At 47.2% G+C, this 62,626-nt stretch overlaps 1 protein-coding gene across 3 annotated transcripts; it reads right to left on the bottom strand.

Moving 5' to 3' along the window:
• Positions 1–25,832: 25,832 nt before the first annotated feature.
• Positions 25,833–36,244, bottom strand: C2CD4D (C2 calcium dependent domain containing 4D). 3 transcript variants are annotated; one of them, XM_054986071.1, is made up of 3 exons: positions 35,974–36,244; positions 35,043–35,131; positions 25,833–28,431 (listed from the first exon to the last, which is right to left on the bottom strand). In XM_054986071.1, the coding sequence occupies exon 3, from the start codon at positions 28,323–28,325 to the stop codon at positions 27,246–27,248; it is 1,080 nt and encodes a 359-aa protein (XP_054842046.1). In that variant the 5' UTR covers positions 28,326–28,431; positions 35,043–35,131; positions 35,974–36,244; the 3' UTR covers positions 25,833–27,245. The 3 variants fall into 3 exon arrangements, with proteins under 3 accessions (XP_054842046.1, XP_054842040.1, XP_054842053.1); XM_054986065.1 differs by lacking the exon at positions 35,043–35,131; XM_054986078.1 differs by lacking the exon at positions 35,043–35,131 and having other exon boundaries at positions 36,198–36,236.
• Positions 36,245–62,626: the final 26,382 nt, after the last annotated feature.

Here is a 62,626-nt window from a genome sequence, read left to right as displayed (position 1 = left end):
CTTCCAAGTAAGTACGCGGGGCAATGTGCCCTCATCAGTCTTGCCATAATGCGTATGATGAATGTTAGAGATCATGATAAATTCCCAGATTTCTTAGGCTACATTGAGGATCAAGAAAATTATATGAACAAGGGAATTTATACTAAGGGCGGGAAGTAGGTGAGATTGAGTGAGAAACTGGCTGGACCCATCCCAATGTTTTTATTGTGATTTCTATTTTAAAAAAAATTGGATACCTCCTTGAAAATCTGCTCTGACACAACAGTTAAATAAATAAATACACCGCAACGTGTCCAGAATTATTACAACATAGCCACCGTGTCCTTATTGGCGACGCCTTTCGCGATCTTACGTAAGGCAATGATGACTAAAAGGTTGGACAGAACTCTGAAGGAGGCAAAGTGTATCAAAGGCTGTTAGTTATATCATCAAGGCGGAACCTCCATGCACAGAGACAGTCTATCTGTGAATATGATGGCTGCTACTGAGGACCAGACAAAAGGTGTAGGTGCGGGGGAAGCTCATTGGAGTTCAGGTACTGGAGGCCCCAGGCAGCTACACCAGGCACATGTGTTCAAGGCCATCCGTCTGGTTGCAGAATGTCCCGTCATTTGGACATCAAGATCAATGGGAAACTTAGGGTGGCAACCCCAGACGCCAGCTCTTTCCAGTAGGACGATGTGACGTCTAGATTCCTTTCCCCGCCCCCTTGCAGTGGGGCACACCCTGTCCTGCCCTGGGGTAATTACTGTTTACCTAGCTTGTTTTTGGGGCACATGGATCTTTGCCCAGGGGTGTCAGCGGGGTAGGGCGGAGTGGCACACGGGAAGAGTTACTGCACAGCGGTAGCGAGGAGATGAAGCCGTGCGTCCTTCGCCCTCCAGCTGCCCTGCTTCGATTTTCTCCCTCTCTTTCTGGCTGTACCCGTTCCTGTGGATCTCTGCCACCTGCCTGCCCCGCCCACCCCAAGCCGGGCTCCTGGGCCTTTAACGACAGCATGGCACCAGTTTAATAGGTGTGCCTTTCCCAAGGCTGTGCGTCCAACCTGGCATGTGAGCGCTCTGCAAGGTGACGGGGTTGCCAGCTGCCTGGGGGACAGCCTGGCATGGGCTGGGCCTACCCTTACTGCCAGATCTGAAGCAAGGAGCAAGAGAAACTGTTTGCAGTCTTGAAAGTGACTTGAGCACCCTTTGATGGCTGCGGGAGACAGTAGGGAAGCAGGGAACAGCCAATGCCATGTATGGGCTCTGAGCCCCAAATAAGATTGCCTGCTGACCTGAAGAAAGGCGGCCTGGCCTGTTGCTGTGTCTTTTAGGGGAACTTGGAGTTGCAGAAAACAGTTGGAGAAGCCTGCATGCCCAGTAACATCTTGAGGATGTTAGATGTAAGGTTGCAACATGGGCCATCTTAGTATGTTTTTATTGCTGTAATTATATGATTGCTATCAAAGTTTTATTTGTTTTATTATATGCATTTATATGTTGTTAATCTGCTCTGAGCCTGCATGTGGAGAGAGCGGACTATAAATAAATACACAAATAAATAAATAAGTCAGAGGAGCAGAGGCTAGTGAAGAAGTTGGCAACCTGGATAACCAAGAAGTGTCTGCCCCCCCCCCCAACATCCTCAGCCACTTTGAGCCTCAGTTTCTCCATGTGAAACATGGAGAGAAAAATACAGGGAGCAGGATGAAAGAGTCCACGCATCCGTGGATAGCCTGCTTCAGGATTACTTTTAAAGATTAGATCACATCCATGTTAGATGAATGTTGTCTATGTGGGCTCCCACTGGAAAGTGTCCTGAAGCGTCAGTTGGTCCAAAAGGCAGCAGCAAAGCTACAGCTGGGAGATGGATACAGGGATAGTCCTGGACCAAAAGAGCTGCACTGACTGCCCCTCTTTTTCTAGGTTAGACTTGCCATCCTACGGGGGCGGGGGGAGAGCGAGCAGGCGCAGTCCCACCACTAGACCTCTCAGCTCCAGTGAGAGCAAGGAGTGTCAGACTGTGGCATTCCAGTCAACTAGCTACTGCTCTCTTCCCTTCTGCAAGACGACAAAGTCTCTTGATTTCAAAAGGTTTATTAGAAAACAGCATACAGGCCCTGGGTGGAGTTTTTAATGGCCACACTCTTCCCCCTTCATAGATATATGACAAGGAGCAGAGTGAGGAGTTATCTTGCATGATGATGCACTTCCAGTTTGTACCTGGAGATGATCTCACAACACTCTAGGACTTGCACATATCTATTTTTAAAAAATCACCTAAAGATGGCCAAATTCCTAGAGCGTTGTGATGTCACTTCCAGATATAAACCGGAAGTGATGTCAGAGCATTGTGAGTCATTTCTGCCCACCAAAGGCTCCTGCTGGCAATAATCTAGGTGGTTCCAGGGCCAGTGCCAGGGTTTCTGATGCCTGAGATGAGATAGCTACTTGCTCCCCTTGCGCGCTCCAGCCCTGCGCGATTATGTCACTTGTGACATCATTACGCAGGAGCGTCTCCCTCACCTGAGGCAGGCAGCAGCAGCGAAGTGGCAGGGAGGCGGCCTGCTCCCTGCTCGCTTCCCCACTCGCTGCTGTGCTGCCTGGGCCCCTGGCTCGCCGGGAGCCGAGCCAAGGCAGGTGGCAGCGGCAGAGGGGTGGAGAGGTGAGCGGAGATGCGGCCCGCTTCCGGGTCGGGGGGAGGGTCATTGGGGGCCGGCATGGTGCCTCCTCTAGAGCTCAGCGCTCAAGGCGGCTTCTGGCACTGCCTCCATGGACACACCGGGCCTGGGCGGTGCTGACATTTATGGCTCCAAATGGCTTAGTTCTGGGTTCCTTGAAGGCTCTTCCTCCTTCCCTACTGTCCAGTCCACCAGTTTAAAATCTTCCTCATAAACTCTGCTCTCTGTGGCCCCACTTTCAGAAGTGAGATGGATGGTGACCCGAGATGGTTTTTTTCAATGGCAGCACCTCAGTGGTGGAATAATGCCCTCTCCCTTCAGACTTTGACTGGAGCCACCTACCTTGCTGTTTTGGCTTTTAACTAAGGGCTTTGACCTTTTAAATTGTTTTCACAGTCTCCTTCTAGCCTAAGGACTCTTTAAGCTGCCAAATGTTTTATGCTGTTTTGAGTGGTTTGTTAATGTTAATGCTTTTTATGCTGCTTGAATGATTTTATCAGGTTTTACTTTATGACCTACCTCAAGCAGGACGTAAATAAAAAAAAATTGTGCCTCATCTTTCTGCCTCATGGACAGTCCCCTCCCAAGGCAGTTTCCAATAAAACTTATTAAGATATATCATGGGTAGACTAAAAATAATAAAGTAATAGATTAAAATAAAGAAATCACAGCAAAACCAAACCCAAGCAGAAAGAAATGGTGCCAGGTGAATTCTAGAGATGGGCACGAAAACAGCAATATGAACAAAAAAACCCCACAAACAGCCCAATCTGCTGTTCACGAACAAGCTGTTCGTGGGGCCCCATTCTAAATGAACAGGTGGTTGTTGCAAGCCTCGTTCGTTCGTTGTTGTTCATCTTCATCAAGCCAGACAGTCTGGCACCTGCAATCAATTCCCTTGGCAACTTAGGCAGGGATTGTCCGAACTCTGTCTGAACTCCTGCTGTTGCCCTGGAAACACCAATCTAAGCCCAATTTAGCTTGATAGGTGGGTCTTCCTTTCAAATGTGGAGCTCCAAATTTGTTACAACAAGGGAGCAAAGACCAGGAGGGAGGGTGCTCCCAGCTCTGGCTTAGTTTGCAGACAGTGGAGAGGAAGAGAGTTGCTGTTGGCATTTTGATAGAGAGAGTGCATTGGAGCTTGAAATTTCTTTGTGTGTGGTGCGGTAGAGATCTACCCCTTCAAGTTCCAGGGCTGCTGCCAGGCTCTGGGGCCAAGCTATTATTTATTATTGGTACCTTTCCTGGTGTCTGCTCAGGTCAGGTTTCTGGGAGTGGTGCAGTAGGGATCTTGACCAAACCTGGATGATGGCTGGAGGAGAGCCTGCTGGCCCCCACGAACAGCCAGCCACGAACATGTTCGTGAACTGGGCCACGTTCGTGGTTGTCCGTGAGTCCCTGTTCGTGGATGGCAATGAACAACGAACATCATGTTCATTTTTTTTTCTGTTCGTGCCCATCTCTAGTGAATTCTGTGGGGAAGAGAGTTCCAAAATCTAGGGGGCTGCTACTGAAAAGTCCCTGTTTTGTGTAGCCGTCTGTCGAGCCTTTAAGGGCAGTGGTACCAAAAGAAGGGCCTTCCTGATGATACCAGCACCCAGGAGATTCATTTTGGAGAGGTCAGTCTTTGAGGTTCCGTGGTTACAAACTGAGATATCAACCTTGCTCCCAGAATGCACTGGGTAATCTAAGTTTAGGCAGGTAGGGTGTCGGTTGAATAATACTGGTCATTGTTTGTAATGGAAACAAGTTGCTTGGAGCTTCGTAGGGCCAGGCCTCCCCGTGCCAGGTTGAAATGTTCAGGAGTTGCCAACTCTCCCACTTTTTATGGGAGGCAACTTATTGAAAGCCGAGGGCTTGTCCTGCCCTCCCTTGGGCTTTTGAAGTTTCATTTCCCAACCCCGCCTTTATTATGGTCAGTTGTAGCTTCTCGCAATGATGTGCTTGGCAATTAAAGGATGCAGCCAGCGTGCTTGCCAAATCAAAATGCTTATTGGGAATTCTGGATAGTTTATAGCAAAAAGCCAAACGGTCAATTCCTTTACGTTGCATTTTTTTTTTTTAAAGTTGCAAGCTGCCTTGAGAAGCCCAGGGCTTTAAACAGATAAATGTCGATCTTCTGTCCCTTGGTCATTGAGCCAGTTTGGTGTAGTGGTTAAGAGCGGCAGGACTCTAATCTAGAGAACCGGGTTTGATTCCCCACTCCTCCAGTTGAAGCCAGCTGGGTGATGTTGGGTCAGTCACAGCTCTCTCAGAGTTGGTTGTTGTGGATTTTCCGGGCTGTATCGCCGTGGTTTTGGCATTGTAGTTCCTGATGTTCTCTGGCCATGAAAGCCTTCGACAGTATCTCTCAGAGTTCTCTCAGCTCCACCCACCTCACAGGGTGATTGTTGTGGGGATAATAATAACATACTTTGTAAACCACTCTGTGGATGTTAAGTTGTCCTGAAGAGGGTGGTATATAAATCTATTATTGTTGTTGTTGTTGTTATCCAAAACACAATAAAAAATAAGCAGAGGTCACATGTTATTATTGATTGGCCTTCCTAAGCTGATACAGGTTTCCGCCGGAGAGCTAAGTATCAACCAGATATCGGCATAATATGTACACTATTCCAAGTAGCGCCGTCTTTTGCAGTTCTGTAGGTGTTATGTCAGAAAGCTGCAGTTTTTCCATATGAATTGCAGTTTTTCGAGATGGTTCCCAGTGCCCTGATGACAAGGGGAACTACTGTTGCATTCTTCTTCCATAGTTGGATAGTTTCTATTGCCAGATCTCTGTATTTAATCATTTTTTCTTGTTCTTTTTCTTCGACTCTGGCATCCCAGGAATTGCAATGTCGATTATCCAGATGGTTGTTGTTATTATTATTATTGTACAGTGCATTTTCCTGTTCAGTGAACAGGTAATGACTGGATGACCAATAGAGAGTGGAGGCAAGACTCACCCCTTCTTCCAGCGGGGGTCTTTATTTCTCAAACTGTTTCCTTAAAGATGGTTGTTGTGGATTTTCCGGGCTGTATTGCCGTGGTCTTGGCATTGTAGTTCCTGACATTTCGCCAGCAGCTGTGGCTGGCATCTTCAGAGGTGTAGCACCAAAAGACAGAGATCTCTCAGTGTCACAGTGACTCAGTGTCACAGTGTCACTGTGACACTGAGAGATCTCTGTCTTTCGGTGCTACCCCTCTGAAGATGCCAGCCACAGCTGCTGGCGAAACGTCAGGAACTACAATGCCAAGACCACGGCAGTACAGCCCGGAAAACCCACAACAACCATCGTTCTCCGGCCGTGAAAGCCTTCGACAATACATGTTTCCTTAACAATAACAACAATTTTAAAAAATCTACATAATTTCACCTTGTCTGGACCATGAATAAGATACGACTCAAGAGACCTCAACCCCCATCTCAAAGCAGTCTTATTGGTACTAATGGGCCGTAACTATCCTTTGAATGACCAATATCGATCCAACCAGGTTTGAACCAGAGAGATTTGGGAAGAAGAGCAATACCCCTGTTTGCCCTCATAAAGCCTCAGCTGATAGACACTTTCAACTTTGTAGGCGAAATTCAAACTGTGAGTCACTCTTATCTTTGTAATCTGAAGAAGGGAGCTTGATTCTCAGAAGAGCATCCCCTGGAAATCTTGTTGGTCTTTAAGTTGCTACGGGACTGAGATCCCGTTCTCTTACCTTTCAGTTAATGCTTTCCTGCCCAGATATAGGTAAAGGTGGTCCCCTGTGCAAGCACTGAGTCATTACTGACCCATGGGAGGATGTCGCATCACAACGTTTTCTTGGCAGACTTTTCTTACGGGGTGGTTGGCCATGGCCTTCCCCAGTCATCTGCACTTTACCCCCAGGAAACTGGGTACTCATTTTACCGACCTCAGAAGGATGGAAGGCTGAGTCAACCTTGAGCCGGCTACTTGAACCCAGCTTCCACCGGGATCAAACTCAGGTCGTGAGCAGAGCTTGGGCTGCAGTACTGCAACTTACCACTCTGCGCCATGGGGCTCCTTAGGAGAAAAGCCAGGGCTAAATCCAGTGGATTCTTGTAGTGGTGCCTACCAATATGTGATGGGATACTGACAGAATCTAAAAGAATATGCACATTGCCTTCCCCAGTCATCTACACTTTACCCCCAGGAAACTGGGTACTCATTTTACCGACCTCAGAAGGATGGAAGGCTGAGTCAGCCTTGAGCCAGATACCTGAACTCTGCTTCTGCCAGGATCAAACTCAGGTCGTGAGTTTAGCTTAGGCTGCAGTACTGCAGCTTACCACTCTGCGCCACGGGGCTCTTTCCTGGCCAGATAGGTTCTGTATTTGCAGATCTGTGGACACAGGGCCAGTTCTGTGGCCAAATCATCTGACCAAGTAAATTGGAGTGGGGGATGATTCACCCGGGTCTGAACTGTCCCTGAGATCCAGAGGAGTTAGCCATGTTAGTCTGCAGTTGCAAAATAGGCAAGAGTCCGGTAGCACCTTTAAGACTAACTTTATGGTAGCAAAATCAAAAAGAGTCCAGTAACACCTTTAAGACTTACCAATTTTATTGTAGCATAAGCTTTCGAGAATCACGTTCTCTTCGTCAGATGCATGGAGGGCAGAAGGAAACCCCTTCATGCATCTGACGAAGAGAACGTGATTCTCGAAAGCTTATGCTACAATAAAATTGGTTAGTCTTAAAGGTGCTACTGGACTCTTTTTGATTTTGCTATTACAGACTAACACGGCTAACTCCTCTGGATTTATGGTAGCATAAGCTTTCGAGCACCACAGGTCTCTTTGCATCTGACAAAGAGAGCTGTGGTTCTCCAAAGCTTATGCTACCATAAAGTTGGTTAGTCTCAAAGGCGCTACTGGGCTCTTTACTATTTTGAGTCTCTGAGAGGCTCGGCTTGGACCTGGTTGGCTGTGCTGCTAGTGTGGGAGGCAACGGATATACCTTGCTTTGGGTGACTGAATAACTTGAACTGGTCCTGCACAAATAAGAGTTGCAGATGGGTGAGTGAGAGAGGGCCAAAACAATTTCCTAGACCTTTCTCCACATTTTAAAACTTCCTCCCTTCACAGAATTCTCCTCCTCCTTCACTTACAGTCGAAGGAGCCACTGAGTGTCTGCCTAGGACAGCAGTTGCATCCTTTTTAATTTCAGAGAATGGTTTCCTCATGGAGGAACTGGTATGGACCTTTAAAGCCCTGTATAGCTTGGGACCAGCATACCAGGGTCGAATCCACATTCACCCATTACCCACATGTTTATCGGATATCTTCCGTTTGCCTCCAATCCGCGATTTTTTCCTCTTCGTTCACATTCCTGCTTCCAATCCGTCTTTCTCGCACGTCCCTCCGGTCACACGGACACTCAAAAACCGCTTTTTTGGGCGGGACCTTTTTTCCCCACCCATTTTTTAAAAAAAATTTGAGCGCACTTTTCCGTTATTTCGATCTTGCCTTATAAAGAAACATCATTGAAGATAATGATGCCTCTCTTTCCCCCACTGACAGCACTGATGGCTCTCTCCCGTTTCTTTTTTGGAAATTTGGAAGCATGTGGGAAGCTTTTGTGGGCATTTCCTATGCAGGACAGTTCAGTGCCTGAATTTTACTGAACTTTCACTTCCTTGGAGTGTCATTATTTCGATATTTCATAATTTCGATATTACAATAATATAAAATTAAAAAAATAAAAGTTAAAAAGGAAGTTTCGCGAGTCCATTCTGAAGGTAGATTCACCCCAAAATGGTTGTTGGGGGTTTTCCGGGCTGTATTGCCGTGGTCTTGGCATTGTAGTTCCTGACGTTTCGCCAGCAGCTGTGGCTGGCATCTTCAGAGGTGTAGCACCAAAAGACAGAGATCTCTCAGTCTCTCAGACACTGAGAGATCTCTGTCTTTTGGTGCTACACCTCTGAAGATGCCAGCCACAGCTGCTGGCGAAACGTCAGGAACTACAATGCCAAGACCACGGCAATACAGCCCGGAAAACCCCCAACAACCATCGTTCTCCGGCCGTGAAAGCCTTCGACAATACATCACCCCAAAATGATTTTTCAAACTACCAGATTTGATTCAGAAACAGCATAATCAATAAATCCAATGCTATGAAGTCAAAAACAGTCTTTTGCAGACTACGGAGCACTTGCAAGTTGAATCAGCCAATAGGAATTCTCGGAACAGCCAGAGAGACAGGAAGGGGGGCGGTTTTTTAAAAAACCACGTAAATTGCGCATTGGCCCGTTCACGGCCACCGTGAAACTCCTGTTGAAAACCTGTGACCACATTTTCGGGAGAAATGCGAATGAAATACGTCTTTTTAATGAGGTAATGTGACCGGCACTCGGGATTGCGTGGGGAATGCGGGGAACATGCGACTTAGAACGAGTAATGTGGATTTGACCCAGATGGACTGCCTACTCCTTTATGAGCCTACCCCTCCGTTTCCGAGGCCCTGCTTTGAGTGTCCCCCAACCCTGACCTGGATATCACAGGCAAACACGGTTTCGTCAGATCTTAGAAGCTAAGCAGGGCCGGCCTTGGTTAGTAATTGGGTGGGAAACCTCCAACGAAGTCTAGGGTTGCAGAGGCAGGCAATGGCAAACCACCTCGATTAGTCTCTCTCCTTGAAAACCCCAGCAGGGGTCGCAGTAAGTCAGCTATGACTTGATGGAATTGTACTTCAGCTTTGATTTTCCTGTCAGTTTTAGTGGCTTTTAAGATGTGTTTTTATTATGTATGTTTTTAGATCTGTTTGCTGCCTTGGTGGGCTTGATGAGGACAGAAAGGCGGGGTAAATGTTTTGTAAATAAATAGAAAATAACTTTGCTTATCTGCTGTGGTCCTCCTGCCCGTAGCAAAGGATTCGGGAATATATTCCAAGTGTGTCCTCACTTGATGCATTGCACCCACCGGGCTTGTTGGGTCTCTGTTTGCCTAAAGGAACTGTGTGTCCAACCTGAGAAAGAGGAAGATTTGGGTCCAGTAGCACCTTACAGCCAGTTTGGTGTAGTGGTTAAGAGCACAGGACTCTGATCTGGAGAGCCGGGTTTGATTCCCCACACCTCCGCTTGAAGCCAGCTGGGTGACCTTGGGCTAGTCACGGCTCTCTGGAACTCTCTCAGCCCCACCCACCTCACAGGGTGGTTGTTGTGGGGATAATAATAACACACGTTGTAAACCACTCTGAGTGGGCATTAAGTTGTCCTGAAGGGCAGTATATAAATCGAATGTTATTATATTATTATTATTAGAGACCAACTAGGAAAGCTTTGATTCTCAAAAGCTCACACCTTAGAAATCTAGTTAGTCTTCAAGGTGCTACTGGAAGTTAATCTTGTTCTTCTACAACAGACCAACATGGCTACCCCCTGAATGCTAACCTGAGGAAGACAAGCAGGGCCAGTATTTCAGGTGGCACAATGAAGATGGCACTAAGGCATCACAAAGGCTCATCTCGTTCCTCGCTCTGGGCAGTGCCTGGGCCTTCTTCGGAAGGACAAAACACATTGAAACAGCCCAGAAGACGCACAACATCCCCCACAGTGGGACATTGTAGAGGAATGATCGCTAGAGGTGTGAAAACAGGTTTCCGTGAGAGAACTTTTCCTTCAGGAAGTTCTGAGAAGCTTGCAACCATCTTATTTATGTTTATAGATCCAGAGCAGTTAGCTGTGTTAGTCTGTAATTGCAAAACAGTAAAGAGTCCAATAGCAGCTTTACGACTAACCAACTTTACTGTAGCAGAAGCTTTCGAGAGCTATAGCTCTCTTTGTCAGATGCATCTGATGAATAACAACAACAATAACAACAATCAATTTATATACCGCCCTTCAGGACAACTTAATGCCCACTCAGAGCGGTTTACAAAGTATGTCATTATTATCCCCACAACAAAACACCCTGTGAGGTGTGAGCTGTGGCTCTTGAAAGCTTATGCTATAATAAAGTTGGTTAGTCTTAAAGGTGCTACTGGACTCTTTATTATTTATGTTTATGTTTATTTATGTTTATAACTAGATTTATAGCCAGCCTTCTCCACACGCACGCTCAGGGTGGCTCGCAACAAATATTTAAATACAGATTTAAGATACATATTAAAACCAGGTGTCATTTCGTAGAAAAAGAGCTGGAGGAACTCATTAGCATACCTCATTAGCGTACCTCATTAGCATATGCCACACCCCCTGACATCACCTATTCTGGCTGTTTTGGACCCAATCCTGGCCATTCAGGGCTGAAATTGGGCCCAAAATGGCAAAAAGGGGCTGAAAATGGCTGAAAAAGGGCCCAAAATGGTCAGGATCGGGCTGCTGATGAGCAGGAAAGTGATCCACCTCCCGTCAGAAGCCCGATCCGGGCCATTTCGGCCCCAATCCAGGCCGAAAAGGGCCCAAAATGGCCAAGAGTCAGGTGGGCAGGGCCACCCAACATGTGACTCTTTGGGGAACTGCCGGAACTGCGTTCCTGTGCGTTCCCCCTCGAAATGAGCCCTAATTAAAACAGATAGAAACAATCAATAAATACAAATTTACATTAACAGGGGTCAATATATGTCTCTTAAACCTGTAAGTGCCGACCGTAGAAGATGAAAACGATTAGTCTCAGACAGCATGGTGGGGGCACAAACAGCCAGGGGGGACGCTGTCAGGCCTCAACCCTCAGCCCAGCGGAACATCTCCCTGTGGAAGTGCAATAGATCCCTCTGTGTGCAGGGTGTGAGCAGGTGATTGTTCATTGGAAGAGCGTCTGAAAACACACACCTGCTGTTCAGGTATGGAAAGGCAGGGAGCCACCCCTGAAGCTACGCTCTTGGAGATCTTCCCTCCCTTCTCCTGCCTCTGGTCTCCCCGTACCCCATTCTGGGTTGGGTGGGGGGCCACGTCCCCAGAGCCGCTGCTGGGCCATTTCATGGAGAGGAGGCCATTTCCACCCAGCTGTTTCCACCGTGCCACAGCTGAGTCAGAGCAGCCTCGGAGGGTGCCAAGTGGTTATATAACAGGGCAGTGAGTCATGTGCGTTTGATCACAGGGCTGGTGCTGGGTGGGGTGTTTTTAATCTGGGTGCCAGCAGACTTGTAAGGAGCCGGCCCTGAAGGGCTGGGGACGAATCGGGCCTTGCGCCGACAGCCTGTTGCCTTTTGGGAGAGTTTTGCTCTGTGGCATGCCGAATGCTAGCTTGGGAACAGGAAGCCAGCCCGAAGTCACTGTTGTGGAGGGGTGTGCGCAGGTGTGCGTGTGGGGAAATCAGGCGAGCCTCTTCCCTGCCCAACCAAACTCATCCAACGTGTGGGGCAGAAGGAACTCGTACGGCTTACCCCACAGCCTTGTTGCCTGGGGCCCAAAGGCATCCTGCCCTTTTAAAGTAGCCAAACCTCAGGTAAGGGAGGGCAGATGTCTGACCATGTGCAGGGTGTGGAAGCAGCCGGGGGGGGGGGGGAGAGCAAGAGCAAAGAATTAAGTGTAGCTGGGCCTGGAACGTATTAAAAGGTATCCATAATTGGGCCTTAGCAAAGTAGCTTCGCTTGCAAAGAGAATGTGATGGGTGTTCGGAGCGTGGTGGCTGGTGTGAGTGAGAGAGAAAATAACAAACGTAGCTTAGATTTAGAAAAGAAATAAGAGTTCTTTCTTATAGGAACTCCATACTCTGCTAAGAAAGAGGAGAGGTAGATTCCTACCTACTTTAGTCTAAGCAGGGCTTTTTTTCAGCAGGAACACAGTGGAATGGAGTTCCGGCACCTCTCATGTTCAGTGGCCCGCCCCCTGTTCTCCAGACAGAGATCAGTTCCCCTGGAGGAAACGGCCGTTTTGTAAGGGGGCCCTTGTGCTTCTCCCTCATTTCCCTCTGGAGAGTTCTACCACCTCTTTTCTCAGAAAAAAAGCCCCGAGTAAGGATAGGCAGATGGCAGGACAAATCCTGCACCCATGGCGCAAGATAGAGAGAAGAGAGAGTTGTGTGCCATAGGGAAGAAGAGGAGGATGTAACGAGGAGAAAGTCCCAAGATTAGCAATCTACACATCAAAGGATAGTTCAGGGCAGTGAGGAGTAAACAGACGCCCTGACCTTTCTCTCTTTCTCTCTTTCTGCTTTGTCCCCCTCTGAAACCTGAAGAAAGAGACAGCATTAAGTCCTCCTCAAAAGGGTTCAGAGGGGCAAAAGGAGGCTGCATTGAAAGTGGGTGGAGGCACAAATCTCGGTACTGATCCAAACACTAACCTAAATCTACCCACGAATTGGGACTGTCGGATGGGTTGCAAAGTCCCATCCACGAGCCCCTCAAAAACCGCTTGTTTCTTGCTCCCTTTCGGAAAGTCCTGCTGCTAAAGCACATGTGTATTAGGGTTATCTGTTACCCACTGGGGATGGAGGAAGTCCCGCCCCCTTTTGCTGTAGTGAGTGGGGGGGGGGAGACGGCGTCCTGCAGCAACATTTCTAGCTAAGTGACTGGAAGTGAAGTCACGCTGACATGGGATGCTCCAGGATCCCTCAAAATGCTTTTTTTTTTTTAAACTATAGAGTTTAGGGGAAGTCATAGAGTGTCCTGCAACATGCTGACATCACTTCCAGTGATGCAGCAGGAAATTACATTGAAGGATGCCAGCAGTGAGACTCTGGCCCTCCAGTCTGGAGGTTCCTGGTGCATAGAAAGCAAGGATGTCACCCCTCCCGTCTTTCTTTCTTTGCCTGCCGAGAGAGGCAGCCCAACAGAGGCAAGGTGGCTCAGTGGTGAGAGACGGTGGCTTCCCAACTGTAACCCTTGGCTTGTTTCCCTTTAGGATCCCCTTTCTGGTCCTTGGTCTGTAATTCCTTTCTCTTAGTCTGCTGCCGAGGCCTTGATGCTGGTGAGATTGTAACTTGTCCTACTGTATGACCTCATGGATGGGCCCCAGTTCAGCTATGGGCCAGGGCAGGTGCCCACCTGTGCCCATTTTAATGCTGTCGGTTTTGACCCAAACTTCACATCAGTTTTCTTCTGGGAGCCTCCCCCATCTACATAGCCCCCACTTCAAGTGCCCTCACCTGGGCTCCCTAGAGAGAGGACCAGATTTCCCATGTATCAGGAACCTCTTTTAAAACAGCACCAAAACATTGTGAAATCCGGTGGGTTCTTGTAGTGGTGTCCACCAAGATGTGATGGGATACTGACAGAATCTAAAAGAATATGCACATTGCTTGCATTTTTGGACACAGTTTCGCTAGAGGAATTAGGGTTGCCAACCCCACCTTGGGAAGTTCCCGGAGATTTGGGAGCAGTGCCTGGATAGGAGAGCGTTTAGGAAGAAGAGGGAGTGCAACGTGAATGAGACGTTGTAGACTCCACCCTCTAACACTGCCGTTTCCTCCAGGGGAACTGATCTCTGTAGTCTGGAGATCTGTCGAAATTCTGGGAAAACTCCAGGCTCTGCTTTCTCATTGGTAACCCGAGGTGGAATGTCGAGTGGCTGGCGGCACAAAGGGGCGGCCCCAAATGAGAGATGGGCTCGATTTTGCTCCTTTGTTCCTTTGTACGTTTCTGCCCACCATTTCAGTTCTCTGCTTTTCCTTGTTGGATTTCTAGGCTGGCGTGTGTTAGGTATGCACGTCATTGTGCAATTTTTACGTGTACAGTATTTTATTGGTACAAAGCCTATCATTGATATGCACAATAATACACGACCGCGTGCAGCTGCCTTAGGATAGCTCTGGGCTGATGACCTGCCCACATGTCGAAACCCCGTGTCGGGAATCAACATGTGGACAGGCCATCTACTCAGAGTCTCTCTGCACGAGACCTCTTATGTAAGGATGCTCAAGTGAAGGGAGCTGTAATGTTAGCCGGGGAGCCGAATTTTCAAAGACAGACCGAAAGACTCTGTCAATTTCCCCTCTTTACAGAGCTGTAAAGATGGCTCCTCAGTGTGGGGTGTGCGTGTTTATTTCCTCTGTGCCTCCCAGAAGAGGAGGTGAAACGGCTGGCAGCATCTCTCCAGGGTCTCTGCATGAGAGAGATGGAGTTTGCAGAAGGGAATTTGGTTTGCAAAAGCAAAACTGAAAGAATGGTTTTCCCCCTCGGGGCACGACAGTCCAAATCCACCCAATCGCCACTCAGTTGTGGAAAGGAACTGGAGTTCATTCGAGGGCTTTCCTTGGCTCTTCCCACGGGATGTGGGATGAGCAAACAGGATAGATCCTGAGGAGAAGGAAATGGAGACTGAAGTGGGGTTACCACAACAGGCCAAATCCTTTTAAGTGAATGATCAGCACTTTCCCAAAGTGTCAGATCCGCCCAGAGCGGCCCTGTTTATCTCCACATCAAGGAAGGCTTCCAGGAGCAGGGAGAAGCCCAGCCCAGCTAATGCATTCCAAGGAAAAACCAATCCAACTGCGCCACCTTCCAGAAAGCCTCAGGGCTCTTTGAAGAATTCAGAAGAGAGAGTCGCCAACCCCTCCTCCAAGTTGCAGGCATATTTACCAGTTGAAGCTTTGTACGAAACATATTAATTCGACAGATGCTTGGACTGTGTATTAATCATCCATGGTTCACCCCGTACTGTGGATGAAATAACGATCCAGAAATTCTCCTCTTCAGGTTCGTAAAAGCTTCCCTACCTAATTTGGGTGTGATTCACACTTGGCCAGGGTGCTGAGAGTTTGCCTACACGTTACTAAGTACCTAGCGGCGCTCAAGTGCAGGATTGTGTGTGTAGTCCTGTAGGCTGTTCTTGCTCGGCGCACGTGAATGCCGCATTCACGGGAGCGCCCTTTGTGTGATTGCACCTGCAAGTGATTTCGGAGGGCAAAGCGCCAATTCAGCTCGGTTATCGCTGCGAGAACAAGTACTGGAGGCCGACCACAAGCTGTTCTTTGGTTCCTTGTGACCGCTTACAGCTGAACCTCCTTCGCTAAGCCGCTAAATGGGGCCAGCTGTCCCTATTTAAATCCATTTTTCAAAAGTCACTCTTTCCACAAACCACTTCCTTAGTGCCCCGGGTTCATCGTTTTGTAAACCTCTGCTGTTTCGTCCAGCCTCAAGTTATTCCCACGTTCTCTTGCTGTGCTCAAGAACCTCTCTGCTGGATCGGACCAAAGATAGCTGGATGCCTCTGGAAAGCTCTCATGAAGGAACCAGAAACCTCAACCTCTCCCAACATCTGGCATTCCGAGGTGCAGAACCTCCGACCACCCATCAGCCCTTGGTCTCTCGAGGTCAACAGAGCTCTTTAACATCAATCCCTTTCTCTGGAGATGTGGAGGATTGAATCTGGGACCTTCTGCATGCACGAGGGACCCGTGAGGATGTCCCTCCCCATTTGTGAGGGTGGGGGAGAGGTAGTTTCTTTCACCCTTGCACTGGACGACCCACCTGAGGCCAGGGAGAGGGAGCCAACTGCTCTTCCAAGGCCTGGTGGCAGAACGTGAGGAAGATGGCAATGGGGTGGCTAAGGCAGCCGGCGATCTTGCAAGATCCCTTCGTCTCCTGAGAGTTTGGGTTCCATTTTGGTTGTAACTGTTATAGGCAAACGACTGTTCGAAATGAACATTATTTCACAGTTCATTTATATCTTTCTGGGGGCTTCCAGGTGGGGAGGGGCTGTATCTCAGAGGCAGAGCATCCGCTTGACATGTAGAATGTCCCACGTTCCATCTCTACCATCTCCAGGTAAAAGGATCAGGTAGTTGATGATGTGAAAGAACACCTACTGGCGGTCCCTGGCCCCAGGGAGGCTCGGCTGGCCTCAACCAGTGTCCTGTCTGGCCCCAACCTGGTGGAACTCTCTGTCGGAAGACACTCGGGCCCACCAAGATCTTGCATCTTTTCAGCGGGCCTGTAAGACAGAGATGTTCCGCCAGGCATACGGTGGAGGCCAGCACTGGATCCATCTAATCAGCATCCCTGATGGTCTCCTGCCAGTGTGTGTGGGGGGAGCATATGGTCCATCTGCCTCCCCATGCTTGAGGAGTTAGAGGTTCACCAACCCACACCTCCACCCTTTTCTTCCCTTGTGTATGGTGGGCAGGGAAAGGGGGAAGGGTGCCCCATCTGGAATGTGGATATCCATGTTTGCACTGAGATGCTATTTTATTGGTTGTACTTATTGTACGTGATTTATGATTGTAACCCGCCCTGAGCCTGCTTGTGGAGAGGGCGGGCTAAAAATCTAATAAATAAATAAATAAATAAATAAATAAATAAATAAATAAATAAATAAATCATCATCATCAAAAACCTCCAAAGAAGGAGAGCCCACCACCTCCCGAGGAAGCCTGTTCCACTGAGGGACTGCTCTGTCAGGAAGTTCTTCCTAATGTTTAGCTGAAAACTCTTTTAATTTCAAGACGTTGGTTCTGGTCCAACCTTCTGGGACAATGGAAAACAACTCCACGCCATCCTCTATATGGCAGCCCTTCAAGTACTTGAAGATGGTTATCATATCACCTCTCAGTCGTCTCCTCTCCAGGCTAAACATACCGAGCTCCTTCAACTTTTCCTCATAGGACTTGGTCTCCAGACCAGTTCCACTTCAGTATAATGCAGCTCCATGTGCTTGATTTATATTTCACAGACTTTTTTCCAATGTATAGATTCCACATGTTGTACCTTTATATGGAGAACAGACATAATACCCATACAGAGCATGTAAAAACCTGCCGCTTCCGGTTGATAACAGAGGGATTGGTCTCCCCAGTCTTAAAATTTACCGAAATGCATTTCTAGTGGCAGAGGTGAGATTCTGGAATGGCAAATCAGCCGTCAAGGAGTGGGCTAAACTTGAAATTCAATTAATTTACCTCTGCGATGCTGTTAAGAATTAGGTTCATAATATCTTAGAAACCCAGCTGTATACTATCCCACTATAATGGCTGCTAGGAGAATATGAAGGGACCAGGGTTCCATCTGTATCTCCTCGGCTTTGACTCGTATTCTCATGGAGACCTTACACTGTGGGACGATCCCAGTGACAAGATTGGGCAAAGGAAAATCATTTGGAAAGACTAGGCTAACTCTTAACTTGGTTGCTGGACAGCGAGGATAGATTTAAGCCGCCAGGCAGAGTTTCATCTGCCATACCAAAATGCTAGCAACATCTACAGCAGGGGTGGCCAAATTCGCTTAATGTAAGAGCCACATAGAATAAACCTCAGATGTTTGAGAGCCACAAGACACGGTAAATTGAAGTGACTTTAGATGAGGAGGAGGGTTTGGGGGAGTGTCCTGAAAGTGACGTCGCAGAAAGGGGTGGGTTTTTGGTGCAGTATGCTGGAAATGACATCATCAGAAGGGGTGGAGCTTGGGAAGAGCCATCACCTGACTTTTTACTTGGAAGTGACATCACATCCTTTGCTAGGCTTCACCCCCAAAGTCCCCAGATATTTTCTGAGTCAGAACTGGCAACCCCAACATTTTTATTGAAAATATGAAAGACATGGAAAGAAGGAAGGAAGGAAGGAAAAAAGGAAAAGGAAGGAAAGACATGGAAAGAAAGAAGGAAAGAGAGGGAAAGACATGGAAAGAAAGGAGGAAAAGGAGGGAGGGAAATAAACTAGACTAAAATAAAATGTGTGGCCACGGCGATAATCAGAGACCTCCAGGAGCCGCACAATATGTCTATAAGAGCCACATGTGGTTCCCGAGCCACAGTTTGGCCACCCCTGATCTACAGTTACAACAATGCCTACTTGCCAAATTTGGCTCCAATGCCTCAGCTGCACCAAAGCCTCTAGAATCAGAAGATGATTCTGCACACGTTAGGTAATGCACTTCCAATCCTCTTTAGAGACCATTTGGAACTGAACTTTTTGTGTGTGAAACAAAAAATCCACTTCCAAACGATTGCTAAAGTGCATTGAATGTGCATTATCCAACATGTGCGGAATCAGCCATTGTCCGGTTTGCATTCGGCACAATCATTCCCATGGGCAACACAAATCTCGATACTCTTTCCTCTGCTTGGAATTGGGACTTCAGCTTTCGAGAACCACAGCTCTCTTTGTCAGATGCATCGGTGTGAATGGTCCAGTGTCAGTTGGGGACAAACACCCCCTCCCCATTGACGGTGCTCTGCTCCAAGGGGTAGATGCCATAGACCTGGCCGGTGGAGGTTTCCTGCCCACTATAGTCATGTTGCATGCCAGCTTCGCCACTGAGGGGTGCCACAAAAACCGCAGCATTGGGCATGTTAAGACTGCTTGTCTCCAGTGGGAGGGCCTGATGGAAGCTGTCTTTTAACACCAGCAAAGAATTCCATGTGATAATCCAGCCCTGTTCAGCATTGAAGTGCTTCTGTGATAAACTGCTCCCCGTCACACACTGTGTCAATGCATCTGATGAAGAGAGCTGTGATTCTCGAAAGCTGACGATGCATCTGACAAAGAGAGCTGTGGTTCTCCAAAACTTATGCTACAATAAAGTTGGTTAGTCTTAAAGGTGCTACTGGACTCTTTACTATTTTGCTACTAAAGACTAACAGTGCAATCCTATGCAGCGTTACTCCAGTCTGAGCCCATTGAAATCAATGAGCTTAGACTGGTGTAACTCTACATAGGATTGCACTGTAACACGGCTAGATCCTCTAGATCTATGACCTTCAATGGGAGGGGCTGTAGCTCAGAGATAAAACATCTACTTGGCATGCAGAAGACTCCAGGTTCAGTCCCTGGCATTTCAAGTTGAAAGTCAGTGTCATGTTTTCAAGATGGCCAAACTGCTTTCTCTTTCCTGAGAACTTTTAATTAACAATAAGAATCTTAATTATACAGGTAACTCCAAATTGTCGCACAGGACAATATGGAGTGGCGATAACCATGAGGCACCAGGGATCTGTTTTTTTTCTGAGCCTGCATAAAATGTTTTAAAAAGTTAAGCAACTCTTTTTCAGGACTATTCTGTGGTCACAGAATTAGGCTGATGTCGGATTCAAGTCCCCTGCAGACGACCCATCGGCGTACCAATTCACCGTGCGGGCAAGGAGAACTGGCATGCAGTGAGACGGCAGGCAGACTGGGTCGTCCGCACAGGGCTTGTAGCCTGAGGAATGGCTGATCTGTCCATCATTTGCTAATATAATATGCAGCAGTGGGAAAGGGCTAGGGCAAAGTCGGAGAAGCGGAAACCTAAGAGCCAAGCTACAAGTGATGCCTGACACAGGTTGGACACTTGTCAGCTTCCCTCAAGTTTTGATGGGAAATGTAGGCACGCTGGTTTTACAGCTTGGCTCTCCATTACAGCTGCAAGACCAGGACGCCTACATTTCCCATCAAAACTTGAAGGAAGCTGACAAGTGTCCAACCTGTGTCAGGCGTCGTCACTTGTAGCTTGGCTCTGAGTGGAAGCCTGCTGAATTGCTTGGCTCAAGCCTGACCTCTGGTGGTAAAAAACTATGCCAACAACTCTCTGCAAATTCCCTGGCTGGCGCTCTCCTTGGATGGCTTTCGCCCCCACCATAAATTTACCCGCAGGTTTGTCAATGATACGGCCCAGCTCTGCAGCCAGGCCTTCAACAGTGTTTCAGTGTGTCAACATGAGCAGGTGGGCCTGCTTATATTCATTTCACCTCTTTTCCTACAGATCCCACTGCTGTACAAGACGGAGGCGGAGGCCAGGCTGCCCTGGAAAATGGCTGGCTTGGCTTGCTTCTGAGCCTCTAACGGCCTCTGGATATGCACAAATTAGTAGGTGAAGCTTTTTGCAGGACAGACATGGCTGCTGCCACTTGCTATGTCTGTTTTTAAAAGCAGAGGATGTTAAAATAATAATAATAATAAGAAGAAGAAGAAGAAGAAGAAGAAGAAGTCTGCTTATATACTGCCCTTCTGGAGAGACTAGTGGACTACTCAGAGCAGTGAACAAACTCAGTGTTATTATTTACTTGCTTACTTATATCATTTATAGTCCGCCTTTCTCACTGAGACTCAAGGCGGATTACATAGTGTGAGATTAGTGCGATCAGTAGCAAGGACAAGGGCAGGCATTTCCATACAGCGTCAAGGCCATTTCCATAAACAATGTCATAGGGTAGATGAATACAAGTTTACAAAGACATCGCATTAGCAAGGATCCAATACGGGGTTGAAGAATTGCTGAAACAGAACATAATTCTAGGACTGACATTAGACAACATGAAGCACAAGCAGTATATAGGAGTACATATTTAAAGCAACAGAAAATAGGTAAGGCAACAGAATGGTGAAGTCTATGGTTCCTAACTCATTAGTGAGACCTTTGAGACCCCCTCCCTACAATACTGCCCTCCTATCTGAGTAAAAAGCCTTTTTGAATAATTAGGTTTGCATTGTCTGAGGAAAGCCAAGAGCGTGGCAGCTCTCCTGACCTCCTCAGGCAGGCTGTTCCATAGGGCAGGGGCCACAACAGAGAAGGCCTGTGTACGGGCTGCTGTTAATTTCACCTAGGCGCAGGCTGGCACCTGAAAGAGACCCTGCTTGGATGAGCGAAGCTGCCGTGGAGGGACATAGGGAGGGAGGCAGTCCCGTAGGTATGTTAGGTCAAGACCATGAAGAGCTTTGTATGTAATAACCAGTACCTTGAATTGAGCACGGTAGCTGATAGGTAGCCAATGGAGTGACTGCAGGATGGGAGTGATGTTCAAGCTCCTGCTCGCTCCTGCTAACAGTCGAGCTGCAGCATTTTGCACCAATTGGAGCCTCCTAGTTAACTTACGTGGGAGACCAACTTATAGTGCATTACAATAGTCAAGTTTTGATGTTACCATAGCATGGATCCAGGTGGCCAGGACGGCTGTGTCGAAATAAAAAGTCATCTTCCAGGCTAGAGTGAGATTGTAGAAAGCATTTTTTGCAGCTGCCTTAGTTTTTCTAGTAGTAGGGCTGGATCCAGCGGGAGAGCTGGGCTGAAAGGGCTGACCCAAGGCCACCTGCTGAGCTCATGGCAGTAGTGGGATTTGAACCACCAGAGTGCTAATTCACAGCCCGACCACTTAATCTCTATGATATAGCAGCTCCCAATAATAATAATAACAGTGTGTCATATACCACTCTTCTTGATAGATTAATGCTCCACTCAGAGCGGTGAAAAAGTCAGTGTTATTATTATCACTGCAATACAGCTGGGGAGCTAGGGCTGAGAGGAGCGGCTTACCCAAGACCACTTGCAGAGCTGATGGCAGGAGTGGAAGTCGAACCAGCAGAGTGCTGATTCACAGCCCAACCACTTAATCACTATGATACAGCAGCCCTCAGTAATAACAACATGTTATATACCACTCTTCTAGATAGATTAGTGCCCCACTCAGAGCAGTGAACAAACTCAGTGAACTAATTCAGTGTTATTATTATCCCCTTAATACGGCTGCAGGGCTGGGCCAAGAGGAGTGGCTTACCTAAGGCCACCTGCTGGCAGTTGTGGGAATCAAACCAGCAACCACTAGGTTACAGCAGCTCATCAACTGGAAAAGTGGTGCGCATGAACTCACATGAATTTGCCTCATATGGAATCAGACCCGTGGTCCATCAAGATCCATGCTGAACGTGGGATCTTCTACGTGCAAAACAGTGGATCTTCTGTTGAGCCACTGCCCCTCCCCCAAGCCGGCAAGCCCAGCTAGCAACTCACTTACCCCGTTGGCAACCTCAGCTGGATCCCTTTTAAGTGTTGCCAACTTCACCTTCTCTTGGGTGGGGCTGCCCCTTCTGGGCCAATGAGCACGCAGACATGCACCTGGTGAAATTTTTTCCCTATCAGTTCATCTGGCTGTCAAGAAAAACTGCACCTCTTGAATTTCAGCAAGGTGTGAAAAAGGATTCTGCTTTTGATGGGCCGTGGCTCTGATCCAGCCAGGTTCTTCTTGTGTTCTTACACTGAATTTTCTCTACAAAGCAGTTCCAGTGTTATCTGGGCATCAATAAATGAGCACGGTGCATTTTTTGGTTTGCGGGTTTTTTTGAGTTGGCAACCCTAGTACACTTTTAGGGGAAGTCTGAGATGTGCATTTTACCTCAGGATACAGTCAATGACTCCCAATAGCAACTGCATATTGTTTAGAATGTAGGGGGTGAGGACCAATCAAGCCGCATATGCAAATGACCTCTGTGTTCCAACTGTCTCTGGGGGGGATGAGGTGTGGAATGCTGTGAGCCCCAATCAGCCAGCATATGCAAATGACCTTGAAAGGCTGGCCCAATCAGGGAAGAGCGGCTGAGCTGGCAGTGGGTGGGGGTGCAAGTAGGCAGCAGCCTGCTAGCCACACAGGGAAGCTGTATCCCTTTGGGAAAACATATTTTACCCCTTTTAACCCCTTTGGGGGCGAATTTCTTAAAATCCCTTCTTAGTGGGTGTTTACATCATGAAAGGAATGTTCTCCCCAAATTTCATGTTTCTAGGTCCAGAGGTTTGAGCTGGGCGTTGATGAGTCAGTCCAGACACTTGTCTTTATATATATAGATAAAGGGTTGGATCTTGCAGACCTGCTCCGCTGGGATTTCTGTCTTCTAGAGGAAGAAGACTTCTCTTGGAGCATCTGGCTCTTTCTGCCAGAGGAAAAGGCTTCTACCATTGGAAAGGATCCAAAGGATCAAGCCCAAATTGCGCCAGATGAGGTTGGTGCTAAAAAAAGGGGTGGGGGGGGTCACACTATGGATGGGTTTGGAATTTTTCTGTGGATTGAGAGATGCAATTGCTAAACTGCAATATTGCCTGTTAGAATTGGAGGGGCTGAAGAGCAGCAGAAAGACCTGTAGCACCCTGGGGCAGTGTAAGGCATATCTGGAGGTTATTTAAATACTCACCAAGTGGCCGTTTTCATCTTCTGACTGTGGCGTGAACTGAACATCGCTAGGCTGAGCAGTAGCCCACAAATCGTAACCTTTGCCTAAAAAAATGCCAAGATGTCATTGTTCCCTCATCTCGTTTTTATCCTCAGTACAACCCTGTAAAGTCGGTTAGGCTTAAAGAGACCTGCTTAAGATCACCCAGGGAGCTTCGTGTCTGAATGGGAGATTCGAACTCGGGTCTCCTGACTGAAAGTTCAAGTCTCTAACCACTACACCACATTGACTTTTCTTCTGAGGAAACTAACCTTGTTAAAAAAAGAGTTGCCCCTCTTCGAAGTTCCTACCAACTCAAAGCTTCAGTTAAATGGCAAAGAATTTCAATTCTTGAGTTAAATGGCAAAAATGTGCAATTCTTGAGTTAAGAATCTTGGAGCTCGACATACTCCAAATCCAGAGCTCGACATACTCCAAATCCAGGTTTCTCTGCTTCTTGGAAGGATCTCCAGTTGTTTACTTCCATTCCTACAGGCAGCAGCAGCAGAAGTTATGTTTTCCCCTCATTGAAAAATACGCTTGGACAAACGGCTAACCCAACTTAAATATTGATTCTGTGGCAGGCAGGCTTCCATTATGCTTGTAAAAATATTGAAATGGATAGATGAGTGGAAGGATTAAATCTAACAGCCCCCTGAAATGGTCTGAAGTGCAAATTTTACTTCACATACACACATCAGTTGTGCCCCTGCTGTGATTTTCTAGGGCAGAGAAACACCTTCAGAATGCGGAATGAGGTTCGAAATTCAAGTAAACCAGAGTGATAAAGCCGGTTTCAACGGTAAGTTTTAGGATACGTGGGCAATACCTGGTGAACTCTTGGAGGCCAAGGGAGTTACTACTAAATTTGCTTTTCAGTGCTTACAAATAACAACACAGTGTTTGTTATTCAGCAGTAATAACAACCACATCGTTTCCTATTAAACTCACTGTAAAGTTTCTAGTCCTCATTGTTGAAAAACCCTCCTTGAAAGCATATGGGCAATGATGGCAAAAATCTCAGATACCCGTGGATTGGGAACGGGGTTTCTTTGCCTTTCACAGTTCCTAGCCCATCAACCACGACTAGCAGAAGCACGGTTAGGTAAGAGAAAATAAAGGACTGGAGAACAAGAGAAAGCATTTGCAATGTTTATAAAAGTTATGCAGTTGTTTAAATCATACATGCAAATATAATATGACCTCCTGCTACTTAAAAACGAAGCCCCCAAAGAGTTCAAATTCTCAAAGAGTGTGCAGAGATAGACAACAGGAGATGGGGAAAGAAGGGCTGGAGCCAACTTCAGGAGAGAGAAGCCGCTGATATAAGCAACAAATTACTTGGACTGAGGAGTCAGACGTTTTATAGTGCCAGGTAAAGCCCTATTGGCTCCCTTGTATCACCTGACATGTCAGGTAAAGCCCTATTGGCTCCCTTGTATCACCTGACATGCCAGGTAAAGCCCTATTGGCTCTCTTATATTGCTGAATTAGAAACTTCAATACAACCTTCCTCCAGCTGCACCAGAAGTGTCTCTGAGCGCAGAGAGCAGTCCGGCAATGTGACTGGGCAGTAGCGTTGCCAAGTCTGGGTTAGGAAATTCCCAGAGTTTTGGGGGTAGAGCCTGGGAAAGGCAGGGTTTGGGGAGGGGAGGGACCTCAGTGGGGTACAAAGCCATAGAGCCCACTCTCCAAAGTGCCCATTTTCTCCAGGTGAACTGATCTCTGTCGGGAGTTCCGTTGTAATTCTAGGAGATCTCCAGGCTCCACCAGGAAGTTGGCAAATAATATCAGTGAATAAGGTCTCTCAGTCTGATTGCCTCCATTTTAGATCTCCGTTTTTTTCAGCAAGTGAAGGTCATTCAGATACTGCCTGTCTAGGGTTGCCAGCTCCAAGTTGGGAAATTCCTGGAGATCTGGGGAGTGAAACTTGGAGAAACCTGGAGAAAGTGGGGTTTGGGGAAGGAAAGGGCCTTGGCATGGCATAATTCCATAGAGTCCACCCCCCAAAGTAGCCATTTTCTCCAGGTGAACTGATCTCTGTGGCCTGGAGACCAGTTGTAATTCCGGGAGATCTCCAGCCACTATCTGGAGGGTGGCAACCCTATGCCTGTCAAGTGATGGGCTAGGCATTTCCGGCTGTCAACTGCTGGATGGAAGAACTGCCGTTGAACGTGAAGGAATCGGGGCTTTCCGCTGTGGGGCAAAGGTGGGCCAGGAAGCCAAGAAAATCGGATCGGGAACTTGTTTTGTGAAATGGCAGAACTTTTGGCAGCCCTGGCCTGGCTCTGCCCTCTTGGGATCTCAGGGCCAAGCTACAAGTGACACCTGACACGAGTTGGACACTTGTCAGCTTCCCTCAAGTTTTGATGGGAAATGTAGGCATCCTGGTCTTGCAGCTTGGCTCTCCATTTAATTGAAGTTTACAGAGCGGCAATCTATGGGAGGGAGAACGCGCGGTCGGGAGGGGAGTGCAGGCATTGGGCTCTCGCCGGACACCCCCCTTCCCCTCTGCTGGGTGTGTGTAGGGGGTTTATGTAAACTTCAATTAAATGGAGAGCCAAGCTGCAAGACCAGGACGCCTACATTTCCCATCAAAACTTGAGGGAAGCTGACAAGTGTCCAACTCGTGTCAGGCATCACTTGTAGCTTGGCTCTCAGTCAAGAGTGGCTTCCTTTGACAGAATTCTGTTTGCTAGGAAGGCCAGGAGCCTTGGCTGTAACCCAACACCAGTGCAGTGAGGAAGTGTCTTGTGCAGGGAAGCATCAGTCAGCCCCAAGAAGCAGGGGAGGAGAGGTGGTACACTGTGGGCTTGACCCACTATTAGTCAGGGTTGCCCTCTCCAGCTTGGGAAATTCCTGGAGATTTGGGGGAAGAGCCTGTGGAGGGGAAAGTATGGGGAGGGATTTCATAGACTCACAGAATTGTAGAGTTGGAGGGGGTCTTGCAGACCATCTAGTCCAACCCCCTGCCCAATGCAGGAACAGCCTAAAGCATCCCCAACAATCATTCATCCAGCTGCTCCTTGAAGACTGCCAATGAGGGGGAACCCCCACCCCACCCCCAGGCAGCCGATTCCACTCAGCAGTCCGATTTCACCTAGAATCTATGGTATACTATAGAGTCTGCCCCGCTGAAGCTGCCATTTTCACCAGGGGAATTGATCTTTGTAGTTTGGAAAGCGGCTGTAATTCCAAGAGAATTCCAGGTCCCGCCTGATGGTTTGTGAGTCTATCACCGCCGCTTCCCCTCCTGCCTCCTGAGCTTTACAGAAAGCGGCCGGAGCTGTTGTAAGGCAGGGCTTGATATTGGCTGGCCGCATTGAAATGAAAGGCTTTGCTATGGCTGCGATTGGAGCCGCAGCTGCTGGCGGCTCAGGAGGCCCTGGCCGTTCCTTAGTGTGTGGTTCCAGTCCCCCCTCAGGCTTTCCTTCTTTTTATTCTCCCTTCTCTTTCTCCTTTCCTCACCCCTTCAGGATTTCCTTCCTTTTCCTTCCACTTCTGTGGCTGTTTTGCAAAGTGAAGAGAGAGGGCTTGCGTGTGGCCCCTGCCCCCCGTGACATCCATTTTGGAGTGTTGCTGAGCAGCCCCGTCTCTGAATGCCAGAGGTATCTGCAGGCTCAGATAGGTCAGGGACCTTTGCACTACAGAGATGGGAAGGGGGGTCGAATAATCTCACAAACAGCACAACCAGGCTTCGGCCTGCAAGCCTTTAGTAGGAAAATACCAGTCAGCACAGGAGCAGGAATTCTTCTTCCAGGCCTGGCTTCCCCCGTAACAGCATTGCAATTTCCTGATAGTTATCTACCGTATCTCCAGGATTTCCTACGGGGGTACAAGAGAGTCGAGGGGGATGTCACATTGGCCCAGGAGTACATCCCGCCGCACTCCGGAGCCCTTGTTGACTACCTTGAACCTCAGGCTGCGCCTGGGCAGCTCATCGGGTAAGACCCCCTCAAAGAAGAAATCCTCGTTGAAGATCGGATTGCGGCTTCTCTTGATGACCGCGCTGCGCTGCCGCTGCATCGACCCCGGTCTCAGGCGCAGAGAGACACAACAGCTGACGTGCCGTGGATCGCAGTGGGGCTGGTAGAACGCTTCCGCGGTGATGAGGCGGACACGGAGGCGCCTCTGTGGCTGCAGGTATTCCGTCAAGAGCCTCAGTTGACCACCTTTGCTCACGGTCAGCATCACCTCCTTGGTGAGCCGCTCGGGGCAACAGATGAAGCCCAACGGGAAAATGGGCAGGGGGGACAGAGTGGCAGTGGACCGCCAGGTGGTCTCTGTTTCCCGACGTGGGATGCGGGGGCTGGTGTCTGTAGAGCTGGTCTCCTCGGTGGACAAGGAGTTAGGCCGAGGCCCTGCCTTGATTTTGGTGGGGCAGAACGTGAATCTCCGTCGTTGACCGTACGCTGGGCGTGTCAGAGTCCCCCCTAGAGAGCGCAATAGCAAGGGGGAGCCATATGGGGACGTTTCGGTGGAGGAGGCTGTGTCGCTGTCAAGGGCTGCACCGGGGTAGGAGAGAGGCCTTGATAGAGAGGTGAACCTGGCACCAGAATGTCGGGGAAGGCTTTCCTCATGGAAGAGGGACTCTCGCCGGCGTGTATGGGGGCTCTCGGGCAACAAGTCCCAGCCTTCTGGGCTAGAGAGATGAGGCATGGATATTGTGCTATAGAGGTGCCCGGCGGTCCGGCCTTCATCCTGGTCAAAGCTTTCTACCTGGATGATGTGCCCCTCAGGAGAACAGATCCGAGCCTCACCAGTTCCTTGGCTCTCGTTCCTTTGTGAGCGCCGGCCCTGAAGGGTGGCCAAGTTGGGTGGGATGAAAAATGTGGGAATCTTGTCTGGTGTGAGTACATTGGGGCAGGCAGGCAGGGAGCTGGCAGGCTTCCTTCTGGAGAACATCCCGGGCCGGACTGAGACCCTACGAGGAAAACTTCAACGCGTGCCCAAAGATGGCCATCCTGGAAAAAGAGGAGGGAGACACCATGCTAAATTCCTTTGGATCCCCCTAGGAGAGAATAAAACGAGAAATGATTAGAGTCTTTGCAAGATGAATTTACTGTTCCTGGGGCCGGTTGGAGACACTTTCAAATGGTCTGCTACTGATCTCAACATCTGGGAGCAATCCCTGATGATTTCAGTCGATGCTCACATGGACTAGAATCTTGATTTTTCTGGAGGGTAAGCACTCTGAAATTTTGAGGATGGCAAACTCAAAACCAGATGCCTGGCTCCATAACAGTGTGTCAGTTCCACGGCTGAGTGTTGGAAGAGGAGGATCCAGCGCTGTCCCTCTTCTCAGGTTTCAGAGTGGGACAAAACCAAAGAGTTAGAAAGATAGAGAGGTCAGGGCACTCTGTTTACTGTTTACTGCCCTGACTGTCCTTTAATATGTACATTGATGTTCTCAGGATTTCCTCTTCCTGACTTCCTCCCTCTTCCTCCTCCTCTTCCTGGCTTTGTTCCAGGCAACACCTCTCTCCTTCTCCTCCCTCCATCTTGGCAGCATGGATGCAGGCCTTGTCCTGGCATCCATGGCCATCCTTAGACTAGATAGGTAGTTAAGATTTGTCTCCCCTCCTTTCCTATCAGAGTGTGGAGTTCCTACAAAAAAGAACTCTTATTTCTTTTCAAAATATAAACCAAGTGTATGCTTTTATTTTCATTCCTGCACACACACCAGCCAGCAGAACGAGCTCACAACCACCTATAATCATGCTTCCTATGCCACACGATAAACTCTGATAACGGCCCAAACATGGAATCCTTTAATTAGATTTCTGGGGCCTACATAACAATTTATTTACCACTGATGGTAATGCAAAGTTGCACCTATGTTCCTTCAAGAGCTATTTATTTACATATTATTTGGAGGAGGGGTCCCTCTGATGTCCTGTTTTACACTGGGTATAACCAGAATCACTGGGACTTATAAAAGACATTCCTGACTTATGGCACTCTATCTGTATGAAACTGGATTTGGCATAGCATACTGAAGTTCCCCACCCACCTGCACACATATTAAGAATACGCAGAACCCAGCCACTGGGATACCTGGTGGCATTCCATGTCTAGAACAACAGTTTTCAAGCTTTTCCCTTTCAGGCAACATGAGTTTGACAGAGCGGTCCCTCAGCAGAACAGGCTTCCTCGGGAGGTGGTGGGCACTCCTTCTTTGGAGGTTTGTAAGCAGAGGCTAGAGGGCCATAGGACAGTAATGCTGATTCTGTGAACCTGGGCAGATCAAGAGGTGGAGGGCAGAATGGGTTACATCAGTGCTTAGTCCTCATGGCCCCTTCTTACATGCCGAGGGAAATGCCGATCGCCACCTTGGAGTCAGGAAGCAGTTTTCCGCAGGCCAGTTTGGCTAGGGATCCTGCCGGTGTTTTGCCATCTCCAGGGCATGGAGCAGGGACCCAGAGTGTCCTTTTCTTGGCTAAGTAGGTAAAGCAGAAGGTACATAATTCTGGCATGTCAAGCCAGAGGTCTGGAGATGCCCATAGATGTCAGGGCGCACTCACTAAGGGAAACAGCGACACAGGCAGCCTATAAATACTTGATTCGTTAGAAACGATCGATAAGGTGGACACATGGAAATCAGTATATTCTCTCATCAAGAAATGTAGGATAGATAAGTGGTCTTCCCCAGAGACAACCTTTAGCAGGAGGGCACTACAACACACCCCTTAGGCCTGGAAGCCAGACTACCCGCCCTGGAGTACACTGCTCTTGTATGTCCCAAAAGTAAGGACTGCCCCACTCCTAGGACCACTGGAGAATGGAAGATAATCCGGCTCTTCAAGTGCTGATTCTGTGAACTTGGGCAGATCATGAGAGGGAGGGCAGGAAGGGCTACATCAGTGCTTAGTTCTCGTGGCCCCTTCTTACATGTCCAGGGTAATTCTGATTGCCACCTTGGGGTCAGGTAGCAATTTTCTACAGGCCAGTTTGGCTAGGGATCCTGCCAGTGTTTTGCCATCTTCAGGGCATGGGGCAAGGGTCACTGGGGTGTATGTGTGGGAGGGGGGGGGGAGAAGTATTTGTGAATTTCCTGTATTGTGCAGGGGATTGGACTAGATGACCCTAGAGGTCCCTTCCAATCCTATAACTCTACCACCTTCTCCCACTGAGTGCCTGGGCAGGGGGAGGGAAATCCAGTCCCCTTGACTGAAGTGTCAAGGACATAATAGAGGAAGCCCTGGAGCAAGATTGATCTCACACCACTCAACACTCATGTGCCTGCACAGGGAAGTCATATGGCAGGGGGCAGAGAGACAAGGATGCTTAGTTTGCACACAAGACTCCAGAGGGGCAAGCCTGCTACCGTCATATTTCTTAACTAACAGAGAGACGTTTGCCTTTCATGACTCTTTATATATTGCAAGTCAGTAAATTACCCAGAGAAATTGTCCACAGTACTGCAATTGCTAAGTGGAATTCCATGCTGAGAGTCAGGCTACCACTGGATACCAGTTGCTGGGGAGCGGGAACAGCAGGAGATGGAGGGTGGTGGCACAGTGTTAGAGCATCTGCTCGGTGCGCAGAAGCACCCAGGTTCAATCCCCGGCATCTTCTCACTGGCCAGGTGAGTGGCAGCAGGGGGCAGACGCTGGGGGTGGGGGATCCCTGACTACAGTGGGAGATCTGACAAGCATAGCCATGGCTGCCGCAAGACATGCCCACTTGCTCAACAAGGTTAGGGATCCCTGCTCTAATTGTCTAGTATAACTCAAAAGTTGTTTGCAGCCTAGGTTTGCCATTCTCCGGGCGAGGGCTGGAGATCTCCCAGAATTACAACTGATCTCCAGCTGACAGAGATCAGTTGTAGGGGTGTGCGCTTCGGGTTTCCGATTCGGGTTATTAACCCGAATCGAGCCCAATTCGGGTAGATTCGATATTTCCAAATCGGCCCCAGTAGTGTTGAGCCGATTTGGAAATACCAATGAAAAGCAAAGTTTGCAAATGGCAAGAAAAATGCTGCTTTGAGCTCCCTGCCTGTTTTTGCCCACTACAACCCCTCCTCCCCCCTCTCATCTGGTGAAAAAAGCAGCGGGACAGGAAGCCAAAGCAACACTTTTCTTGCTGCTTGCAAGAATCTCGAATCCTTATGGAGCATACCGAAGCAATTTAAAAACTCAAATCCCAAAGAGACTTGCGGGAAACCCGAATCGGATGCACGCCCCCGATCAGTTGCCCGGGAGAAAATGGCTGCTTTGGAGAGTGGACTCAATAGCATTATACCCCACTGAGGTCCCTCTCCAGGCTCGACTCTCAAATCTCCAGGTATTTCCCAAGCATGAGTTGGCAACCTGCAGCCATGCTGGTCCAAAATCCAAACACACAGCACAACCTACGTAATGCCTTTTATTTATTATCTTTTCTCCTTCCATTTTGTTGTACTTTCCCATGAATTCGAAAGAGCTGCTTGGTTAGGGGTCCTGGAGGTGTTTTGCCATCTTCTGGGCATGGGGCAGTTGGGGGGGGCTATTTGTGAATTTCCTGCATGGTGCAGGGGGTTGGACTAGATGACCCTAGAGGTCCCTTCCAACCCTATGATCTATGATTCTATGATTCTTATAAAGACCTCCTCTTCTTACAACCCAAGCCCCTCTGGATTTCTAGCTGGGTCACCATCCTACCTTGTCAGTTCTGGGACTGCTGGTTTCTGTGCAAAGCAGAGCAGCTCTTCTCCCTCTTACTGCCCTGTGCTCTTTGCCTCCTCTCTGGAGAGTCGCTGCCGTAGGCAAAAGCCAAAGGTGAGTTTTGCATCTCATTAGCAACCGGGTCATTAAACAGGCTGGTTACCGGAGTGTAGCTAAGGAGCTCTTTGCTGCTGACATTATGTCCTTCAGTATTCTCTGAAAAGTTTTGAAATGTCAGGAGAGAAAGAAAAGAACTCGTGGTAGCGTTGAAGGGTCGGGAGAGGCCTGGAGCCCATAGGCTCTGTGTGTGTGTGTGTGTGTGTGTGTGTGTGTGTGTGTGTGTGTGTGAGAGAGAGAGAGAGAGAGAGAGAGAGAGAGAGAGAGAGAGAGTGCAAAAAAAAAAAAATTTCCTCACGGACACCTCCTATGGTTGCCAACCTCCAGGTGGGACCTGGAGACATCCCAGAATTACAACTAATCTCCATATTACACAAATCAGTTCCCCTAAAGAAAATAGTTACTTTGAAAGGTTGAACTCTGTGCCATTATAACTTGCTGAGGTCCCTCCCTCCCCCAAATCCCTCCACTCCTAGGCTCCAAACCCAACGTCTCCAGGTATTTCCCTGGAGGTGGCTACTTGCGCACCTCCCCTAGCAACGTTTCTTCTTTGCATACCTGCTAAGCTCAACTCTGCACCTCCTATTTCTTGCAACCCTTCATTTATCCATGTCTTGTTCAGAGGTCAGGAGAAGAGGGCCTCTGAGCATGTACAAAGGGGTGTTCTCTTATAAAGCCACCACAACTACATAGTTGTGGCTAGGGTAGCGGATTTACATCCCTCTAACAGCTAGGTTCTCCATTTGCTGATTCCTGTCGGTCTGTAGTAGAAGATCAAGATTAAAGACCAACAAGATTTCCAAGGTATAAGCTTTTGGATGGCAAAGCTCCCTTCTTCAGAAACTTATCGATTCCTGTTGTATGTTCTTTGGCAGGCAGTATGTATCTATCCACCTGCTTCTGCTGCAGTCTCGCTGTGTGGCCTTAGGAATGTCAACCTTTTTCTTGGCCCTATCGCTTCCTCCCTGCTTTGGGGCTGGGAGACAGTAGCACTGGCCAACTTTATGGGACAGAAAAAGACAGCACCTCTGAACGTGTGCAAAGTGCTTTTCCTGCACCACAGAGCAACTGCAAACCGACCTGAGACAGGAAAGGAGGGGTGTTTTGGGGACAGATGAATGGGACTTTCAAGCACGTTTAAGGCCCAGCGTGTCTCCTTTTAAAAAGTGCGCACCAGGGCAGGCAATTCTGTGCTTCTAGTCCAATTGTTTTGGGATGAAATCTGGAAGTATGGAAAGGAGAGCTCGAAGAAGTGCAGAGCAAGGTTATTCCCAGCAGCCCTGGCCCACGGATGATGAACATGCCCTATGGACTCATCCTCCAATTCTTTCACTGGTTCCTGTGCCTGCCCCACATCCAATACAAACTCTTATGTACTTTGGCAGTTGCCCACGGCTGCATCCCTCACCCTCTCTTTGCTCTTATTTACCATTCCTCCCTTGCTTGACTGTCACTGCTTCCCCTTACGTTGTAACCTCTTTCCTTGGACTCTGATATGGTGGCATTGTTCACTTGTATCAGTTCCTTTGTTCCAGAACCCCACATCTTCCATGGGGCCTTCCTCTTTAAAACATAGTCTACATTTATGCAGAATGGGGAGGCCTTGGGATGGTAGAGTCCTGATAAGGTCTGTACCACCACAGAGTTGTAATGGAGGGGAAGGAAGACTCTTATTTGAATGCTCTTCTCTCGAACACCTCCACACCTTCCTACAGGTAGAGATCTAGCACAGCAGGGGGGGAAATGTAGCCCAGCTTATTGCACACTGTCCTAGTTTTCTAATTTGTATTTATTTTATTTATACCTTGCCTTTCTCCCGAAAAGACTTAAGTCATTCTCCTCCCCTCCATTTTATCCTCCAAACAACCCCGTAAGGTAGATTAGGCTGAGACTGTGTGGTTAGCCCCAGGTCACTCGGCAAGCTTCCATGGCAGTGTGGGGACACAAGATTACCATCTCGGGAGCACGATCCAGGTCCAATCGCACCTCAATCAATCAATTCAATTTAATCGGTCAAAGACTAGCACAAATCTGAATAATACAGATCCAGGCCTAATAGCACCTTAAAGACCAACTAAATTTCCGAGGCATGAACTTTCGAGAGTCAAAGCTCCCTTTGTTAGATCTGGGAAATCTAGTTGGTCTTTAAGATGGACCGGGGTCTTGCTCTCCGACTACAGACCAACACAGCTACCACCTGAAACGGCCATCTCAGTTCTACCCCACCTTGTTCTGTTACTTATCAAGATGCCAAGCCTCAATGCAAAACTTCAATACACTTCTGTGGCCTTGCTTACGTTCTCTTTTTGTTCCCTGGGCTGTTCTCTCCCTGTTGAAAACTGACATTCTCTGATCTTTGGGGCAGGGTAGTAATGCTTGCCCTTTGGAATGTGATGTACTACCGTCTCATTTGAATGTGCCAAACTGTCTGGTTGTCTTGGCATTGGGCCCATGTTCCTTTTCCTTCCCAATTGCAAATAGTTTTGAATCTGCTAACAGGTGGGTTGAAAAATTGCCCCCCAAAAGGGCTCGCTTCATGCGTGGGAAAAGAATGGGGCGGTTCTCAGTTCTGTGAGATCCGCCCCATTCCACTAAGCAAAGTTGGGAATCTTCTAGCCTAGGGAGCCTTCCTCCTACATTAGAGAAGGCCCCTTATGCTAGAGGAAGGCTCCTTGGAGTAAGGTTGGATCCACCCCTGCTATTTGAGAAATGAATATAATTTCTGCTTCTGAGAGCTGATATGGTGCAGGGGTGAGAGTGTCAGCTTAGGATCTGGGACAACAGGGTTTGAACCCGCGCTCCACCATGAAAGCTCTCCGACTAACCCTGGGCCTGTCACAAATCTTCCAGCCTAACCTACCTCACAAGGTTGTTTTTGTAGGGATAAGGTGGAGGAGGGGAGAATGATGTGATCAGCTGCTTTGGGTCGCGATCCGGGAGAAAAGCAAGCTATAAAAAAAAGAAACAAAATTAGTAATTGATCTTAGTGGAGATAATAATGCATCTATTGGTCACATCTTTTACCCCACACTTCCTCCAAGGAGAAAGTGGATGGTCCAAGATCACCCAGAGAACTTCATGGGAGAGCAGGGATTCGAACTCAAGATTCGAACTCAAGCCTCCTTGCTCTAGTCCAACATCCTATGCACAATGCTGTGTTGGCTAGTAACTGGTGTCCTTGAATGTCTCGTGCTGTATGTGTGCTTTCCTGGAACATCTGGAGTTCTGAGATCTTTATAATTCACTGGGTTGGATCCTATAAAGGGTTTCTGCATATGGAAGGGGAGTGATTCCCTCCACTCACCCCAGACCCTCGACTCTCCCCCTAAACTGTTTCTGGGTGTCCCTTTTGTTTGTCCCAAGCATTTTGGGGGCCTGTGGTGGGTGGATCCAATCCAATATGCCTGATTTTCACCCATATATCCAGATAAGAGCTGAGGAAATGCCTGGATTTTAACAGGAATTTAGATTGTGGCCCAGGTTGCAGATTCTGGCTTTTGCTCTTTTCTCAAAAGTAAAAAAGCTTTCCAGTCCTTAGAAGAAAAGCAGGTAACCAATGGCAGCTGAAATATTGAAAGCGGGGGAGCACTGAGCGACGAATTGCAGCAACATGTGTGTGGATAGTTTCACTGCGTTACATGACTTTGCAAAATTATACAAAACGGCAACGTAAGGTTTGGAAACGAAGATCTGTTGTCCCGAGGTTAATTGCAGTCGAAACAACAGAGGTTTGCTGTTTGTTGTGGCCGAAGCAAAGCAGTGTATAAAAGGAATTACATAACTTTTCTTACCTTACACAGGTCTCCAACTCCAGATTTCGGCACTGATGTTTCACTACGGCTTGGTGTGCGCATGGCTCCGCTAGACGCGCCCCTCTGAACATGCCCCAAAGATGCCTCAGCCCGTAGGCAGCATGGAAGTCCTTCCATTTCTCTTCCAGACAAGCTTTCCCCCCTCTGATGTTAAGCTCCTCTTTGGACAACCATAACAGAGCCAACCAACCCAACGCACCTACCCTCTCCAGGTCTCTTCATTCTTTCAAGGTTCCACAGATATCAGGGAACGCAGCTGGTGCTCTTTCCTGCTGTTTATAACGTAGTGTTTCCGACGTCATGGTTTTGTGTTTCACAACAAAAAAGCCCTATTCTCCACCAGGGGGCTCTTGAGACCCAAAACGAATAAAAGCGTCACAGATGTAGAAATCTCTCTCACCAGTATATGAAGGAGGAAGGAACAAAACACAAATGAAGCGTGAAAAAAATCGGATGGCCACATTTGGCCCCACAGGTTTTCGGTGGCTTTGCATCTTTCCTGGTTCTTCGGATTGGGCTTTGAGCTGAGAACTGAAAGAGTTTCCTTCCCCTCCTTCTCCCTTTGTGTTTCTTCAGTGCCTCAGATTTCTCAGTTGTGGTTTGGCTGGGAAGAGCAGCACAAAGAGAGCATTCTTTCAAGCTATGGCGAATGTTTACAAAGATTTCAGAGTTAGATTTTTTCCGTCTCAATAAAAATGGCTTTACTTTTTCTTGCAGATTCCACCACTACTGAAGGACTCGTTTCTCACGCAGCTCCGAGGCCTCTTTGATACAAGTGGTGTTCAGACAACCAAATAATGAGATTGATCTCTTGAGTCCATTCTTCAAATGAAGGCGCCCTTCCCCAGCACAAGGAGGCTTTTCTTCAAGGTGGAGCCTTGGCTCAGTGGTAGAGTAGCTGCTTTTATCCTGGGTTCAACCCCCAGTATTGCCAGTTGAAAGCATCAGCTAGGAGGTGATGTGAAAGTCCCCCACCTGTAAGCTAAACTACACGAGACAAATTACACGAGGATGCGCAAGTGAATGGAGACTCCATGTTAGCTGGGAAGTGTAGTTTGAATTTCACCTATCTCTACAGAGCTGGCAAAGATCACTCCTCAGAGGATTTGTTAATTTCCTTTTTGCCTCCTCGAAGGCTCTGTCAATTATTAACAAACCCTCTGAGGAGTGATCTTTGCCGGATCTGTAGAAAAAGGTGAAATTCAAACTATACTTCCCGGCTAACATGGGGTCTCCCTTCACTTGATCATCCTCGTTTAACTCATCTTGTGCAGTTTAGCACTAAGATGCTGGACTGCTTCTGCCAGTCTGAATAGACAACACTTACCTTGACTTAATATAATATGGGTCTGACTTAATATGAAGGAAGCCTCATGAGATCCTCTGACACAAAAGGAATAAAGAGAGCCACTGTGGTATAGTGGTTAGAGTGTTGAAGCATGATCTGGGAGATACAGGTTCGAATCCCTGTTCACCATGGAAGGTTGCTGGGTGATATTGGGCCAGTCATATCTTCTCAACCTTACCTACCTCACAGGGTTGTTTTAAGGATAAAGTGGAGGGGAGGACCCCTTAGTGTTCCCTCTGGGGAGAAAGGGAAGGTCTAAATGAAATCAGAAGTTGTATCATCTTTCTATATAGAAGGCAGGCCGTATTGGCGACGACTCACTTTTTATACTGGTGTGCCTGCAGAGGAACACTAGGATAAAAATTGAGTTGTCGTCAATACGGCCTCTGGAGAGGGCTGCTGTGGCAGGAAGGCCAGCGTCCCTGCACTCCATTTTCTAGGGCCCTTTGGGGGGAAAAAAGGGCTCTGTTGCTAGTTTAACATAAATGATGCAATAATGAGACCTTAATTAATTTAAATCTTTGTTTAGAAGATTTGAAGTACTGGTTGAATTTTGAAAGCTAGAGAATTAACAATATCTCTTTCTTATTTTTTTAAAAAAACTATTATTTCTCCTGGGGTTTTTCAGCTGCATATTTCTTTTTTCTCCTGTTATATTATTTTTAATGCATTTTGCCACGTATGTTTCCTTTTTGTTATATTTTAACAGTAAAAAATCGTATAAATAAATAAATAAATAAATATCCTCTTTCGTTAGCAGGAGGTTTCAGGTAGGGGCTGCCACTGTGTATATGTTCGGTGTTGTCAAAATGTTTCTGACTCATGAATTAACCCCAAACGCAGATGGCAGCTAAGGATGGAGGCTGCAGCAGGCTGGGGAAGGAATGTCCCTCCATCTCCCACCAGGGTACTGAGGCCCCAGACAGCCCTGCCGGTTTGATGAGTCCTATTCGTTCCCTTCCTGCACGACAACCATGGCCGACACCCAGGAGGGGAAGTCAGATTCACTCCCTTTTCGCCTCTGTCTCTTCCTCTGTCCCTATTGGCCGCCCACAGCCTGTCCGGAATGTAACTTTTAAGGCCTGGCCCAAACACTGGGCCCGCCAGGCCACCGATTGCCTAACGTCTCTGGTCAGAGCAACCGGTCCTCTTGCCAGGGAAAGCCGCTTCTGTCAGTCCGGGCACTCTTGCATCCGACCACTCATTCTACGGGCCAGCCTGAGTCACACACAACCTTGCTCAGGTCTTGCAAACTGAAGGTTGTGGCTCCCTTTATTGAGTCAAACCATCTCATATTGAGATTGCCTTCCGCACCCAATCTAAACTCCCCTCTGTCTGGAGATCAGGGGGCGGGGCCACCAGCCATGTGACCATTTTCAAGAGGTTCCGGAACTCTGTTCCACTGCGTTCCCCCTGAAAAAAAGCCCTGGTTTATGCAAATGATGGCATCCTAACATACACATTCTTATTGGTTGCTGGCTATTATTGGGGCGGGGTTTCTCCATATATAATGAGGGCTTCTGTTCAGCTTGTGAGTGATTATCTAGTGAGTAGTGTCTTCTGTTGTCTGTCTGTTCTGGTTTGCAATAAAGAGCATTGTTTTGGCTAAAATCGCTCTGGGCTGCAATCATTCTGAGCTCCAGACTCAGTACACAATAGTGCCACTGGCCAGGTCAGAGCCACGTGGCATGTTTGGCCCTGGGAGCATCGCCAGGGCTCTGCCCAGCTTGCTCCTGGCTGTCAGCAGCCCTCCAGAGCAACTGCCAACTGGGAACTTCCCCCGTAAGTGACAGGGCTGGTATGTCTTTGCCTCCATTGGGTGTCCAGCTTGACCTTGTGTGATGGTCACGGCAGAAACCGTTTTTGCTTGCTGTGTTGTGCAATAAGCACCGGAGGCACAATTTAAGCCAGCATTAAAAATCAGAAGCATGCTTCCCTTTCACACCTAGGAAAGATTTATTTTAGCATGCAAGAGCAACCTGTGCTGCTAAGGTGGTTTAACACAAGGTTTTGGCAACAGAAGGCGACTGCCCTTTCGTGCCTGTGTGAATTGATGTGTGTGTGGGAGTCAGAGACAAAGTCAAAGCAGAGAAGCAAAACGATGATGCAGTGGGGAAAATATTTTACTGTATTTCACACAAAGATCCTTATGTGTTTTGCATGCTGCTCCATTAAGGAAGCTAAATTTTTTAAAAAAAGATTTTAAAGTGTTTTTAAAATTAATGACAGAGAATTAAAAACTGAAGACAGCTAATTTCGTGCAAATTCAGTGCAAACTGAGCATATAAAAAGCATTTTCGAGGAGCTAAATGCCCAGGCAAGTCTGATCTCGTCAGATCTCAGAAGCTAAGCAGGGTCGACCTTGGTTAGTAATTGGATGGGAGACCTCCAGCGAAGACCAGGGTTGCTGAGGCAGGTGATGGCAAACCAGCTCTGCCAGTCTCTTCCCTTGAAAACCTCACTAGGAGTCACCATAAGTCAGCTATGACTTGATGGCACTCTCCACCACCACCAGGAGCTAAATAATGTTCTGATCTATATAAAGATGAAATGGTTGAGGATTTTCCACTTAGCAGGCCCACGGACAGACTAAACTATTCACACACGTTATGTTCTGCTTCTGTACTTGGAAATAAAGCTGGTATTAGAATCTCCAGTGCTCTTGCCATCCCAAGCAGAGCTCCAACTTTCTATGCTTGTTGACTTCTATGGATTTAAAAGGAAGCAACTCTGCTTAGGCAGGGTTGCCAACTCTGGGCTGGGAAATTCCTAGAGATTTGGGGGTGGAGCCTGAGGAGGGTAGGAATTGAGAGAGATGGGCCTCAATGGGTGATAGCGCCAAAGGAGCCATTTTCTCTAGGGAGCTGACCTCTGTAGGCTGGAGATCAGTTGTAATCAGCTGGGAGAAGGGTTACATGTGGGGACTGGAAGAAGAGGAGCTAGAGAGCCGGGTGTCCTATAGGACGATCAGATATCTGTGGAAAGATAAAGGAACATTGACCATTGAATATTGAGAGCCAGTTTGGTGTAGTGGTTAAGAGTGTGGGACTCTAATCTGGAGAACTGGGTTTGATTCCCCACTCCTCCCCTTGAAGCCAGCTGGGTGACCTTGGGCTAGTCATGGCTCTCTGGAGCTCTCTCAGCCCCACCCACCTCACAGGGGGATTGTTATGGGCAGGGCTTTTTTTCTGGGAAAAGAGGTGGTGGAACTCAGTGGGTTGCCAGCACAGGGGGCAACTCTTGGCAGGAGGTGGTGCCCCGGTACCACATGTGCACGCGCAAAGTGCACACATGCTCCCCGGACCAATGACGTCACTTTGGGTCAGCTGGAACAAGGGGGAATTTTTAAAAGGTTTAATTGCCCTCGGAGAAGAAAATGGTCACGTGGCTGGTGCCCCCCCCCCAATCTCCATACAGAGGAGAGTTTAGATTGCCCTCCGTGCTGCTTCAGCGGTGCAGAGGGCAATCTCAACTCCCCTCTGTCTGGAGATCAGGGGGCGGGGCCACCAGCCATGTGACCATTTTCAAGAGGTTCCGGAACTCCGTTCCACCGCATTCCAGCTGGAAAAAAGCCCTGCTTATGGGGATAATAATATAACACTTGGTATTAACACTTTGTATACTCCTCTGAGTGGATATTAAGTTGTCCTGAAAGGCGGTATATAAATCCAATGTTGTTGTTGTGATTGACTGACTGACTGATTGATTGATTGATTGATTGATTGATTATGCCACAAGGGACCAATCCTGCTTGGTGTAGTGTTTAAGAGCGTGGGACTCTAATCTGGAGAGCCGGGTTTGATTCCCCACTCCTCTACTTGAAGCCAGCTGGGAGACCTTGGGTCAGTCACAGCTTCAAGGAGCTCTCTCAGCCCCACCCACCTCACAGGGCGATTGTTGTGGGGATAATAATAACATATTGTCGAAGGCTTTCACGGCCGGAGAACGATGGTTGTTGTGGGTTTTCCGGGCTGTATTGCCGTGGTCTTGGCATTGTAGTTCCTGAGTAGATACAAATGACCTGCCAACATCTTTTCCACACTGTGACACTGAGAGATCTCTGTCTTTTGGTGCTACACCTCTGAAGATGCCAGCCACAGCTGCTGGCGAAACGTCAGGAACTACAATGCCAAGACCACGGCAATACAGCCCGGAAAAGGAACTACAATGCCAAGACCACGGCAATACAGCCTGGAAAACCCACAACAACCAATAATAACATACTTTGTAAACCGCTCTGAGTGGCCGTTAAGTTGTCCTGAAGGGCGGTATATAAATCGAATGTTGTTGTTGTTATTAACAAGAGAGTCTTCATATTCCAAACATCACCTGAGACTACTTACTTTGGCGCACGTGAGCACTTTGGACTGGACTCCTTAGAAAAGAACATATAAACAAGAACCTTCTTGGACATTATATGAACCTTATTAGTATTTCCTTCCTTTGTATTTCTTGGAGGTAGCAGTACACATGCACATTCTGTGACTGATATGAATACATCAGCACCATGTTTTTATAGTTTGTACTCAGCTTCAGGATTTCTGTGAAAATATTGACATAGGATTTATGGTGTGTGTGTGGAGTAGATTGCGCCTTTCAGGTTATGAGTTTGATTGTATGTAACTCCGTCAGCACATAGCACTTTATTAAGTATAAAAAGAGCACATGACTGCCAAATTGGAGTGAGAGCGGTTGGAGCTCGGGGTGGACTTGGGTCCTTTGGTTTTTGTGCTCCTACACACCACAAGAACCTCTGTTGTTTTCTTGCCTACCAGGAGATGAACAAGCCAAAGAGACAATTGCGATAATGACGGAAAGAACAAAGAAGCAATTCCGTAATCTGCTAACTAATGCAAATAAAGCCAATAAACAAAAATAAACACCAATCAATTAACAGGAAAATCTTGTATCAACCATTCCTTAAGGATGAATAATAGTGCATATATCAGCAATCTAGCGATCCGGTATATAAGCAGAGATGAATAGTCATAAATGCAGGTACAAAAAGTGTTAATAAACAGAGAGACAATTTGTACAGCTAAAAGTCAATAAAGGATGGCATGAGAAAAGTCCAAAAAGATTTTAAAGTGACTCAGGTGCTTTTTTTCTCTTGTTAGTTGCAGGAGCTCAAGTGTCTGTTAATTGATTGGTGTTTATTTTGTTTATAGGCATTATTTGTGTTAGTTAGCAGATTATGGAGTTGGTTGTTTGTTCTTTCTACCAGGAGATTGGCAACCCTAGTTTACGGCAACACCATAAATTTGTTCGTACTGCCCCTCATGGAATTCCTCGTGGTTCTGGGAAGTGAAGAGCATTATGAACTAGGAAGAATGTGCCATTTAAAGTTGTGCCAAAGTAGCTGGTGCAACACCAGCCCTTCTGAGGTCTAGTAACTTGTGAAATCTCTTTGCATCAGAATTCTTCCCTCCAAGGCCTGCTTGACTGGCAAGCAGGAGCCAATAAAGGCAGTTTGTTTACCAAACACCTCTGTGGCTCAGCCAGGTCAGCAGACTCTAGTTAAAGGGGCAATCCTTGTCAATGAGGCTGCCAGCCAAGTTTCTCTGTTCCTGGGGGATTAGAGAGGAAATCTGAGCCCGTGCGGGACTCGGAGCCAGCACAGAGTGCGATGCCATCGATAGGCAGAGAACGGGTGGAGTTTGGCACAAGTGAATCAATTCCCTCTGTGCAAACCAGTTTGGGAGGAAATCAGCATCCTGGGAAATGTCGAAACAAACCGACAAAACGCCAGAGTGACTCAAAGAGGATTTTTATTTTAAATATCATCTGCCCAAACTCTTCGTCCTTCCCAACAGCGGTGGGGTAATTCACAGGCAATGGCTAGGAATGGAATGTCCATCTTTTGAGGTAGTATAACCAGAAGGTGACGATCTACAGTGGCTGATTCTGCACACGTTGGATAATGCACCTCCAATCCTCTTTAGAGATCATTTGGAACTGAATTTTTTCTGTGTGAAACAAAAAATCCACTTCCAAACGATTGCTAAAGTGCATTGAAAGTGCATTATCCAACGTGTGCGGAATCAGCCAGTGTCTGGCTGGCCCTGCTGTTGGAGACAGAATACTGGGCTAATAATGACAACAACCGTGTCCTTATATACCTCCCTTCTGGACAGATTTGTGCCAGACTCAGACCAGTGAACAAAGTTGGTGTTTTTATTATCTCCGCAATACAGCTAGGGAGCCTGGCTGAGAGGAGTTAGAAGTACAGAATAACACCGTGCCAAGGATTTATGAAACACAACACAAAGTTTACTTATAACAGTGCTTGGATGTCTAATACATAAATATAAATGTACAGGCAGATTTATGAGCACAAACAAAATGATGCAAAATATACAGAAAATCTCTTCTCCGCAATATCCATCTTCAATCCTCATGTGGATAAAAACATGACCTACGCACATCTGGTATTTCCTTTCTGACTGAAATTGAGACTGGCGGATTACACAGTGCAATCAATAAAATGGGACAGTGTACTAGGACTACAGAAACCTGAAACAAGTATACAATATTAGACATGATCCACATTGCGTATATTCACTGCTGTTCTAGACAGATTAGTGCCCCACTCAGAGCGGTGAACAAAATCAATGTTGTTATTGTCTCCAGAATTCAGCTGTGGAGCTGGGGCTGAGAGGATTGGCTTCCCCCAAGGCCATCTACTGAGCTGATGGCAGTACTGGGATTCGAACCAGCAGACTGCTGATTCACAACCCAGCCACTTAACTGCTATGCTACAGCAGCTCTCTATAACAACTGTTCTTGTATACCACTCTTCTAGACAGATGAGTGCCCCACGCAGAACAGTGAACAGATACGAACAGACATCACCTTCCTTTCTAAATGCAAAAAACTGGACATTCTACCCAAGGAACTGTGTGTGAAAAACCCACTTAAATCCATTATTGCACAGACTACAGTGAGAAACTATGTAAATATGTATTTTATTGTAACGGTTCCAGTGTTTCCACCTCTCCAAGGGGACACCTGCAAATCCTTAGCGCATACGGTAACTTCTTATATCACCCTTCCATTACCTTGGAGGGCATGGCATCACATCTCGCTAGAGTGAAAGCCCTCCTATAGGGAGGGAATTTGAAATTATTTAGATATTGGGCCATCTTCATATGCTATCTGGATTCCTCTGATGCCCTAAATTTAGGATTTTTTAATTATGTCTTGCTGACGCTCAATGTCACATACCCTTTGTTTTGATGTATTGTCGAAGGCTTTCACGGCCGGAGAACGATGGTTGTTGGGGGTTTTCCGGGCTGTATTGCCGTGGTCTTGGCATTGTAGTTCCTGACGTTTCGCCAGCAGCTGTGGCTGGCATCTTCAGAGGTGTAGCACCAAAAGACAGAGATCTCTCAGTGTCACAGTGTGGAAAAGATGTAGGTCATTTGTATCTACTCAGGAGGGGTGGGGTTGAGCTGAGTCATTCTGTAAGAGTTTCCCAGGGTGTGGAATGCTAATGGCGGGAGGCTTCATTGTATCCTGAGGAGGTTCTTTTGCATATGGATTGGTGCTTGATGTGCTAATCTTCTCTGCAGGGCTATTGTCGGGTGTGGAGTGTTTTGTTGGCCTGGTGTTTTTCAGAACTGGAGCCCATGCTCTGTTCATTCTTAAGGTTTCTTCTTTCCTGTTGAAGTTTTGCTTATGCTTGTGAATTTCAATGGCTTCCCTGTGCAGTCTGACAAAGTAGTTGGAAGTGTTGTCCAGTATTTTGGTGTCCTGGAATAAGATACTGTGCCCTGTTTGAGTTAGGCTATGTTCAGCCACTGCTGATTTTTCAGGCTGTCCAAGTCTGCAGTGTCTTTCATGTTCTTTTATTCTTGTCTGGATGCTACGCTTTGTGGTCCCGATGTAAACTTGTCCACAGCTGCAGGGTATACGGTATACTCCTGCAGAGGTGAGGGGGTCTCTGCTGTCTTTTGCTGATCGTAGCATCTGTTGTATTTTTCGGGTGGGTCTGAATACTGCTTGAAGGTTATGCTTTTCCATAAGCTTTCCCATCTGATCAGTAATTCCTTTGATATATGGCAAAAACACTTTTCCTGTAGGTGACTGTTTTTCCTTGGTTGTTTGACCAATAGTGTCTTTTACTGGAACCTTGGTAAACAGGGATACAACATCAAAACTGACAAGTATGTCTTGTGGATTGAGTTTCAGAGAACTGATTTTGTTGATGAAATCTGCTGAATCTTTGATGTAAGATGAGGTTTTCCCGATGTGGTCCTGCAGGAGATCTGCCAGATGTCTAGCTAATTCATATGTCGGTGAACCAATGGCACTCACTATTGCACCTATGGCACTCACAAGACACTATTGCACTTATTAATCAGATTTTCCCAGAGGATGTAACAGCCTTATTCCACCATTGTCTGACAACCAGTTACTTCCAATGGGACAACGAATTCTATGAACAGATGGATGGGGTGGCCATGGGGAGCCCACTCAGCCCAGTTATAGCAAACTTCTACATGGAACATTTTGAAAAAACAGCTCTAGAATCAGCACCCCACAAACCTAGTGTATGGTTCCGGTTTGTGGATGATACATTTATCATTTGGAGCCATGGGGAGGAAGAATTGATGGGGTTTTTGAATCATCTCAACAACATCCACCTGAACATACAATTCACAACGGAGAAAGAAATCGAGGGAAAACTCCCATTCCTGGATACCCTGGTCATCCGCAAAGCAAACTTTCAGTTAGGTCACAAGGTCTACAGGAAACCAACTCACACTGATCGGTACTTACACAAAAACTCCAATCACCACCCCCGACAGAAAAGAGGCATAATGAAAACATTAGTGGATCGTGCAAGACGGATATGTGAGCCGCGCTTTCTCAATGAGGAAATTAATCATCTAAACCACGCACTTCAGGCAAATGGCTACTCCAGAAATGAAATCCGAAGAGCAATCAAACCCAGGATGAATCAAACAACCAAGGAAAAACAGTCACCTACAGGAAAAGTGTTTTTGCCATATATCAAAGGAATTACTGATCAGATGGGAAAGCTTATGAAAAAGCATAACCTTCAAGCAGTATTCAGACCCACCCGAAAAATACAACAGATGCTACGATCAGCAAAAGACAGCAGAGACCCCCTCACCTCTGCAGGAGTATACCGTATACCCTGCAGCTGTGGACAAGTTTACATCGGGACCACAAAGCGTAGCATCCAGACAAGAATAAAAGAACATGAAAGACACTGCAGACTTGGACAGCCTGAAAAATCAGCAGTGGCTGAACATAGCCTAACTCAAACAGGGCACAGTATCTTATTCCAGGACACCAAAATACTGGACAACACTTCCAACTACTTTGTCAGACTGCACAGGGAAGCCATTGAAATTCACAAGCATAAGCAAAACTTCAACAGGAAAGAAGAAACCTTAAGAATGAACAGAGCATGGGCTCCAGTTCTGAAAAACACCAGGCCAACAAAACACTCCACACCCGACAATAGCCCTGCAGAGAAGATTAGCACATCAAGCACCAATCCATATGCAAAAGAACCTCCTCAGGATACAATGAAGCCTCCCGCCATTAGCATTCCACACCCTGGGAAACTCTTACAGAATGACTCAGCTCAACCCCACCCCTCCTGAGTAGATACAAATGACCTACATCTTTTCCACACTGTGACACTGAGAGATCTCTGTCTTTTGGTGCTACACCTCTGAAGATGCCAGCCACAGCTGCTGGCGAAACGTCAGGAACTACAATGCCAAGACCACGGCAATACAGCCCGGAAAACCCCCAACAACCACCCTTTGTTTTATTTGCGATTTTGCAGCATCAAAACTTTGGGACAACAGAGCTTCAAGAGAGGAGCTCATCTTTTAAAACTTACTCTCAGTTAGCTGTAGCCACTTTGGCTGGCAGCCATCCTGAATTATAAAATGGCAAAGGCCTTTTGAAAAGAGTCCAGTAGCATCTTTAAGACTAACCAACTTTATTGTAGCATAAGCTTTCGAGAACTACAGTTCTCTTTGTCAGAACCATGGTTCTCGAAATCTTATGCTACAGTAAAGTTGGTTAGTCTTAAAGGGGCTACTGGACTCTTTTCTATTTTGCTACTACAGACTAACATGGCCGACTCCTCTGAATCAGTGAGAAAAGAAACTGATTTATCTATTTGTTGGATTTATATCCCGCCCTCGCCGCAAGTGGATTTTTAGCCCGCTCTCCTCACAAGCAGGCTCAGGGTGGGTCACAATCATAAATAAGATACAATAAGTAAAACCAATAAAATAACATCTCATGGATATCCACATTCCAAATGGGACACCCTTCCCCCTTTCCCAGCCCACCATACACAAGGGAAGAAAAGGGTGGAGGTGTGGGTTGGTGAACCTCTAACTCTTCAAGCGTGGGGAGGCAGATGAATCATATGCTCCCCCCCCGACTGGTAGGAGACCGGCAGGGAGGCTAATTAGATGGATCCAGTGCTGGCCTCAACCATATGCCTGGTGGAACAGCTCTGTCTTACGGGACCGCCGAAAAGGTACAAGATCTTGGCGGGCCTGAGTGTCTTCTGACAGAGAGTTCCACCAGGTTGGGGCCAGGACAGGAAATGCCCTGGCCCTGGTCGAGGCCAGCCGAGCCTCCCTGGGGCCAGGGACCACCAGTAGGTGTTTACTTGCAGATCTAAGAGCTCTCCGAGGTACATATGGGGAGACCTCATCGGACTGATATACCGCAAACAACAAAGGATCAAGCAGGCGATCTCCGAACGAGACTCTTCCACAAAAAAACAATCCTCAGCATATACACACCGCTGTGTACAGTTAGATCTTTCTTGGCAGCAAAAGTCGCAGAGCTGAGAAAACAAAGCATTCCGGTCAAATCTTTGCCCCGCTGAACTCGGAGGATGTGCTTTGTTGTTGAACGTTGTTTAATGGAAAATGACGGCATTGGCAACCTGCCAGGGGGCTCTGGCCGTGGCCGTCACCTCAGAGAAAGTGTAGGTCTGTTTACATGAAAACAGATAGCAGCAGAAGCCAAATTATATACAACGATGCCAGTTATATAAATTGACCTCATGATGAGGAGGGGAAGGAATTCAAGAGGAGGATTTGGAACAAGGGAAGGACTGGAAGTCGCTTCATAAGGTATCCCTGGGAAGGAAAACCCACTTCGGTTGGCACCTACAGAAAAAGAACATCCGCAGATAGCTGTCTAAAGCTGTTTACTGCTGGATTCTTACTTATTTACTTAATGTATACCCCATTTTGCTTCCCAATGGGAACCTAAAAGGGAGTGAAATCACTCTCTGATCAGAACAGCCCCAAAGAGTAGAACTTCCATGCCCAAAGCTGCCAAGAGGCCCAATGAGATTGGCAAAGAAGTGTCTGCCCTGCTGACCTCCAGGTGGAAGTTATCCATCAGGGCTTTTTCTATGTATTTCATGCACATGGTGAAATCCAAGACAGCTGGCACAAGTATATGTCCATCTCTTTTTCGACAGGAAGGAAATTGATTCATTTGAAATGTGGTGCCGCAGGAGTTTTGCGGATACCATGGATGGCCAAAAAGACAAATAAGTGGGCGCTAGATCAAATCAAGCCTGAATTCTCCCTAGAAGCTAAAATGACAAAACCGAGGCTATCATACTTTGGTCACATCATGAGAAGACAAGATTCTCTGGAAAAGTCGATAATGTTAGGAAAAGTGGAAGGCAGCAGGAAAAGAGGAAGGCCCAAAACGAGATGGCTGGACTCAATAAAAGAAGTCACGTCCTCCAGTTTGCAGGCTCTGAGCAAGTCTGTTAATGATAGGACGCTTTGGAGGTCTTTCATTCAAAGGTCGGAGGTGACTTGAAGGCACATAACACATGTACACAACCTTGAATGAACAAAAAGATACAGGGGAGCTCCTCTCCTTCCCCTCCTCATCTGGTCCACATGTCATCATAACATATGGCTCTCAGTCCAGTAGGACAATAGCCCTGTGAACAAGAATCCATGCTGAGTCAGTGCCGCAGACAAGCCAATCTAGGACAAATATGCACAGGGGCCTTTAGATTCCACCTGTGGCAGAGTCACCGACAGCATTCTTTGGTCAGGCCTGAGTCATGTCAGGTTGCACAACATCCAGCAGAGTTGTGAGCTGCCTGCTCATTAACAACTCAGCAAGACTCCTACTTGTCGCAGTACATGGTGTGTGATGCGTCGGCCTGCCCGTTTCTTCCTAGGGGAAAAAGGGCCAATGGGACAGGTCAGAATATCGTCAATGGATGTGTGAAATTCTTGATGTGAACTGGGCCCAATTGTCCAGGACAATAGCACCTGGCGCTCTGCATCTTTTGAAAAGATAACGTTTGAGGATGACGTTGATGGAACAAGAATGGCCTCCAACTGTTTGGGAAATGTGTCATGAAGAAGGTCTGCCTCTGGAGTGGTACTGCAAAATGAATGCGAATTGTGGAGTTTTTGTGGGCACTCTCTGTTGCACAACTGATCTTGAAGATTGTCTGTCATTGAACTTCCCTACTCTAGCTTCATCCTCACAGTCTGTCTCGGGCCATTACACATTGGGGTGTGAATTCTGGAAGTCCCAAGTGGAAAACAGATGTGAAAATAGCCGTTTCGGGTAATTAATACAATTATTTTCCAGAATGGTTGCACAAATCTGAGATTCTTAGCCATTACGAAACATATACCCAGGGCTTTTTTTCTGGGGAAAGAGGTGGTGGAACTCAGTGGGTTGCCCTCGGAGAAAATGGTCACATGGCTGGTGGCCCCGCCCCCTGATCTCCAGACAGAGGGCAGTTTAGATTGCCTTCTGTGTGGTGTGCAGAGGTCAATCTCAACTCCCCTCTGTCTAGAGATCAGGGGGCGGGGCCACCAGCTATGTGACCATTTTCAAGAGGTTCCGGAACTCCGTTCCACCACGTTCCCGCTGAAAAAAAGCCCTGCGTGTGCCCCTTCTAAAAGTCCGTGTGGTTTTTCATTTTTGGTTGCTTACCCTCATCAGCAGGCATCTTGTTTTTCTTTGATTTTCTGAATTCCCCAGGCAGTGGCGTTTGTACATTCTGGTCAGATCCAATGGGGTGGGTGTTGCTTGGCCCAGGGAAGTCTCAACTGGTTTGCGGAGGGTGGCTCCCAGCCAGCATAAGCCAGGCATAGAGCCTGTCAAAGCCACAACTCTAGTATACAACCCAGGGAACAAAGATTTCAAACACTCATGAAACAGTTTTTAAGAAATTTTAAATAGTGCCAAGTGCCAAGTGCAAAGACAATATAATAAATACACTTTCATGAAATTCAGCTGGTAGAGACAAAGTTCATACGGTAAAGAGTCCAACTGGTGATGGTCACACCATTCATAACTTTTTCTTTCTCTTTCATAGAACGTTTAAAATGCAAAGACCATCATATTGTCTAGAAGAACTAGAGCGGAACGTTCCTTCAAACATACAGCCGATGGGTTTTGCTAGCAGATTTCCAATTCCCGTTTCGTACTCTTACTTCCTCACAGGCATAACCTTCAAAGATGGTCACCAAACCCAATTCTCACATATCACCCAGTTGGCAAATGACGGAATCAAACCGCTACCTAAAGCCAGAACTCTGGCTGGCTCCTTTTCCTTACCTCCATCTGGCCACTTACCAGGGCTGTTTTTCCCTCCCCATTTGCAGCTGGGGGCACCTTCTTCAGGGCCCCAGCTAAGTGGACGCCTTGGTCCAATTCGCTTGAAATTTGGAGTTCTTTAGCAGACAGCACTCGGTCCCCTGCAATTTTGCTATCATTTGGTTGACAAACAGGGGGTCAGAGAGCCCCCCGTAGGGAATAATGGAACCCGAATAATTCTGGAATCCTAGAAAAACCTGAAACCGAGATCCAAAATGATACCTGAGGACCCAAATACCATTGACTACCAGTATTTATTTTGGTCACTTCATGAGAAGACAAGATTCTTTGGAAAAGAATGCTAGGAAAAAAGGAAGACCTAAAACAAGATGGCTTGCTTCAGTAAAAGAAGCCACGTCCTCCAGTTTGCAGGATCTAAGCAAGTCTGTTAATAATGATAGGACGTTTTGGAGGTCTTTCATTCATAGGGGTCACCATAGCTTGCAGGCGACTTGATGGCACATAACACACACACACACACACACACACACACACCAGTATTCATGCCCTTTCTGACAGCTGAATGCAAAAAATACTGGAATTGTTTTTGCATCTCTAAGCAATTCTTTTATAACAACATTCAATTTATATACTACCCTTCAGGACAACTTAATGCCCACTCAGAGTGGTTTACACAGTATGTCATTCTTATCCCCACAACAAAACACCCTGTGAGGTGGGTGGGGCTGAGAGAGCTCTGAGAGAGCTGTGACTGACCCAAGGTCACCCAGCTGGCTTCAAGCAGAGGAGTAAGGAATCAAACCTGGCTCTCCAGATTAGAGTCCTGCTGCTCTTAACCACGACACCAAACTGGCTCATTTGCAGTATGCCAGGGTGCCTGATACATAAAGTCTCCAGCCCACCGTGCCTCAAGGGTGTGGGTATGGCAAGGCGGTGGCCTTGTGTGCCGATCACTCCTAGGTGTTCCATGGGACACCTGAATGTTTTATCAGTCTTCCTTAGTGGCCACCTCTTCCACAGCCAGTTGAGATCATGGGCAAAAATGGGGCCTTGGATAACGTAGCAGCCGTACTAGTGGCCCAGAGCACATCAGGGTAGGAATCTTCAAACTGAATGCGACTGCTAGCAAGAACTGAACGAGGAGTAAAACCACTCATCCCAAGAGGCTGAGGGTCAAAACACACGATACTCATGGGCAAGTGTTGGATCCTGCAATGATCCCTGGGAATTGTAGTTTAAAAGCCCATCCGCTCAATGTGATTTTCAGCTGGGGAGGGATGGAGGAGACTCTCCCTCCCTCCCTCTCTCTCTCTTTCAACAGTCCTCTAAGAACTTGGGATGGGAGTGGGGGGAAATGATGTAACAAGAGACAGGAAAAAATCCGAGATGTTTTGCGAGCGAGAGAGAAATTCGTCCCTCCCGGCAGGGAATCGCAGCTCAGATTTCCCCACCCCACCCCTGTCTCTGAGCTGAAGCAAAACCAGCGGACTGGATTTTTGAAAGCGAATCAGTCTCTCTTTGAGAGAATCTCTTTGAAAGACAATCTCTGTTCTTTGCAAGAAAATCCACTTTGTTCAGAGGGGAGGTGGTTAGACTACCATTCCCAGCACAGATTGCGGGACCAATCAAGTGCTCTTCACGTGAAGTTTGTCTCGTGTGTTCTGACCCTTAATTCCAGCACTTCCTAGGTGGGAGTTATGCGCAGATGCGTTTAAGCTTTTTTCTGTGGCAAGAAAACCTCCAACTTCAGATCTCTGCCCTTCAGGCTGTTGTTGAAGGCACGGGTGCAGATTTAGTCTGGTCGGGTGTCAACCCTATTCCGCACTGTCCAGATTTTTCAAAAGAAAGAAACCTCCGCTCTGCCACCAGAGGTGAGCGGATGTTTTCCTGCTGGCGTGGTTGTTTAATAATCCCTTGACGATTTAACGAAAAGCTGATCCTGCTACGTGGAAGAGGAGAGGTATCCAGTGGCACCAAAGTGTAGAGCAAATAGAATAAAAACAGAGAGGGAGCGAAGGGTTGCTCAGAGAAACGGTAAGAAAATTACTTCCTGCTCCTAATTGGGGATTTGGAAACTCCGGTCAGATGTTCAGCACGCACTCCAATTTGGCCCACGGACCAGAGATGAATCCTTTTTTCCCTTCTATTAGACCTTGGAAAACCACCACCCATATTTTTTCCCCTTGCAATTGCCATGTTAGCAGGGCTTTTTTTCTGGGAAAAGAGGTGGTGGAACTCAGTGGTGGAACTCAGGACCGCACAATGACATCACTTTGGGTCAGCTGGAACAAGGGGGAGTTTGTTAAAGTTTAAATCACCCTCTGCGAAAATGGCCACATGGCTGGTGGCCCCGCCTCCTGATCTCCATTGGTGCAGAGGGCAATCTAAACTCCCCTCTGTCTGGAGATCAGGGGGCGGGGCCACCAGCCATGTGACCATTTTCAAGAGGTGCCGGAACTCCGTTCCACCGCGTTCCAGCTGAAAAAAAGCCCTGCATGTTAATATTTTTAGTGTTAATTTCTAGCATTGTGCTTCTTCTGGGTTCACCTCCGGAATAAATCAAATTTCTGCGTGGGGGGTGTTCTTCTCTCTAGCATGTGCACATAAGACAGATGCACATGAACACTAAGGGACACGACAGACATGACGTCAGGAGTTCTGGTAGGCAACCCCAAGGGATACTTTGCTTTTCAGTAGATGGCACATTGCTCTTAATTTGAATCTAGACCACAGCATGCTGGAAAAGTTTAAGACTTCACTTTGGTGCCATATCTGCTGATGAGAATTCTGGCCAAAATGACACAAAGGTGTCCAGTTAACTAGACCAGAACTCTCCAGAACTATTTTCCCCACATCCTACCTCTCTTTTCTTTCTGATTTTCTCAAATTGACTAGACCAACATATCTTCCATTTATTGACGGAAGAATAATTTTTCAGTATTTGCTCATTGGATCAGGGCCTTCTACAGGTGCCACTCTGTGAATGGATGATCAACAACGGCTCGAACGTGTGTGTTCGCTGTTGTGGCCCCCACTTTGAGGAATGACCTGCCTGAGATGGCCATAAAGGTTCCCGTGCTTCAGTCACTCTGCAAATTTAGCAGAACAGAAACCTCTGGGAGGGCATTTCTATAAAGGGAATAGGGCGATACTACAGGGGAACGGTTCAGAAAGGCACTGATAAAAGAGAAAGGGATTGTGGACTATACCACTGAGTATAGGACATATTTTCTGTTTGAAGTGGGTAGCCGTGTTGGTCCAGAGGCAAAGAGCAGGATTCGAGTCCAGTAGCACCTTAAAGACCAACCAATATTGTATAAGCTTTTGAGATTCAAAGATCCCTTGGTCAAATACCTGTCTTATGCTCTGGAAATCTTGTTCTTTGAGGTGCTGCTGGGCTTGCATCTTGCTCATTATCTGTTTGCAGTGTGCATTATCCTGCTGTCCCTGCATTATTTTCTACTGATGTAATGTCATTTTTCAACATCGTATCTAATGATGGAATACCATTTTTCTGCACTGTATCTGCATAGCGGTTAAGTGGTTGGGCTGCAAATCAGCTCTCTGCTGGTTCAACACCCACTCCTGCCATGAATTCAGTGGGTGGCCTTGGATAAGCCGCTCCTCATCCCAGCTCCCCAGCTGCCTTGTGGGGATAATAACAACAATGACTTTGTTCACTGTTCTGCGTGGGGCACTCATCTGTCTAGAAGAGTGGTATACAAGAACAGTTGTTATAGAGAGCTGCTGTAGCATACTGGTTAAGTAGTTGGGTTGTGAAACAGCAGTCTGCTGGTTCGAATCCCAGTACTGCCATCAGCTCAGTAGATGGCCTTGGGGAAGCCAATCCTCTCAGCCCCAGCTCCACAGCTGAATTCTGGAGACAATAACAACATTGATTTTGTTCACCGCTCTGAGTGGGGCACTAATCTGTCTAGAACAGCAGTGAATATACGCAGTGTGGATCATATCTAATATTCTATTCTACAGATTTCTGTAGTCCTAATGCTAGTACACTGCCCCATTTTATTGATTACACTGTATAATCTGCCTTGAGTCTCAGTAAGAAAGGAGGACTATAAACTCAGTAAAAAGAAATCCCCTTGGAGATACTATTTGCCCTGTTGGAAGCTAACATCCTTGGGCACAAGTCTGTTGAAAAGAACGGATACTGCTTAGGAACTCATATGCGGAACTCTCAGCATCTGTTTTGCCAAAGGGCAAATGGTTCTTTTGGATTTGAAGACAATAGATGCCCAAGTGTGGAAGGAAAGCAGATTTATTAAATCCCGCCGGTAATTCATAGGAAAGAAATGAACGAACGCAAAAACAGAGAACAGATACAGAACGGCTTATGTTTATGCCCCTCTATTGCTCCCGGGAACCCCTGGAGACGACCAAGGGCAGACCCCTGGTTCTGGCTGGTTTGCACAGTGCTGCTCCGCAATGCAGCCCCTGCTGAGTTTCTGCTGTGTAAGGGTTCTCTGAGGCTTATATAGATGCTAAGTTGCACCTGGTACTTGTTTTCTCCCAACTCTCTTCAGAAAGACACAAGGTATTCAAGGCCAACCGATAAGCGGCATGTCTGGCGAATGTTCAAGATGAAGAGCGTTAATTACAGGCTTGTACCAGCTGCCTAGTTTAAATACCTCACCCCCTAAATATAATAATATAGATAAATGGACATTAGAGTGAAAAATAAGATCTTTCAGAGAAAAACACTTTACATTGCCAAAAAGGAACATTCGCACCTGGTTTGCAACAGGGCACAAGATGGAGGGACTGTGGCACACCGTTCACTCCTTGAAATCACAGCATTTCCCACCCCCACCCCCCATAGCTGGTGGGTTGTTTTTTATAGTTTATTTAATTAAATTTTTTAACAGTTAACAATATAACATTATAGTAACAGAAAACAAACCAACACGTAAACATGAAGAATATAACTTACAATCTTACAACCTTAACATGTTATTACTGTTATTGAAAAGTTATATAATCTTTAACGTTGAAAGAAATCACAACAATTTTCATTAATTACATTTAATTTAATTATTGTACTTATATTCCACTCTGCCTGCAAGCAGGCTCGGAGCGGATCACATCAAAATATAAAAACAGGTAGCAAAATAAGTAAAACAATTCCATCTTAGGGATATTCCTATTGCACAGTCCCTCGACAACCAAAACCCATGGCGCATGGGGCGAGCTGTTAGATGTACCATTACAGCATCCTCTCTTTTTGGCCTTAAGGTACATGCCATGCAGAGCATAGCTTTGGCCTTAAGGTACATGCCATGCAGAGCATAGCTTTGGCCTTAAGGTACACAGCCATGCAGAGCATAGCTTTGGCCTTAAGGTACACAGCCATGCAGAGCATAGCTTTGGCCTTAAGGTACACAGCCATGCAGAGCACAGAGGAGAGGCTCATTTGGAACGGTTAATGGCTCCTTTGACGCCAATTCTGTTTTCCGACTGTATCTTTGAGCAAAAGAACAAACATTGTCTTGGCTTTCAATCATTGGAGGAGAGGCTCTCTCAGAGCAAATAGGTACAGCACAAGCCAAGCAGAGACTTCAAAAACATGCAACTGTTGTGGTGGTGGTGGAGAATGGCTCCGGTAACGTCTCTTGGAATGAAAACCGGGGTTTAGGTAGCAAATCCCTGTTTGCATTTGTGAGATGTTGGCAGGTCTCACGCAAGACTGAGCAAGTTTCATACGTGTGTGAATATTGGTATCTCTCTCAGGGTCTCTCTACATGAGACACCTTGGTGCGTGTTCTTCAAGTGTAGGGAGACACAATGTTAGCCAGGAAGCGTAGTTTAAAAAGACAGAGCTGGCAGAGATCGCTCTGGAGAGGATTTGTTAATTTCAACTTCACCTCCAGGAAGGCTCTGTCAGTTTCATCTCTCCAGTCTAAAACTGTGTGGGATCATAACTAGAAGGCAGCGAGGAATGGAAATGGGCCGGAGCTGCCTTCCAGAGCCGGGCTTGGTGCTGGAGATGTTATAATGGGCTGAAGTTTCCCTTCGGGCATGTCACAGCCCCTTCACACAGCTCCAGTACATAGTGAAGCCTTTGCCTTGCCGTTGGCTCTATCTTTTAAAACTACCCTTCCCAGCTAACATTGCATCTCCTGACACGTGTTCTTCACGTGTCAGATGTCTCATGTAGAGAGACTCTCAGGGGCTAGTGATGGAAGCCATTTATTTTTGATTTCTAAAAGGCAAGCTTCTAGTCCTCAGGACTGAGAGCCAAGTTTGGAAGGATGTGGGAGAAATCAGAGGGAGACAGAGAAACGTATAAGTCCGTGACTAGAGAAAGGTGTGCTAAAAGTGCCCTAATAGGGTTCCACTCCCCCTGTTCATCTCTTGGTCCAGGTCCTCCACCAGGGCAGTCAAGGCTGTTTCAGTCCCATGGCCAGGCCTGAAGCCAGATTGGAATGGATCCAAACAATTTAAGAATTGCTGCTTTTCAAAATATCTGAGAGCAGAGGCTTGTACAGAATACATAAGGAAAGAGCGACACCTGGTGGATACGTGGAAGACTAACATTTTGGATACCATTCTTTTTAGATGCAGAGGAGTTAGCCGTGTTAGAGCCAAACTACAAGTGACGTCTTACACAGGTTGGACACTAGTCAGCTTCCCTCAAGTTTTGATGGGAAATGTAGGCATCCTGGTCTTGCAGCTGTAATGGAGAGCCAAGCTGTAAAACCAGGGCACCTACATTTCCCGTCAAAACTTGAGGGAAGCCGACTAGTGTCCAACCTGTGTAAGACGTCACTTGTAGTTTGGCTCTCTGTCTGTGGTAGCAAAATCAAAAAGAGTCCAGTAGCACCTTTAAGACTAACCAATTTTATTGTAGCATAAGCTTTCGAGAATCAAGTTCTCCTCGTCAGATGTATGTTACAGAGACTGGTCAAATATAGAAGAGAAGGAAGGAGAAGGGGAGGAGAGAGAAGAGGCAATGGGGGGGAGGGGGAGGGTGCAACCAAAACATTCCTTTGCTAGTATATGTAAACATCTCCTTTTGGTGTGTGGATCAGTTGGCTTCAAAGGAGTTTGCCCTGTTAGTTTGTAGCAGCCAAACAGCTAGACCATCCAATTCCAATGCAGTATGAGCCTTCGATAACCACAGCTCTCCTTGACAGATGCATCTGACAAAGAGATCTGTGGTCCCCGAAAGCCCACACCAGGTGCCAGTGAGCTCCCCCAGACCCCGCCTCTGTAAAGGAAATCTGTTACCTGTGATAATGTGATAACCATTCATAGTCCCTATTCAGTCCCAATTTGACAGAGTCAAATTTGCATATGAATTCCAGTTCAGCAGCCTCCCGTTGGATTTTTTTAGGTTTCAGGCGGGCTGCTGTGTTGGTCTGTAATAGAAGAGCGGATAGGAGATTTCAAGAACTTTGACTCTCAAAAGCTCATACCCTGGAAATCTAGTTGGTCTTTAAGGTGCTACTGGACCTGACTCTTGCTATTCTTTTTAGAGACTGTGTGTGGGGCCAGGGCTGAGAGCAGTCTCTGCATCACCCTCCCCCAAGCCCTCCTAAATTCCACCAAAGAACACAGACTCAGAGTTGCCAACTTTATTCAGTCTAACTAGTTGATAAATCCACAAATGCTTAAGGGGATTAATGGGTGGAGGCCCAGTTTAATCTGGGAAAGTACTAGGTAAGGGCATCCTGGCTGGTTATTTTCACTGTTAATGGAAAACATCGGTGGCAGAATATACGCTTTGCACACAGAAGGTCCCAAGTTCAACATGTGTATCTTGGATGTCAGGGCTGGAAAAGAATCCCCGCCCCACCTGAGATCTCTGAGAGTCGCTGCCGGACAAATGAGACAATATTGGAACAGATAGACAGTCTAAAGAAGCTTCACACGCGCACATTAACAACAAACTTTCCTTCTAAGAAAGAGTTAGATCCTATCACTCATCTCAGCTACAAGGGGGTTGGAGACAGCAGCTGCCCACCCTTGCTGGTTGTGGCCTGGAGAGTCCGTGACATAGTCATATTCCTTTCCCCCTTCTTGACACCCTAGCTGCCCCTTCCCATGTTTCTTCAGTAAGAACATGCCTGAGACTGCCGTAGATTGAGAGCCAAGCTACAAGTGACGTCTTACACAGGTTGGACACTTGTCAGCTTCCCTCAAGTTTTGATGGGAAATGTAGGCATCCTGGTCTTGCAGCTGTAATGGAGAGCCAAGCTGTAAAACCAGGATGCCTACATTTCCCATCAAAACTTGAGGGAAGTTGACAAGTGTCCAACCTGTGTAAGATGTCACTTGTAGCTTGGCTCTGAGTCAGACCTTGGACCTGCTTGGATCAGTAGCAGTAAACGAACAAACAAACAAAAACAGTGTTCTTAAGAGGAATTCTCTCTTTGCCCTAGTTTTCCTTGAAATCCAACAATCCCATTTCTTTTCGAGAAATCTGGACTTCGTTTCTAATCACTTCTACTAAGTTGGTGACTGGACCCACCACTCTTTTTAAGATTTCTCGCTCCCAATTTCCTCCCCTGTAGGTCCAGACTAAAGTCTTTTCAGCGACATGGAAAACTCGCAGCCTCAGCTTTGGAGCCAGAAAAACCAGGCGTCCGTCATTTCAGTAACCATGAGTCTCTCCACACAGGGCATCTTACACAGGGACACTCAAGTGACTCACTTTCTGTGTGGTCTTATATTCAAGTGAAGATGGTGAGGGGTCTGGAGACCAAGTCCTATGAAGAAAAGTTGAAGGAGCTCGGAATGTTTAGCCTGGAGAGGAGACGACTGAGAGGTGATATGATAACCATCTTCAAGTACTTGAAGGGCTGTCATACAAAGGATGGTGCAGAATTGTTTTCCGCTGCCCCAGAAGGTTGGACCAGAACCAACGGCTTGAAATTAAATCAAAAGAGCTTTCAGCTAAACATTAGGAAGAACTTCTTGACAGTTAGAGCAGTCCCTCAGTGGAACAGGCTTCCTCAGGAGGTGGTGGGCTCTCCTTCTTTGGAGGTTTTTAAGCAGAGGCTAGACGGCCCTCTAACAGCAGTGCTGATTCTCTGAGCCTGGGCAGTTCACGAGAGGGAGGGCAGAATGGGTTACATCAGGGCTTAGTTCTCGTGGCCCCTTCTTACATGCCCGATCGCCACTTTGGGGTCAGGTAGCAATTTCCCCCAGGCCAGTTTGGCTAGGGATCCTGGAGGTGTTTTGCCATCTTCAGGGCATGGTCACTGGGGCAGTCAGGGGGTAGTTGTGAATTTCCTGGGGTGTTGGACTAGATGACCCTAGAAGTCCCTTCCAACCCTATGATTCTTTGTGTTATGTATTGGGCTAGCTTCAAGCAAAGCGGGGCTCCTCAGGTCTGCAATCCTATTGGGTAATAGGATTAGCAACAGCCAGTCGATCCTCCTGGATGAGGACCAATTGCCGCTTTGTAAATACGTTACGTTGTATCTAGTGCATGCAAATGAAGGATCCTAGTTGCATGTGTTCTTATTGGGGAGGGGGTTACTGAAATGGGGCGTAGTTTGGGTGCAGATACCTGGCTCCTTCGGGAGTGCGTTAGTCGGCTGTATTTGGTAATAAAGATGTTCTTATGAGCTGAAACCACTATGGGCCAAACTCACAGAGCTTAATACTTTGATTCTATGTACTCTGTCTCCCTAACAGCACATGCGTATCTACAATAGGAGAACAGGTGTAAGATCTTTCACTTGAGCGTCCCCGTGTAAGGTGTCTCGTGTAGAGAGACTCCTTATCAGGTCCAAGAAAATCAAAACATGGGTGTAAACGGCTCCTTAAGGAGAATCCTGCAGAAGGGCTTTTTGTTGTTCTTGTCATGGCACGTGCGTAGATCTGTGAGAAAGCAAAATACCCGCAAGTCAACGTGGCAACGTCCTACGCTTATTTTTGTCCAAGGCTCTTTTTGGTGCCCAAACGAATAATGCTCTACGAACCCGCTCAAAGCTGGATGATAGGTGGTTTTTGGGGCTGTTAAGTCGCAGCAATGCTGGACTTCCTCGGAGTCATGCTCAACGTTATTTCTTTTGCAAGTTCCCCATGGAGCCAACCAGGGCTTTTTTTCTGGGAAAAGAGGTGGTGGAACTCAGGACTGCGCAATGACTTTGGGTCAGCTGAAACAAGGGGGAGTTTTTTAAAGTTTAAATTGCCCTTGGCAAAAATGGTCACATGGCCGTTGGCCCCGCCCCCTGATCCCCTGATCGCCGCTGCGCAAAGGGCAATCTCAACTCCCCTCTGTCTGGAGATCAGGGGGCGGGGCCACCGGCCATGTGACCATTTTCAAGCCGTGCCGGAACTCCGTTCCACCACGTTCCAGCTGGAAAAAAGCCCTGGAGCCCACCTATGTTTTTTGCAGACACACATCGCCTCGGGGATTGGCTTTTATTAAAACAGCAAGCGTGCAAATGGGCTCGGAAAACTGCCACTGGGGGAGGGAAAGCTCCGGCCTTTCTCCCAAGCTTCCCCCCCCCATGCAAAATCAGCGTGTGTGGGGAACATTTCCCCATTTCTGTTGCTCCACGTGGAGGCATTGTGTGCATGTGTGGCAGCAGAAATGGGAAAACTCTCCTCCCCTGAATTTCCTAAGAGATTCATAGGCGGTGTGAAAAACTAGCACTAATACTTGCCGTTTGTAGGCTTCTATCACTGTTCAAATCTCCTTGCAGCAATCCAGTCTACAGGTAGGTCAATTGAGAGTTTTGCCTAAAGGCACTACGTGAGTGGCAAGCTGAAGAAAAATCCATACAGGGGAAACGCATACTGAGATTCGCAGGTTGGCATTTAAGCCACTTCGCTACACAAGCACTTCAGTTCTTCATTGCCTTGCTTTGTCTCTCCAAATTTTTCAGCTGGTCAATTGCATTAATAATAACCAACTCGTGGTGTCCCCCGCACGGATTTTCAAGGCAAGAAATGAGCAGAGGTGGTTTGGCGTTGGTTTCCTCTGCACACCAGTCCTGGTTTTCATTGATGATCCATTCACCTTCCTTTCTCCTTAATAAGCTGTCATTCTGGCCTGGTACTTTTTGTATAGCCCAGAAAGTAATGTCTGTTGGTGTACGTTTATATCCTGTGAAATGTGAAATCGGTGGTGCTCCTGTTTTCCCCAGGGATATATTACTTTTGTGTTCACAGAGGCGTGTGTAAGCCTGTACTGGAATGAGGGTTTGGGGCCTAGGCCCTTGGCCTGAGTATTAGACTGCAGATACATAGACCAGACTAACAGATAACTGAGCTGTACCTAGGGTTGCTTAATTTGCATGTTTAGCAAAGGCCCATGGGGCATGTATATAAAAAAGAGGTCACCATGACTAAGAGGAGTGGCGTTATGCAGGACTAGGCTAGCTGGAAATAGTAAAGGGGAGAAGAGCTGCTGCTGGTGGTGGTGGTTGGAAAGCAAAGTTTGCTTTCAAGCTTTGGAGTGAAGATCATCACAGAGCTGAAACTACTGGCTGGAAGAGCTGAACTTTTCTCCCTGGAGGAACTGCAGTAGCTGGGAAGAGCTGAAGAAGCAAGAGCAGGAATTGCTGGCAGCTGAACTCATTGACTGCTGGAGACCAGCACCCTAGCACAGAGCTGCCCTACCCTGTCTTGCTAGGAGAAAAGGGGAACTGCTCCTAGGGCAACAAGCAAGCCCCGGGAGTC

The sequence above is a fragment of the Eublepharis macularius genome, chromosome 1 (genome assembly GCF_028583425.1).
Source record: "Eublepharis macularius isolate TG4126 chromosome 1, MPM_Emac_v1.0, whole genome shotgun sequence".
In the NCBI taxonomy this organism is placed as follows: Eukaryota; Metazoa; Chordata; class Lepidosauria; order Squamata; family Eublepharidae; genus Eublepharis; species Eublepharis macularius.
Note: the sequence above shows the minus strand (reverse complement) of the source record. Positions and strands in the feature narration are given on the sequence as shown.

Bases quoted from the DNA above. Each gene is read 5' to 3' on its own strand.
- C2CD4D (XM_054986071.1), bottom strand. From the start codon at position 28,325: ATGTTCTCCAGAAGGAAGCCTGCCAGCTCCCTGCCTGCCTGCCCCAAT.